Source organism: Talpa occidentalis, unplaced genomic scaffold (assembly GCF_014898055.3).
Source record: "Talpa occidentalis isolate TD23 unplaced genomic scaffold, MPIMG_talOcc4v2.1 talOcc4.4, whole genome shotgun sequence".
NCBI lineage: Eukaryota > Metazoa > Chordata > Mammalia > Eulipotyphla > Talpidae > Talpa > Talpa occidentalis.
In genome coordinates this window covers 48,178,798-48,250,886 of record NW_023604295.1, presented here as the reverse complement: position 1 = coordinate 48,250,886, position 72,089 = coordinate 48,178,798, and the positions used below count along the sequence as shown (strand labels likewise).

Genomic DNA, 72,089 nt, shown 5'->3' with positions numbered 1-72,089 from the left:
ACAGATACAGAACATTTTCATCATGGCAGAGACTTCTAATGGCGAGCTCTGCTCTGTCGCACTAAGGTAACATTAGCAGGGTGCAAGTGGGGTGTGAGGGATGGTGGGAAACTGCCTTGACTTAACTGGTTTCTTTACTACTTCTAAAGTAGTATTCTCATCTGTCTTCTTGCCATCAGTAGTTTAATCCCTTAAATTTTTTTACATGTAAGGATAATGAATGACCTCACCATAAGACACACACTTGGAGCATTGATTATAGGTGGAAGAAGGAGCTTCGGTGAGTCTGAGCATTTAGAAAATGAGAGACTGAATGACAGCTCCCTATCAGCAGGAAGAGAGGAGAGTCCAATGATGCCCAATGAGAGAATGACTAAGAGCCAGCCTTGCTCCTCTCAAGGGAAGAGTGAAGTGATATTAATCAGCACACTATTGTATACAAAGAGGGTTCTCTCAGGAGAAGAGCAGCACATCTGTCCCACTCACACATCAAAGGGGCCCAGCAGCTGAAAACGCTTGTGTCAAATCTCCACTCAGCCTCTTTTTCTCTTTGCTTTCCTTTCCTGGTTCATTTGCTATTCTGTGGGCTGTTTAGCAATGAGCCCTTCATCTGATTAACATTTCAAACTCATTGTTGGACTGTGCTGGCTTAAATGAACTAATCATCATTAGTACTTCAAAACCTGTCTGACTATGACTGTGAGGGGGGAAAGAAGGAAAAGAAGGAAAAGGAAACAAGCTGGACTCATTAAATAAGTCATCCATAAATAGTTGGTCAAGACAAACAAAAACAAGATCTTGGGTATTTTAATCGTTAATCAAGTCATGGACTCAGCTAGGAGCTAGAGAAGCAGAAATGGGACTTTGAAAAAATATATAGCCATCCACTAGACAATAGTGCAATGAGGGATATTTTCCAGGAAGATGTGAAAGCAAGCCAAGAATCCCATGCTTCCCTTTTCTCTAATTGCTATTCCCTGCGGAAAATATCATTTATGACTAGTTTCAAAGCAAAACTTGTTACACAACTAGTTTCTTATTCTTTTGGCTTTATCCATTTCAATTGGACTATATTCCCCAAATTGGGGTGGGTCATCTTTTTATTTTATAGTAATACTGAAATTGCCTTCTTTTAATGTATGATCTGCATCATACTATCGAATGCAGTTGAACCTACCACCTTATAGCGATAGATAAGCCACCGGAGTTTACATAGGGAGCTTTTTTCTAGATCAGACTTTCCAAGTACAGTTGAAACAGGTTTTGGGCCTTAAGGTGCCCCTCAGCCTGCCTGCTAACATAGTCACTATTTATTTTGCTTTGTACTAAAGTTTTCACTGTAAAAAGAGAAGAAGAAAGGCTGGAGGAGACATATACAGATTCTTTCCTCATAAAAATCTGGTCCAGGGCCTCCGTGGTGGTGCAGTGGGTTGAGTGCAGCTCTGTGGAGCTGTCCGCAGCCTCTGAAGCACCGGTTTGAGCCCCACCGGCCACGGAGATACCCACATAGTGCGGCAGACCTCTCCTGTCTCGCCCGCTGCTCCCCTCAGCAGTGTACTTCAGTCAATTTGCCTGTTCTGTTCCCCACTCTGTCTCTGGTGAATCCTCTCACCCTCCCTCACACCTGGCCTGTACCCCGGTTCTTGTATAAATAAATAAATCTTAAAAAAAATGTCTGGTCTAGACTTAGAGGGTGAATTTTCAATTCCAGCTAAAACATCTTCTTTTCTGGAAAGTAAACATTTCCCATAGATTACATAATCCTTGTTATCTAGAGGACTGTTTCTTCAAACACCTGTAAGACTGGAGGTGGTAACCATATTACAACCTGACACATAATTAAACCATATAGTGTGAACCACGTTTCTTTTTCAATTTTCAGACCAGGTCAGAGAGCAATTACTTCTTTTATTTTTCAGTTTTTAATTTTTTTTTTAATAGAAGAACTGGGGTACAGGCCAGAGGCACGGGAGGGTGAGAAGATTCACCAGAGACAGAGCAGGGAACTAAACGGACAGATGGACCGAAAGTACTGCCGAGGGGAGCAGTGGGCGCGACAGGAGAGGTCTGCTGTCTGTTGTGGATGTCTCCCCAGCTGGCCGGGAATCAAACCAGTGCTGCAGAGGCTGAGGACAGCTTCACAGCACAGAGCTCAACCCACTGCGCCACTGGGGAGGCTCAGGGAGCAATTATTTTGAGGAGAATGTATGGAATTAAAATAAGTAACTTTTCTTATTCAGTATTATTTTCAACATTTTTTAAAAGATTTCTTTATTTTTATACAAGAACTGGGGTACAGGTCAGAGGCACAGGAAGGTGAGAGGATTCATCAGAGACAGAGTGGGGAAGAGAACAGGCAGACTGATTGAAATACACTGCTGAGGGGAGCAGCGGGCTAGACAGGAGAGGTCGGCCGCGCCATGTGGGAATCTCCCTGGCTGGCCGGGAATCAAACCGGCACTGCAGAGGCTGCAGGCAGCTTCACAGCACAGCGCTCAACCCACTGCGCCACTGGGGAGCCCCCTATTTTCAACATTTTACTTTTATTTATGCCACATTATTAGTGGTTTCTATTCATGGTAGTAATAGTTATTAAAACTGCATTAAGTAAAAGATACTTAACCTTATAATAAAGTCAGTGAACACTGCAGACATGCACGAGTAGCACTGACCTGAAGTGGTCTTTTACTTTTTGAGGTCAAAAGGAGAATATGTTGTTTCTTTGCTGTTAGCCTCCTATATCCACAATGGGTTCAGTTACAATGTCAAAGACTATGCGACGATACTCTCTTCAGAGGCAATGTTTCACAGAAGCTGTAAGTAGGAAGCTGAGAGAGGAAATGGCTAATTCTTTTAAAGAATGTCTAAGTTAAAGCTGAAAAATGTGCCCAGGAACACACAGGTAGCTCAGAAACAGGAAACAATGAAGTAGAAAAATAATGACTTTAGAGGATGGAGCTAAGAGGCAGTTGAAAGAAAGTAAGAAAACATTCCTCATCTATTTTCACTTAGTTGATTTCAATATGGTGAGAGACATAGAGTTTGTCACCAGCTTTTCCCAAAGGTGAGATTTTAAGCGGCTCTTGCTACCTTTAGGAGGGGGAACTGAGCACAAGACCTGTTTACTATGTTTCCTTCACCATATTCTGACAAATGAGACCAAATCTATTCTAGGAAGCCAACTTCCTGAAGTTCTTTATCATTATTTGACTGTATAGAAACTCAAACTATTGATTTTCAACTATCAATAATTAGCTTTTCAGATGAATCCTCTTATTTGTGTTTAATCCATAAACATTTATTGAGCACCTACTATTCAGGAAGCAGCTTGTATTTGCTATGTCAAATATAAAAAATTGTGTCCTGACATTTAAAATGTGATGGGTGGACAAGTGACCCCAGCAACACCTGGGAGCTTGTTACAAATGTATGATCACAGGCTCACCCCAGTTATACAGTGCATGAGAATCTGCATTTTTAAGGTGATTCATTTGCACATCAAAGTTTGGGAAACTCTGTTATAAGATACAGAGATGTCTTCAAATAGCTTAGTAGCCAATTTGGAAGTATCGCTGACTTAAATGAAGAAGCAACAAGGAACAGCAGGTAATCTGTGTGATCTGATATATAGTTAGACATGGCAATGATCTCCAAAAATCATCGAGAATGTAAGACAGAAACGTAGTTAAAAAGCTACTCAAAATTAGAGGGCAGAAACATGTCCCCGACTTGAAATGTGGTGATTTTTAGGTAAATGGAGGGTTAACTATATACTTATTACCTTAAAATATGCTCAGGGAAAAAATGCTTTAGCATAGTAAAGGAGACATATTGAGGGGACTTAGAGAAAATCAGACACAGTGGAAAGTGAGGGGGCAGTTATGGTAGTCAAGCAGAGGAGTTTATGTTTTACAACAGAGGAAATATATACCATCTATGAAAATATGCAGACTAGGAAGTCACAAAAGTAGAACCAGTCTGTTGCACATAATAAGTGCTTAGCATTTGCAAAATTGAGCTGGTTCAGGAGTGGTTACTCTAGCCTATGAAGGGGAGGATGCATTGTAGGGGGGAAGTCTGGATGTCAGGAGCTATAAATAACCCCAGAGTGGGATCAGATGCCTTGAATAATGTCTGTTTAGCAGAAGATAGGAAAAGGCCCTAAAAACAATAATTACATGTAAGAGACTAATATAGTCAAACCACTGTATCACAATGACTATGCTGATTTGAATTTGCTTCAATTAAGGAGCTCTTTCATTGAAATAAAGTTTCTAAAAATGTTACTTAATGGCACTACTGCACGTCTGTTCAATTCATTCAGCTAAAACCCATGTGCTTGTTATGTATCTATATATTCCCATGTTCTATTGTAACCAGAAAAAAAAAAAGAAAAGAAAAGAAAAGAAGTGTAAAAGATGGCATTTAATTCGGGAAGTGCCTTTTCTTCAAGTGAGGCAGCACGCTGTATGGCAAGACCTTACACTGTGGAGTCACACTTGGGTTTGTAGCCTGGCTATGACTTCCCCCCAGGCACAGGTACTGTGTGACATGGACAAGCGGTTAGGCACCCTGGATCCATACTTTCTCTATCTGTAGGTGGAAGTCAGTATCATAGACCTCCCAGGACTGCAGACTTATTAGCAGGCAGACTGAGAGGCACCCTGGGCACCCTGACTTGCATGCTCTAAATGAATTCTGCCATCCACCACATAAAGACAAAGCATATTCTTAATGTGAAAGAACTTTAACAGGATAGTATGTATAGATACGTAAGAAGAGAAAGGTTATAGTTGCCCAATGAAACACCAAAAGTTACCCACCCTTCCCCTTATGGGTGAAAGCCCAGCCAAAAGAGCTTGGCCAAAAGTGGGCATGCTGAGGCCTGAAAACTTGCCACAGTCTAAGGTACCTTCTGGCAGGGAACCATAGAAAAGGGGCAGAGGGGGGTCAGGGAAGTTTGGGAGGACAGGAGCAAAATCAGTACAAATTAAGATAAAGGCTGCCATTGTCAGCCTCCCCACATGTCCCTCAGCCATGTTTCTTTTAAGTATCTCTCTAGGTGTCTCTTCCACATCTTATCCAAGTCCCCCCAAGTCCTTGAGGCGAGTTCAAAACCAAGAAGCAAGTGCACACTTTTTCTTCCAGTCTCTCCGCTCCACGGGTCACTCCATATGTGTGTCCTTCTTGTGTCTCAAGGTTTCCTAACACCCTCCCCTCTCAACTCCACCCCTCATTAGGTGGGGCAGGGAACATGGAACCTCCCTTTTTTATGGAGATTCCTGTGTTACTGACATAGGCCTGGTACGCTGCCAGAACCTGAAAAGAGCAGTCGCTGTGAAGATCACCACACTCATGATCATTGTGTACTGTAGGGTAAGGTAAAAAGTATCAGGCTTTTCTGCCCTCCCGCCATCAGGATAGATGACGGAACCCTTCGGTCCTGAATGCATGCCTGATGGCAGGCACCTGGAGTAGGTTGTGGGCCTATGTAGATGGGATTCACCTGGGCTAAGACTGGGCTTTTAAGGGCGGCATCACGGGGACACAAGCAGAAGCAGAACGAATGGGAGAAGAAGCAGAGAAGCAGAACCAATAGAGAAGGCTGGAGAGCCCAGACAGAGTGAAGACTTGCTGGGGGCTGGGAGACCTGTCAGCCTTCCAGCCCCCCTGCCTGCTGGGTACCTGGTAAATCCCAATAAAAGCCTGCAAAAGCCACTGAGGGCTCCAGGACTTCTCCTTTACCTGGCCTGCTGTATCAGAAAACTTGCCCTGTGTCCCTTCCTGTCCCCTACATGTCCTCAACAACATCATCAATGGCTTGACGAGAGGATCAAACACAAGGCAGACTTGTTGCTGTATACGCCTTTAAAATGTAAGAATATGACTCTGCTCTTACAGCTAACTGACTTTCCATAGAGTGATTCTGTAGTTAAGCCTTTCAAATAAAAAAAGAAAAAGAACAAAAGTGAGTGTTTCCTTTCAGCCACACAGTTGCTCTCTGCAAATGTTAATGTGCACTCCTTGGCTGCTGACTTACTGAGGTGGGAACTCAGGTGTAGGAAAGGCTATGAGCTGAGCACCTGAAATCCCTTTCCTAACTCTTCTATCCTCAAGGTGAGTTCTAGCCTGTGAGTACCACCTTTAGCCATGCAGTTTTCTGGCAGCTTTCCTATACCTTCCTTCCCTCCTGCTTTTCCCTCTAAACTTAACTGTTATTTAAGCTATAAGCAAATCAGTACCCCTCTTCACTCCCACAACCCAAACTACCCATAAAAACATTCTGTCACTTGGAAGAGGAGAAAATGCAGAAATAAAACCACATAACCTTCCTTACACCGCAGGACTCCCATAGCTCTAGAGGTCATTGACAAAGCTTTGCTGGAAAGACTGTAAGTGGCCTTAACACACAGTGATGTGGGCCTCTGGACCAAGTCACTGTCTCATTTTTCTCTATGACTCCTGGTAGATTTAATATACATACACACACACACATATATATGCATGCATGTATGTATGTATAAAGAGACAGTTCCGAATTTGTTCACAATTCAACTAGTTTTTATTTGGAAGTCTAAAATGAAGAGGTCAGGGCCTCCCCAGTGGTGCAGTGGGTTAAGCACAGCGCTGTGAATCTGTCCACAGCCTCTGCAGTGTGGGTTCGATTCCCAGCCAGCCAGAGAGATACCCACATGGCAGATCTCTCCTGCCTTGCCCACTGCTGCCCTCAGCAGTGTATTTCAGACTATCTGCCTGTTCTGTTCCCCACTCTGTCTCTGGTGAATCCTCTCACCCTCCCTCGCCTCTGGCCTGTATCCTAGCTCTTGTATAAAAATAAATAAAGCTTTAAAAAATATTAAATAAAATAAAAATAAAAACATAAACAATAAATTACTGTTGGTGGGATGGACCTGAGTCTATATTACTAACAAGGACAGGATGGTATTCATGCACAGATACTTGCAATGACCTTTAACTATCCAGACATCTTCTAGGTGGAGCTACAGATTCAAAGAACCATCCCAAAGCCCCAGCATATATTTGAGCTCACGGACCATGAACATATAGAGAATATAGAATAGTAACAGGTTAACAACTTGTCCATTAAGTCAGAGTTTTAATTTTCTAATGGGGAAAGAGATCCTTGATGTGACTTAACCAAGATAAATCAGGGCCAAACCCACATTTCTTTAGATAAGTAGTTCTTAAACTTTAGTTTCTATCAGAAAAACAGTGAGGAGCTTTTTAAAGACAAATTTCTAGATCCCTCATCCAGAATTTCTGTCTTTTTCTGGGGTGAGGTCTGGGGATTTCCAAGTTCCCAAGTGATGTGAATGCAGCCAGCCTGGGACTCACACTTTGCAAACCACTTCTCTACTTCATACAACCTTTCAGGCATACAGAAACATTATGAAGTACTTGCTAACTTTCTAAAAATTCATATTAAACACTGTAGTTTCCACTTCTTAGAGCCCCTTTTTTGAGAAACCAAATTTTCTACTAAGTTTTATCATCATCATCTTCCCTTTCCCCAGCCCACTAACTTGTCAAGATGTTAATAAAATCCTGTCTTTTATGTACTTACTGGCATGCTTTTATCTCTGTGTCGGGTTGTCAAAATTATGTTCGGTGATATAGAAAATTAAACCAAGTCATCATTGCTCTCTTTAAAGGAGGAAACTGTTAAATATAAAAATACAATATTGTTTGCTTAGAAGTATCATACTGTGAACTTTCCTATATTTTCCTAAGGGTGAATAAAAGAGAAATGTTGATTAAACAAACAGGATTTTAGAAAGTAAAAAGGATCTGGTAGAGATTTGGGGAAAAATAAAGAATGAAAAAGGAAGAAAACTTGTATTTTTGAGAACCTACCACATGTTCAGCACCACAGAGAGAATTCCATACACTTTCACATGAATGTCCAGTCCATGTGCAATGTCCAGTGCAGCTCTTTGCCAAATATCAGTTTAAACTTTATGCCCCATCCTCATATATGTGTGTAGTCCCATCTTTATGAACTGGACCTATAAGCATGCATGATTTCTCCAACATATCAATAACTGCACAATAACCCTTTAAGTAGAAGAGATAACATTTCCACAGTTAAGTCATCAAAAACAGACAACTTAGACTTGGCCACATTGCTATTAATCAGTAAAGCAGGAACTCTACCCAAGTTTGCCTGATTCTAAGTCTTCCACTCTTTTCAAGGATTAAGGGTATGACAGAATGTAGTGATTTCCTTTTACTTTTATACTGGACACTACACATATGGCTCAAAATAAAAATGAACACACACCAGACTGCAGAATACAGAGAGACTAAACACCAGAGCTGAGATGCACAGAGCTGAAATATAATTCTCCCTCCTCAATTCTCATCACAGTCCCTCAGTCTTTAGTGTGGTCCTAAGATTTTTCTTTTCTTTTCTTTTCTTTAGATTTATTTATTTATTTATACAAGCACTGGGCACAGTCAGAAGCATGGGAGAGTGAGAGAATTCACCAGAGCCAGAGCGGGGAGCAGAACAGGCAGACTGACAAAATACACTGCTGAGGGGAGCAGCGAGCATGGCAGGAGAGGTCTGTGCGCCATGTGGGACCCTAGCCAGCGGCTGGGGATCAAACCGGTGCTGCAGAGGCTGCGGGCAGCTTCACAGCCCAGCACTCAACCGCTGTGCCACCAGGGGAGGCCGTCCTAAGATTTTTCTTGCAGGAACAGGGGCAGGAGGACAGGATGTGGGTTCAGGAGGGTGGTGGAGAGATTTTTAAAAGACCAAGACCCCCTTCATTGCCCTGCACATATTCCAAGAATAGCTTATGGACAGTGCTACAGCCCCTGGAGAGCTTTTTGGTTTCCCCGATGTGTTTTCCTGAATATCATGAATGTTCATTTCATTCTCTGAGTTGGTCAGCACAAAGAAAAGCAAAGAAAGCTAAATAGCTGCTATTAAATGGCAGGCTGCCAGAAATCTCAGAAAGCACACAACAACACAACATCTCAAGTCTAAAGGGAGAATTTCAAGCCAAGATTTCTGCATCTCACTCTACACAGCCAATCAGCATCAGGATTTCCACTCTCAGACACGTGACCTTTTTACTAGGACACTTAGCAGTCACCCTGCAGATGTTCCAGGTGCAGGCTGAAAGCAGTTGCATGAATTTCCTTTTTGGTTCTGTGAAGGCCAGTTTGTTCTCTTGTCTTTGTCCCCTGCCCCCACTGTCATATGTACACATCAAGAACTGTGCCTATACAACAGGCAATATTAATAAGAGTATCCTTCTCGGAGGAATTCAATGTATTTGTTTTCCTCTTGTTCTGAAAGGAAAACTAATGCTAAGGAAAAAGGAATCAATAGCAGAAATAGCACACAGGTATATAAGAAGAAATATGCTGAGCTGCTTGATATTAATGCTCCATGCCAAAGCCGTGTGTGGGCTTGGAATGGCATTTCCTTTCATTCCTTATGGAGGTCAGTGAAAAACTTAGCTGTTGGCTACTGAATTGAATTCTGAATTGAATTAATTTACTTTTGACACAGTCAGTATGACGCAGTGTGAGATGAAGCAGATGCTGATTTAAGTGTAACATTATGAGTCTCTGGGTCTTATATATTCCTAATAAGGAATGTTGCTGTGAACATAAAGTAAATTATATTTGTGTGTGCTCAGAACATATTCAGGCCGAGATAGAGCTTCAGAGTTTATTAAGTTAAATGATAGATTGAAGAGGAAACAACATTAAGTTTGTGCAACTATCACCCAGAATTTTTACCTTATCTGTAAGTTCAAAGTACCTTAGTTGTAATCAGAGTAGAGGAAAGACCCAGCAATTTCTACTTATGCTTATAACTAGCAGAAGTGACCAAATAGGGATGATAGCAGAGAGCCAATAGGTTGGGAATGAAGACTGACAGATTGGCCAGATGGTGGATGTCATTCAAGTAGATGTCATATTTTGATTAGTATCATCTTTAGCACCCTTGATAATCTTCAAATTCTACAACAGAGACAGATCTTTGTATTATATTCACTTGCCACTATTTTCATTAATATATAATAAATCACTCAGCAGAGGCAGAAGCATTTTATTGTCAGTCCATGATCAGAGTACTGTTTTTTTTTTTAAAGATTGATTGATTGATTGATTGATTGATTGATTGATTGATTTATACAAGAACCAGGGTACAGACCAGATGTGCGGGAGGGTGAGAGGACTCACCAGAGACACAGCGGGGAACAGAACAGGCAGGCTGACAAAATACACTGCCGAGGGGAGCAGCGGGAGACAGGAGAGGTCTGCTGCATCATGTGGGACCCTCGCTGGCCAGCTGGGATCGAACCGGTGCTGCAGAGGCTGTGGGCAGCTTCACAGCGCAGCGCTCAACCGCCTGGGCCACTAGGGGAGGCCCCAGGGTACTGTTATAACACTTTAAAGCTGCCTTTCAGATGGGAATTCCAGCATATTCACTTATAAAATCTCACCATTTGCAATCTATTATTGCCTTCTATACTTTATAACCACTCTTGTCCTATGTCACAATCTTTGTTTCCCTCTCATGGACCTTTACAAACTCAATCTTCACTATGGTTCACTGTGTCAATTTCACTCATTCTATAAATTCAGTAGGAAATTAATAGTTACCATATTTAGGCGATGGAAATGTAAAGAATAAGAATGCATAGTCTTGGGCCTCCCCTGGAGGCGCAGTGGTTGAGCGCTGGGCCACGAAGGTGTCCGCAGCCTCTGCAATGCCAGTTAGATCCCCGGCTGCCGGCGAGGGTCCTACATGGTGCACGGACCTCTCCTGCTGTGCCCGTTGCTCCTCTCAGCAGTGTATTTCATCAGTCTGCCTGTTCTGCAACCCACTCTGGCTCTGGTGGATTCTCTCACCCTCCCACGCTTCTGATTGTACCCCAGTTCTTGTATAAATGAAATTAAAAAAAATAATTAAAAAAAAGAATGCATAGTCTTGGTCTTTGTGCAATTTGAATCTTATTTTCAAGATCAAAAATCAATCTTTTGGTTCCTAGCCATTACATTTTATTTATCATTATTTGTAGAAACCCTCTCCCTGAAGTTAGGCTGTTCTTCTCCCTGCACTCAAAGAATACCATGTTAATTTCTCAATTCTCAGCTTACTCTCTGCCTTGAGAATCTGCTTCTACCTGTCTATAGTCAGTCGGGAAAGACTAGGTTCTATTGATATAAAAAACTGAAATGTGGGTTCAGTGTCTTAATAAAAAAGGTTGACATCTTCTCATGGAGCAAGTCATTATGTGTTGACTAAGGTTCTATTCCATTGAGAAGCCCTTATCTGGCATGCTTTCAGCTGTATGGTAGAAAGAAAAGAGATCTTAGCATGGCATGGATGATCCTTACGGTTTCCTCCTGGAAGTGACACGTTTCATTGCCAGGTTTATGGCCAAGCCCTTTATAAGTAGTCCAGGTAAGTATATACTTTTCCAGGAATGGGGAGTGAATGTACAAGAATCACAATATAGTCTGCTCCTCTGTACTATCACTCATCTAGTAAATATTAGCTCAAGGCCTATCGTTAAATTTTCCCATTTCCATTCTCACTAAATCATCAAAGTTTCGTTTTTTTAAAGATTTATTTTTTTATTTATACAATAGCTGGGGTACAGGCCAGAGGCACGGGAGGGTGAGAGGATTCACTAGAGACAGAGTGGGGTTCAGAACAGGCAGATAGACCGAAATACACTGCTGAGGGGAGCAGCGGGCCATGTGGGAATCTCCCTGGCTGGCCAGGAGTCAAACCCACACTGCAGAGGCTGCGGACAGCTTCACAGCGTGGTGCTCAACCTGCTGCGCCACCGAGGAGGCCCTAAATAATCAAAGCATCTTCAACAGGGTCTATCTGTTCATATAAGCATTTATTTGTAATAAATAATCTTTCAACATCTTTAAATTTTAAATAAAAATAAAATTATTTTGTTGCATCTGTATTTTTAATTTATTTGTAAATTCTTTGAAGGCTAGAACCATGCTTGAAATTTCTTCCTTGTACATCACACAGATCTTAGAACTTGCAGTTACATATTGCAGAGGTTCTACAATATGTTGATGATTGCAAAAACTAACTCATCTTATGCATGGGCTGGGTTTTAATCAAGGACTGTTAAAGTAAGATCCTGCCCACTGAAAGTACTTTAAAACTGGGTAATTGCACACAGCTTACTTTTACAACACACAGGAAAACCATTTATGTATAATATTACCACAGAAATCTTATTAACAAATGTCAACAATGCATTTAACATTATATAGAAAGGTAAAGATTATCATTATTTCAACACATAACCTTCAGGTCACCTTCAAGACTATATTGGGACAGGAAAACTCTGAAGTCATCCAAAGACTGATCTAGAGAATAATTAGACTGAAGATTAAAGTAGTTAAAGAAACTATAACTAAATAGATTTAGCTTACATTTAACATAACTAGAGAAAATTTGTACCATGCACATGCATCTCAGGTCTAATATTACATTTGTCAAAGCACTTGGTAGTGATTTCTTTGCTTATAATGAAAGACAATTTGGGTGATAGACTTCTATATCATTTACTTTTAAAAAGTGGAGGTTTAAAAAATAATTTATTTGGGGGACATGTTATTCAAAGAAGAATACAATGCATCTGATTTATATGTGTTAACCAAGTGTGCTTCAAAACGGATACATAATTAGGAAATAGAAACATTAGAAGGCAGATAAACAACCTCAGGATTGTAAGGGCCCACTTAACAAATGACTAATACATCACAAGCATTTAGCACCTTGAATCATTTCATTAGTTTGAAAAATAAGTATAGCAGCTCCTGACTGGAAGAACAAGGGACACTAGTTTGCTCCAGAGATTGGTAAAAGCATACAAAGCTATTTATCTTGAGATTATAGGTCTGACTTTAACCAAGAACCTAAAGACAGTTATTGCTACTTTATGGCTCATATGAAATGAACTATCATTATCAGTTTAGATGCTCATTTCAGCAGGCTATCACCATAATATGGGTTTGGATAACCCTAATGGATATGTGGACAAATGTCTGCTTGGTGAGATAATATAGTATGTTGAAAAGAGCTCTTGGCTGAGAATTAGGGAAATTGGGCTTTGTTCCAATTCTATCTCCATGAATAACATGGGTGTTTTCTCTCTGGACTGGGTGGGCAGCAAGGGAGGGTGGGGATCATATGATCACCCCAATCCCCCCTAACATCATCTTGCCCAGGAAAATTTCTTTTAGCTCTTCCCAAATTTGTCCTTAGCTTCTCCAAGGTATCAATAATAAAATCATCATCCCTGGCTTTGCTTTTGGATTTTAGTCCAGATCTTACTGCTTCCTTGTTAGATAAAAGGGATATGGTGCTGTCTTCTTCATTTTCACTTCAAATATACAATGTACAAATTATCCCTTAACCTCAGAAGGATCCTTAGGGCTAGTTATAGAACCTAATCTACCTGGTATATCACCACATATTGCAAAAAGTGTAAGGAAATTGTCTAAAGCAAATATTTACAAATACATTTTTTAAATGATGCTATTTTTTTAAAATATGACACTTCTCCCTTTTTAAGGGAGTAGGGTGTGGTAAGTTCTGGGTACCTATGTAACATATAGCTGTCCAAAGCAATCAGAGAGGATCTTAACTATTCAAACAGAACAGCTGCCAAGAGAGAACTCTACATCAGCTGCCTAATCACAACCTACCTGTTGTCCTTCAATCTGTTGGCCATTCCTCTGTTCTCAGCGAAAACTTCAAGCTGCATATTTGGGAGAGAGGATGACATGAATTGCAAATGATTGGGGGTATCATCAGGGTTATATTTATATATTTTTAATTCATTTTGGATTTAAAACTTGGAGAAATGTGGTGCAAGAAAAGTGTGGCTGATTCACTACCATTCTTTCAGCCCCAGGACAGCAAGGTGACTGGGACTTGTCAGTGTACAACAGCAAACATGGTTTATTTCCAGAGGTGGTCTCTGAGCTCCTTCTCAATTCTGAGAGCCTATGGAAGTCCAGGATTCTTTTGAGTGATATCAGGATATCTATTTGTTAATAAAATCCTTGTTGTCTCCTTTAAGGAGTTCTAATCATAAACCTTGCAATTAGTCTCCTTTGAATTACAGATGTGATTTATTTAGTTTTAAACACACTACAACATCCAGCACTTTAGACAGATTTACTCGTCAGTTTAGGGGAATGAAGAACTGGACTTTGATCCATTACCACTGTGCCAGGAATTGATTTTGGGGAAGGATATGTGATTATGGGATAGAATGTGAATGGGGACGGTTTGGGCCGACCTCAACCCCGATTCTCCATTTGTGTGTGGTGCAGCATGAGTGACACGGGGCGTGAGGAGTGCTTCATAAGATGTAAAAAGAACTGATTGATTTATCGATCTTAGGAAGACAGTCTCCTTGACGGAGACATGCTGTCAAACAGTGGCAGGATGAGCTGCTAAAAGCCCTCCAGATTGATTACCCTACCTGGCACCTGATCCCTCGTCACTGTGGCAGGTGAAGAGTGCTGGAAATGTACTCACAGCTGCATTAATAAGATAGGGGAGAACAAACAAGGAAGCATGGGTCAGGCAAGGCTCTGACAGAGGAAGAGGGTTTCCCACCGCACTGAATTTCCTCAAGACGAATAGTCTCTCAAATGGTGTGAAACACACAAACTGAAAATGAGACAAAATAGCTAATCCAGCTAAAATGTGTGTGGCAGTGATGACACCTCTGGCTTCTGAAGTTCTGTGATTTGGTTTTCCCATCTGTTACTGCTTCTAAAATTTGACAGTTCCTGTTTGAATTCTTATGTAATTAGAAAATGTTTTGGAAATAGTGTGCGAAAAGACACACCTGGTATAATATGCAAAACTCTTCTCTTTTTAACCTTCTAGAGAATTTCCACACACAAACACTCCCACATCCTACCACGTGGATCAATAAGAAAACTTAAAAGGCACACATACGCACACACGGAAGTTATCCTTAACATGGATTCTTCTTACCGGCAAGTCCTCCCCAAAGATCAAACACCAGCTTATAGTCAAGGAGGGAATCTAGCCAACACCAAGACAAAATTAGTGGAGGGAAATAAGCAAATGATAATAGTGTTGAAAGAAGCCATTGATGCTGCTATTTCTCAGAAGACCAGGGTAATCTGTGACAGGTAGAGTCACACACTTTTGAAAGGAGACAAACCAAAACCTTAAAGTGTTAAGAGAGAATTAGCCAGCTCCCAATCCTCAAAGAAAGTGGGAGTTTTTGACTTAACATTTCTATGCGCTAAAGGATGAAAAGAGTAGCTACAAAAGTGAAGCATCAAAAAATGTTACAGCAGTATTTCTAGCACTAAAACTTAAACTTTAGAATTATAGAAGTATGATCTGGAGAGACCTGGAAATTCTCAATCACCTTACATCACCCATGAGAAAATCCAGGAGAGAGAAGTTGATAAATTTGCACAAAGTCACACTTAGTTAGTGGAGGAAGGGCTGTGTTATGACTGTGCCTTCAACCTCTAACTTCAAAGTAGATCTTCTGAATAGCATATAAATATGCTTGTCTCCCCTCCTTAATGACAACAAAACAAACCAAAAAAAAAGTTTTCTTCTGTGGCCATACATTATCATGATTTTATTTTTTCTTTTTACTTTCAGGATGTATTAATTATCTCACTAACCAGGCTGAAATCGAAATAGGCTTCTGCCTTTACCAGGGAGAGGACACCACACATGGGTCTCCCACCATCAAGCAAGAGAATGTGCTCTTTCAAGGCAGTATCAGCTACAGAAGGGAAGGGCCAGTGTTAGGTGATGGTCTGAGGAAGATAGGAGGCCATTGAGGCAAAGCTAATTTCCTATCTCCATGGAAACAACACCTGACAAAAGGAAGCATCCTTATCGATGCAAATTTTAGAAAGGAACAGCTGAATGAGGTCTCTGAGGATACCACTTTACATGAGGTAATGGCCTTTTTAGATAGTTTCATTACCTACTGTATACTGCTTTTGCACACAGCTTTTTAACAGGGGAGCTGTGAAATTGAATAACAAAAAATATTACATTATTGTTTTTGGTAAGCTCTCACTACATGTAGCATTTCTTTCAATTATGAATTTATCTAACTATAGTTATATTAAAAATATCGACTATGATGGGCCTCCCTGGTGATACAGGGGTTAAGTTTCAGCACTATCAAGCTATCAACAGCCACTGCAGCATGAGGTAGATCCCCAGCCAAGGAGCTAACCCACATTGGTGTAGCAGACCTCTCCTGTCTCACCCGCTGCTCCCCTCAGCAGTGTGTTTCAGTAGATCCTCCTGTTCTGCTCCCCACTCTGTCTCTGGTGAATCCTCTTACCCCCGACACCTCTGGCCTACACCCTAGCTCTTGTGTGCATAAATAAATAAAAATAAATCTTTGAAAAATACTCTGCTGTCTTCAAGAGAATGATGTATTTTCATATATTACTTTGAATCAAATTTTATTACAGTAATAACTTGCTTATTACAGAATTTTTCTGCAGATGCCTCATGATTTTCTACCTCCAAAAGCATACTATCTGCTAATAGGACAGTTTTATTTCTCTTTTCTGATCTGTCTTTTATTTCCTATTCTTGCTGTTGCACTGGCTATAACTTTAGTAATATATTGAAAAAACTGGCAAGAATAGATGTCACTGTCCTCTTCTTAATATTAGGGGCAAATATGTAAGGTCTTTCACAGTTAAGTATTATTTTAGGTATAGGATTTTTGGAGATACATTTTTATCAAGTTGAGAAAGTTTACCTCTATTCCTGGTTATCTGAGTGTTTTTATCATGAATGGGTGCTGAATTTTGTTAAATGCTTTTTCTGCATTAATTAAAATGATATGATTTTCCTGTAACTTTTTAAAATGGTAGATAATAGTGATATATTTTCAAATATTTCAAACTTGTCTTATAGCCCTGCAATAAATTCTACTATGATAGAGAGTTCTTTTTGTAGACTACTAAATTCTATTGGTGATATTTTGCTAAGGAATTTTGTATCTGTATTCATAAGAGATAATTTTTTGTATTGTTCATTATTATAGAGTCAAACATTTTGTCTGGTTTTAGTTTGGTTTTGTATGTGGGAAATCCAAGCATCATAATTAAACTAGTGTGTCTTCACTCCACTTCTATTTTCTGAAAGTGATTTTGTAAAATAAGTGTTAACAATTTTTTAAAAATATGTATTTATTTATGTGTACAAGAACAGGGGTATAAGCCAGAGAGAGGTGCAGGGGGTGAGATGATTCACCAGAGACAGAGTGGGGAGCAGAATAGGCAGATTTACTGAAATACACCGCTAAGGGGATCAGCAGGCACAACAGGAGAGGTCTGCTGTGCCATGTGGGTTATCTCCGTGGCTGGCCAGGGATCCAACTCATGCTGCAATGTCTGGTGATAGCTTGATAGCACTGTCTCTTTAACCCCTGGGCCATCAGGGAGGACACAACAATTTTTTAAATGTTTGGAAGAATTCTATTTTGAAACCATATTATCCTAAGATGCATTTTGGAAAGTTTTCAAAATACAAACTAAAATTTAATACATAAAAGACTATCAAATTTTCTATCTCATATTGGGTGAATTGCAGTAGTTTGTGATTTTTAGAGAAATTGATCCATAAACCTGCCACATTTATGTTTGTAGATGTGTTCATTGTATTTCCTATTATCCTTTTATGTTTGTCTGCAGCATCTAAACTGATTTCCATTTCAATCCCAATATAAGTAATTTGTCTATTTTCTCTTTTTGTTTGGGCAGAGGTTAGTTTTGCTAAATGGGTTGCCCACAAGACAATTTTTTGATTCTTGATTATCTTTATTGTTTTTTAGCTTTTAATTTCATTGATTCTTGCTCTTATTTTTATTATTTCCTTCTTTCTATTTGATTTGGGTTTATTTTGCTCTGCATTTTCTAGGTTCTTTGGAAGGGGTTTATTGATTTTGAAATTTTTTTTCTTTTCTAACTTAAGCACTTAGTACTATAAATTAACTTCTCATCACTGCATTAGAAATATTCTAGAACTTTTGATAAACTGCATATTCATTTTCATTCAGTTCAGTATATACTTTCCAAAATTATTCTTAGAACTTCCTCTTTGACCCATGAATTACTCAAAGCACATTGTTTTTGGAGTTTGTTATATTCTCTTTCTGTTACTGATTTCTAATTTGATTCCACCATGGTCTGTGAACACACTTTGTATAGTTCTTTTAAATTTGTTGAGATTTTGGGCCTCCCCGGTGGCGCAGCGGTTGAGCGCTGGGTTGCGAAGCTGCCCACAGCCTTGGCAGTACCGGTTCGATCCCCGGCTGCTCCCTGGCCACCAGAGTAGGGTCCCACATGGCACGCAGACCTCTCCTGCTGCCCGCTGCTCCCCTCAGCAGTGTACTTTGGTCCTTCTGCCTGCTCTGCTCCCCGCTCTGGCTCTGGTGAATTCTCTCACCCTCCCGCACTTCTGACTGTACCCAGTGCATGTGTAAACAAAAACAAACAAACAAACAAACAAATAAATAAATAAATTTAAAAAAATGCCTCTATTTAAATAAATAAATAAATAAATAAATAAATTTGTTGAGATTTATTTTGTGACCCTGAGAACTTGCCACAGTTGATCTTTAAGTCTTAATGTCCCTACCTGTTGTGCTCTCTTCTCTACTCTCTTCAAATTCTCCTTTTATTTGTTTTATCTATAACATCTGAGGTATTTGGTTGTGCTTTGTGGGAAGAAAAGAGGAAAGGTACCTCTACTTCATCTTTTTCAGAAGTAGAAAGCTGAAGTTTATATATATATATATATATATATATATATACACACACACACATATATATACCTATACTATATATAGAAGGAATATATATACTTATATATATTATTTCACATATTAAAGCATTATTCTTGAAAATAGTCCATTAGCTTTATAAAACTTCCAAAGTAGGTTGTGACATACAAAAGGGAAGAGAGCCCTTCACTGCTAGATGACCTATTAGAATGGGCAGTCCAAGGTCACTCTGTATTCATTCCTTCCATGTAGTTGACCAACTAACCAGCTTTTATAATTGGTATATAGTCCATCCATTATACCCTACTACCTATGAGCTGGCATCAAATACATACTACATTCTTTACCACTCAGTTACTAACCTTAACCCAGCTTCTGCTCCAACCTATATCCTGCCTGACTATGGGAAACGTATTTGCTCCCCACCTACATGGATATGTGTATTACCTGACCTCAAATACCATCTGTGATATAAGTCATAAACTGAACTCAAGGTCAACTCCCTAATTCAGGATCTTAATGAACTCACGATGACATAATTTTAGGTCAAAAAAACAGTAACACTACACTAAAATACTTTCACTCAGGCAAATATAAATTTTAAAAAATCTTTAGTCAATTACATCATCATTTTCATGTTAATGGCAGAAAATACAATTTATCTGTTTCATTTGAAATATTTATTTGTAAATTAAAATGAACGTCCATAAAACCTAAGCTTTGGGCCTCCCTGGTGGCGCAGGCAGTTGAGCGCCACACTGTGAAGCTGTCCACAGCTTCTGCAGGGCGGGTTCAATCCCAGCCTGCTTGGAAGAAACCCACATGGTGAGACCTCTCCTGTCTCGCCTGCTGCTCCCCTCAGGAGTGTATTTCAGTACATGCGCCTGTTCTGTTCCCCGCTCTGTCTCTGTTGAATCCTCTCATCCTCCTGCACATCTGGCCTATACCCTGATTCTTGTATAAATAAATAAATCTTAAAAAAAAAACAAAAAACTAAGCTTCAAAATCAGTGGAGTTACTCTCAGCCTGCAGACTTGAAATGCAGTTTAGGGGAAGAAGGGCTGGTCAGTTGCGCATCCAGGTAATATGTTAGCATCTTTCTGCAGGGATAAGCAGTTCATTGGGGGCTTAAAATAGCCCTTTCATGGATAAGCCCTCTTACTGGCAATTAGCACAGTTTCACTAGCTGAAATGAGGGGGGAGAAGAGAAAACGCAAGAGGATAAAAGGATAGGTGGATTAAAGCAGAGGGTGAAACCTCTGTCAGCCAGGATGAAACCTGTCGTGCTGACTAATGTTCTTAAGCCCCTATGGGGACTCTCCTGGCAGCTGTGGTGTTCTGAAGTTTTGAAAATGAGGGCATTATTCAAGGAAAATATTTATTGATCTCAAAATGTGGTGGGTGTGAGATTTATGATTGAGAAATTATATTAAGCAATTAATTTATTTACATACACAAATGCTGATCTTGGATTCTTGTAAATTAAATTAACGACAAGGACAGAGTCATGAAAAGGACAACCAGACAACTCTGTGAAGCAAGAGTATCTAAGTCAGGAAATTCATTTGGGATCTAAAAATTAGGTCACCTGACTTGGTGGGATGACCACTCACCGGCTCTGTTGATGTTTAAAAATGTGTTAATCTCTTTTTGATAGGAAGATTTCTCCGAGTAGGAGAAGACTAATAAGAGTGGAAAAATACTAGACAGATGTATAATTATTCTCGATCTTCCTCCACTCTGGGCACTGGAATTGTTTACATTAAGCAATCTTAGATAGCACTTAAGATTCAAGCTGTCATTTTCCCTGACTGCAGGGAAAATATGGCTACAATGTTTGACTACAGCTGCAACCCACCATCTAGATAACAAAGAAACTTAAAATTTAAGGGTAAAAGAGCCAAAGGGAAACATGACTGTAAATTCACTAATTTTCCAGAGGAGAGGTTTTATGTATTCTTAGAGCTCTTCCAGGTACCAGCTGATCACTTGGGCACCTGGACCCCAAGCCATACAGTCAGCATTGCAGTGGCACCAATACCCTCAGGCTTTCGTGGCTGTAGAGTAAGGTGACTGGGTACACATGGATGGAGAGGAATGGATACTATGCTGTCAAGAGTCTGCTCAAACAACTACCCATACCCCTGCAGCCTGTGGCCATCACCGTACTGCCAGGCGTCCAGACTGGGATTGCAATGGGTCAGTTTGAGTTTTCACATCCCTCTGCTTTCTATCACCCAACTCCAAACTGACAAGAAATTGAGAAAAAGAGTGACTTCTGAAAAACATTGCTTTTGTGTAACATATGCATAAAATGATAGTGCAGCCTTGTGCAATGTCTCTCCCTCTTGTTCTGTGCTTGACTGACAGGGAATATTTAAGTTAGGTGAAGAAATGGGTGCCTGTCTTTTGACCCATTATCAGGACTTTAGGTTTGTTTTCAGTTATCTCCAAAACTAGATGAATGCATAACAGACAATCATGGCAATATCCTCCTTTGGCAAGAGAGAAGTGACAAAATGCAGGGCTGACATGGAGACTCCATGCTCCTTGATCATAGCATCGTCCATGTCTTCATTCTTTCCTCACATTGTTCCGATGGTGTGGGAGGAGGTCCCTGAGAGACACAGAGCTGCTCTCAGGGAGGCGATTTCCCACAGCCCCTCCTTTTATGAAAAGCTCTGGAAATATATCTGCAAAGCAACCAAACTTTCCTTTTACTAGCTTCTAAACCACAACTGAAAAAATAGTGGAGGGGCCATGCAGGGGCAGGGAGAAGAGGACACAAAGATAGATAGAAATGAGAACCATTCATTCAATCTGCTTCTCCCATTATTTCTGCACCCTGGAATCACAGAAGATCACTTTTCAGTATTCTCTTCACTGTAAAATGCTGGGAAGATAATAGAGCTGGAAAAGCCAGAGATTCTGAAACTCTACAAAGCATGATCTCATCAATAATATATACCTTCCCTGCAGCTTGGTGAAAATAAAATATTAATATGTCCAATTTTAAAGAGGGAAACACGACTGTGTGCTAGAATGTTTTCATCCAGTATTGATGCTCCAGTCATACTTAAGTGCTCCAACGGATCCCATGATGTCAGTCTCGCCCACCACCCTCTTGTAGATGCCTAGATCTTAGTCAGGTGAGAGAAGCTATGGGCTCCTGGGTGACAGACATCATGACAATGGCTCAAAGGGGCACAGAGATGTCATTATCTTTAGTTTGGACCTCCTCCATGTGCTTGAAGTTTTCTCAGGACTTTGTTTCCCTTATCTTTTTATGCTCCATCATACAGTCAAGTATGGGCACCACATTGCACATCTGCATCCCTCCAACAGGCTCCTCATTTGCTCTAAAATATGAGACTTGTTATTGAGAAGAGATTATGAAAAGCTAAAGGATTTAGGTGGGTTTCATATCATCTTAGCTCAAGGGAAATGTTAATATGTCTTGATGGGACATCATTAAGTCTTTATGACAGTATAAAAGCAGTAGTCGAGCTGGTAAGTAAGACATAATATCCTTCAGATCAAATTTGGAAAGCTGGGCTTCAGGTACTCTAGTATTTAAGATGGAAAATGTGCACATACAGTATCATTTATCATATTGTGTGTTTCAATATTCCCCAAAAATGTTAAGGGGAGAAAAAAAAAACAACTCTACACTAAAGACTAAAGGCTAATTTCACTTTCGAAGCAAACGTTTGAAAGTATGCATATGCCCATGACAATTTAATGTACTTCTTGTTTAGTCATCAGAAAAAAAGTGTAGCTAATATATTCTTCAAGATAGTATTGGCATCATAATGCATCACAAAAGAAATTGAAGATACATGCAAATGACATCCAGATTTACAGAAAATTGATCTCAAAGAACACCAGAAAATATCCAATTCACTGGTTCAGACAGATTTTTTTAAAAGCCCTGGAGTTCTATTGAGGTATCTCAGGCGAATGGATACCTAACAAGCAGCACGTAGGGCCCTTTAGTTTTCTTCAACTGGGGAAGCCTCCTTTTATCCATTTTATATGATATTAACACCTGATGTCAAAATGAAAAGTAACAAACTCATTTAAATGCATCCCCCTTTATATTTTTAGAAAATTTCACTTTTTGAATTTTTTGAGGATTAAGTGAAATAGAACATAAAAAACAATATATAAAATGTATTTTCTAAAATAATGAAAGTAATATGAATAATTCATCTTGCATAACTGAGAAGCTGTTTTTAGTAACAGTAGTATTACATAAGTATCACTCCACACTCTGGACTCTCACTCACCATTGCCAAACTTACATGTCGTGATTTTTCTAAACTTAAAATTGCATTATCATATCTACAAAATTAACATTCTAAATTACCTAAAATAAATATGCATAGATGTGCACCTGTGTATTGGCCATGCAAATTAGCACATGCAAATGTGCCTATAGATCAAAATGAATCAGGGTGTAGAACTAAATGAAATCAGTTGGTCAATTTAAATTTTAATAAATCTTATCATTCATGTCACCTGGGTTAAGTGTTCATTGTGATTTCTGAGAACTCTCCACCCACACAGCTTCAGAAACCCTGAGCAGTCAGGAACAGACCAGGAGGGGTAATGGTAAAAGCTTTGCTAATGAGATTGCTAAGTAAAACTGATAGATATGATATTTTTAAAAAAGAAACAAGAAGATAAACATTGATGGACATCCTGAAACTGCAACTACATGGGTATTATGTTGCATACTGCATAAAACAAATTGAACATACACTACCCTTCAACCCAGTTTACAAACCAAAGAGACCATATATCAGATAAATTACTGCTGAGATTATAAGTAACTTCAGGGAAGGAAGACTATCTCAATATCAGAAGACAACAATTGGTAGAGCTGAAAGTGATATTGGTGATCATAAAAATATTAAAAACCCAAATGTGTAGAAAAGGCAACAATATAAGTGGATTTAGAGAAACTAACCAGTAGAGGACAATTGAGAAGGATGACTGTGGCAGGTGGTAAACCTTCTACAGGAGTCCCCTTTTCATCAAGTCTAGCACATTTTAACCATGTAGAAATAGTGTTATCAGTGACTGGTTTCATCAAAGAAAACTAAATACAAATCACTTATTTTTTTTTGTATTTTTTTGATTGAGGTAACATTGATTTCCAACACTATATATAACAAAGAGGTTCAGGATCACACCCTGAACCTTTATGTTATCAGACTGTGCCCAAGGCACTAAAAGTCCTCCACTATATTTCATTGTCCACTCCCTCCCTAATTTGCTCTCCCAAGTTTCCCCCGCTGTCTGGTAGCCTCAATTCTACAGTCAGATTTCTAGGGTTTATTATTGCTTTGGTATTTTTTTTTAATCTACCATTCATTTTGTTTCCACAAATAAATGACAGCATTCCACATACAAATGACAGCATCATTATTTGTGTTTCTTCCTTCTACCTTATTTTGCTTAGCATAATCCCTTCCAGTTCCTTCCATGTTTCACAAGTCAAAAGTGTATCTTTCTTTATTGCTGAGTTGTATTCTATTGTTTATATGTACTAAATCTTCCTGATCTGCTCATCTGTCTTTGGACACTTAAGATGCTTCCTAGCTTGATTGTTATAAACAATGCTGCAATGAAAAGGAATGCATACAATCCTTCAAATTAGTGTTTTTGAATTCCTTGGGTAGCTAATTAGGAGTGCAATTGCTGGATCATATAGTAGATCTATTTTTAATATTTTGACAAGCCCCCATACTGTTTACCATACAGGTTGGACCACTCTACATTCCCAGCAACAGTGTGAGAGGGTTTCTTTTTCTCATTCTCACCAACACATGTTTCTAATTTTTTGGCATCTCACAGGTTTGAGATGCCATCTCATTGCGGTTTTGGTTTATATTTCCCTGACAATAAGTGACAATGTGCATTTTTTTATGTGCCTGTTGGCCATCTGATGTCCTGTTACAAATGTCCTAAAATTTTTAAGTCAGCATTAATTCAATAAATAAAACAATAAGTATGAAAGCATGACTTTGATTTCAAACACTGACTCATATGCTTCCCAAGAGGTAAATGGTGAATAGGGGCTCCTGAGAAGTCACTTTGGGCTTAGATTTTAGTTATTTTCATTCTTAAATATATATTTGCATCTTTGAGATTATAAAGGTGAGAAAAACTACTCTTTGTTCCACCTCTCACATTTTCCCTTCATTACTGGAGAAGCTATTAATTGTCAGATATGTATATCAGCTCCATGGTTTCAGCTTAACATGTGTTGGGCTGGGCCTCCCTGGTGGCGCAAGGGGTTAAAACACAACTTATGGAACTGTCCACAGCCTCTGCAGCACTTGTTTGATCGCTGGCCAGGGAGCTACCCACATGGCACAGTGGACCTTTTCTGACATGCCCACTGCTCCCCTCAGCAGTGTATTTCAGTCATCTGCCTGTTCTGTTCCCCACTCTGTCTCTGGTGAATCTTCTCACCCTCCCACACCTCTAGCCTATACCCCAGTTCTCATATGCATAAATAAATAAATGTTCAAAAAAAAATGTGTCAGGCAGCTCAATGGCAGCCACACCACAACAGAGCCACTGCCCTCTCCCTCCCCACATCCTGCTCATTCACTTCTCTTGAAGACTGTGATGTCAGCACTCTGCCTGGACCAGCACTAATCTATCAATGCGGGGGAGGGGGGTGGTGGGACAAGTGGTTACCTCTCCACCCTAACTCTCTCTCCTGTATAAATTTCCAGAAAAATTATGTACTCCTCCCACTAAAGCTGCTGCAAGTTATTTTAAAGGTTTTAGGTCAGAACATATTGGAATGACATTCATTTTTCATTTCTTATCCATGTCCCCAGTTTTGAAATTGTTCCACTTTAAAAATATTTTTGTTTTGCTATTTTGGTTTTGGTTTTTACTTTTTGGCCAGCATTCATTTTTTTCAAAAGAAGGAAGCATAAAGGTGTTATGCATGTCACATGGAGGGAATCTGCTAAGCATCATTGAAAGACAACAGCCTATATTCTGCAGCTGTTATGCATAGGCACGCCATCCTTAAGAATAGGGTTAGGGTTAGAGTAAATTATTCCTCAGAAATAGCTTGTGCAAACACTGAAATCTCTAAATAGTGTCTAATAAAAATTAAGCAGGCTTTTTTTTCTATTGCATTTCTGTGTAAATGGGTGTCTTGCCACTTAGCATTACCTTAAGAAGTAACCTTGTCATGTCTTGCCAACTGAACAGTATTATAGCTTGTCAAAGTGGATGTCACAGTTCTGCAGCAAATTTCTCTTGCAAATGAATATTGTACTGGTTGAGAAACAGAGTGAAGTATTGTGTGCATTCTTAATTAGGATAACATCAATCAGGAACTTACACCTAAACCTAGGGAGGTAAATCAAGAGAATCGTGTTGTAAAGATGACTTTAAAACTAAAGTTGTCTATAAAATTATTCCTCTAACTCCCCATGTGAAATAGGTTTCAGATGAAGAAACTGAATGGACTTTAACCATCTGAAAAAATTTTACTTTTAATCATTTGTATTCGTCCAAGAAGACTTTAAGTGTTGACATGACTAACATCATGTCAGGTATGGAGAACCCCAAAGCAATATAAATACAGTCATCTAAGAGTAATGATTAGGTACAACATATAAGGACTATTGTGAAAAGATGGAAAATATTTCTAAATATTTGCATATTTGACAGCAAATATGCTTTCCTTCAATTGGCTTTGCCTGATGAGAAGCTCTAACTAGGAGGGATGGGAGCAGGGGGTAGAATTTGGTGTGGAGGGAAATCCATGGACAGGGCAGAGCAAGGAAGAGAGATACACCAGACCCCAGGAGCACTGCATGTACAGGGATGGTCAGTTCTGTCCAAGTTGGGGGCATGGGTAAAGCCTTCTCCAAAGAGGACCAATGGGCTCTGTATTTGATCCTATTTTTACTATAAAGTGGTAATGTTTCACCTGGGAAAAACTCATCTAACCTCTTTGATATCGGGGGGAGAGGATCATATAGAAAAGTAAAAGGTGTGATGGGAAGCTACTTGACCAGCTCCCTCATCCCCAATTTCAGATTCTACCTTGGATGCATGTTTCTGAGGTTACAACCCAGCAGTCACCATGTGACTCTAAAAGAAAGGATTTTTTCTTTCATGTCCTGCCAAAGCGGGGCCAGTTCCATTTGACTAGTGCAATAGCAACTGAGCCTCAAACAGTCATAGCTGCTAGGGTCTGCACTTGTCTAGTGACCTAAAGAAAAATCATTGGCTCACCTGGCTTTGGTTTCCTGCTTTTAGTGTGCAGGGGCCATGTCTTGTTGCACAAGTATACTTCTGAGAAGAGGGGTTGATTTTAGGCTCACAGCCTGAAACAGAGTTCTAAGCAAGAAAATTGAACTTCAATCTCTCTGAAATTGTCCCTGAGCCATAAATAACCCCAGATATGCTTGGTGGACATACTTAAAAGTGGCTACATTAGAATAAAAGCTCCATGGCCTCCCCGGTGCCGCAGCGGTTGAGTGCTGTGTTGTGAAGCTGCCCGCAGCATCTGCAGCGCCGGTTCAATCCCGGGCGAGGGTCCCACATGGTGCGCAGACCTCTCCTACCATACCCGCTGCTCCCCTCAGCAATATACTTCATCATTCTGCCTGCTCTGCTTTCCACTCTGGCTCTGGTGAATTCTCTCACCCTCCCGCGCTTCTGACTGTACCCAGTGCTTGTATAAATAAATAAATAAATAAATCTTTAAAAAAAAAAAATGAGTTCACAAAAAATAAAAAAAATAAAAGCTCCATGAAAGTAGGAACTCATTCACCTGAACAATTTTTGAGCCCTGAGTGGGCACAGAGCCAGCATACTATATTCTTACATATTTATTAGATTGAGACATTAAATATTAAGTATATTTATTTAAACTTAAATTCTCATTCTGGCATGTTGAGTTTTGAGTAAAATTGTCTGCCATGAGCAGCTAGCCTTCTCCCTCCCTCCTCCTCTTGTCTATACACAAAATGACATTATTGTATATAAACACTTGCTATAATCAAACCTCAGAATCCTGCAGACAGGAACATTTCCTGACCATCTTTGCCCTCTGAACCACTTGGAGAAGTCCTCATTATCTTTAAGTGACCCAATTGACAAAGCACTGAGGACACAGCTCTCACCTGGCTACAGCTCACCTAAGCTCACCTGGCTTGGGCACTCCTCATGGACATTTCTGCTATAAAGGATTTGTTGGTACTATAAGTACTAATGAATGTTCTAAAAATGTCTGGAGCTCTCTCCACGATGTAGAAGGAAGGCTCAAAGAACATCCTTCATAAATATACTTCAAAATCAGTAATAAATAGCAAGTTTGTACTCAGCACATATAATTTGAGTACATTTTCAATATACTTAGAAATATACAGTTTTATTTCTATCACTCTAAATATTTAGAAATTGTGATAAAATCTTTATAGACATTAATTTTAAAATATGGAAATTATCAAAGTTTAAATTTCTATTTAGACTAACAAATCAAATTTGATCTTTTGCTGTCACTAGATTGGGGAAATCACGGATAGGATTAATCATTCTTTTCCCATAGTGTGCATGACTGATTTCACATCAGCACACTAAGGTGAGTGAATATTACTAGCAAGTATCAAGTAACAATATAAGAGACCAAGAGATGGGACAAAGTATCTAATTGAATGATATAAATTGAAAATATAGGGCCTCCCCGGTGGTGCAGCAGTTGAGCGCTGGGTTGTGAAGCTGCCCGCAGCCTCTGCAGCGCCGGTTCAATCCTCGGCTGCTCCCCAGCCACTGGAGGAGGGTCCCACATGGCGCGCAGACCTCTCCTGCCACCTGCTGCTCCCCTCGGCAGTGTACTTCAGTCCTTCTGCCTGCTCTGCTCCCTGCTCTGGCTCTGGTGAATTCTCTCACCCTCCCGCACTTCTGACTGTACCCAGTGCTTATATAAATAAATAAATCTTAGAAAAAAAAGGAAAATATATTGATTAATGAATTTATGGGTTTACAAATTTAAGAACCAACCTAGAGCCAAGCATTTTGCTAGGTGCTGCTTATAAGGCAGAGAGTCAATAGATATGGCTCCTGTCTTAAAATCCAGTGGGGAAAACAGACATTAACACAGTCCTTGTATACTTATAAAATCTCAAGATGCAATGAGTTCGCTAAAGGAAAAGTATAGCTTACTCAGAAACAACATGTAACAGGGGAGCTCTTTCAGGGTGGGGAGCTGCAAGGGGCTTTCCTGCACAGAGATCCGAAGGATGAGGGAGGAAGGAGGTATCAGGTGTGGCAGGGGTTAGGGCTAGGAGGGCACATTACAAAGGAAGTCTCATGGCAGAGAAAGACAGTGCTTCCCATGACCAGGAGGAGTTGACTGGTGCACCCTGAGCATAATGAATGAGGCAGAAGAGTGGTTTAAGGTGTGATTCAAAGGATGGTAGGTCATATAGGCCTCTGAGACCATGATATAAATTTTGGTCTTTATTATCATAATAATGGGGAGACTTGAAAGATTTTTTAAGCATAAGTGACCTGCCTTGTGAAAAAGACTTCTCTGAGGGCAAAATGGAGAATGGACATAGAATATGGGAAATAAATTCCCCAAATTTAGGAAGCTTATTCCCCAGTCCAGAGGAATTGCAACCATAGTTTGATTTAGAGTGGAAATGCTGATGATACAAAGGAAGATAATACATGTGAAGAGAGAGAGAGAAGACAGCTAACTGCAAGCTCAGGAGATAAAGCCTGGAACAGATCCTTCCCTCACAGTCCTCACAGGATCCAAACACACCTTGTGCTCAACCACACCTTGATCTTCAAATTCTACCAAATTCTACCCTTCAGACTACATGGTAATGATTTTCTTTGTTTAAGCCACTCAGGTCATCGTGCTTGCGTTGGCAACCCTAGCAATCTAATTCAAGCACAGACAGCCTGCAAGAAGTTCTTTCCACATAAAATAAAATACAAGCTTAAGACATTTTAAACAGTCTCTTTCATGTATACCATACATACATCTTTCTTTATATATACTGTATATTTTTTCTCAATTCAATTTCATGTTAATAGCTTACAAAACCAAGACAAATGCAATAATAATTAAGAAATTAACATGGTATATCATTATTGACTATATTGAATTTTAATTTCAGTAAATATTTCTACCATGAGCTTCCAGGCTTTTCACTCCCTCCATCTTGCACATACACAAAATAACATCATTATACATAAAACACTTTCTATAATCAAACCATAGAGTCCTACAGACATTAAAATTTCCTGAATATATTATTCAAGAAAATAAATATGGTATATCACTACTGACTAAAACATAGACTTTATTCATATTTCAAAAGGTTTCCATTTAGTCATTGTGTCTCCTTAGTTTCAATTTATGATGTTTTCTCAGAATTTCCTTGTTCTTCATAACTGTGACAGTTTTGAAAATTACTAGTCAAATATTTTGTAGCATATCCTCAAGTTGGGTTTGCCTGAATTTTCCCCCCAAAATTACACTGGGGTTATAGGTTTGAGAACACCACACAGGCAGGATGCCTGCTTACCCATATCTTATCAGGGTTACATGAAATCAAATGCTTTATCACTGGTGACAATAACCTTGATAACCTGATGAAGGTTGTGTTTGCTAGATTCCCCTACTGGGGAATTATTCTTTTTTCTCTCCATATTCTGCTGTTTGGGAATCACTATGTTCTAAATACATTCAAGGAAAGAGGAAATTTTAGATTTTAATTTTAAAGACTAAAATAAACTATTTTTCCTATCACCTCTGCTTTTTTATTTATTTTCACTACTGGCCTGACTTACTCATTAACACTGCACTAAAACAACTAATAGAAAGTGATCTAGCTGGCAACCAGAGCAGATTTCTGAGTGTTAAGTGTTGCTTTTAGATTGCAAGCAAACTGCGAATGACTAAAAGGCAATGCTGAAATTGCAAAGCAGAATCCAAGATCAACTGAAGATGCTAGATAAGTTAATGACATAAAATTATTTACATATATTGCCTTTGAGCAGATAAAGGTCAGTTCATGTTCTTGAATAACAGCACCTTCAAAATAAGGTCAGGGAATTTGTGGTCTACATCGTGACAGTCTTGGCTGGGCATCCCATAAAGACTAAGGATAATTGAGAGTGGTGGCAAACAGCACCATGGATCTGCTATGTGAGATGGGTGAGGAGGTGTCCACTAAGGTTCACTTCTCACGAAGTTTGCACAGTATTTTGTGTACTGTCAAGAGTGATTTGCAGGGCCTCCCTGGTGGCACAAGGGTTTAAGCACCGTGCTATGAAGTTGTCCGCAGCCTCTTCAGCACGAGTTCAATACCTGGCTGGCCAGGGAGCAACCCACATGGCTCAGCAGACCTCTCCTGTCTTGCCCTATGCTCCCCTCAGCAGTATATTTCATTCAATCTGCCTGTTCTGCTCCCTGCTGTCTCTGGTGAATTCTCTCCCCCCCTCCACATCTCTGGCCTGTACCCCAGCTCTTGTATGCAAAAATAAATAAATCTTTGAAAAAAAAAGTGATTTGCAGCAGTAACTTTAACTGTTGAAAGCACCCCCTTTGTCCCGCACAGACATCACTCATTGCAAACATCTCATGGTGCAATTAGGGAACCAAGGCCTGAAAACTTAACCACCATTCTTCAGTTTACAGGAAAATGCAGCAGCCCAGAAGAGATGAAAGTGAAATGCCTAACTTTTCTCAAGTGTTTTTTCAACTATCTCCTGATCTTTCTTTTATATTCTAGTCTGAAGCCAAGGACAAGATCCAGAGGATTGTGTAGAAGCTGGCACTAGAAAAGCCATATAAACCCAGTGACACAAACTTCATGATGATGATGATGATGTAGAGAAAGGCTCTACTCTGCCATCAGTGTTGACTGTATTCATCCAGATCACATAACTCTGCTACGATGTGGCTCACAATCACAGAATTTATCTTCAATTCTGGTCAGAATTTGTTTCAAGAATTTAGCTTCATCCCTTGGTCAAAACCTGTATGACAAACTTAACTCAAAAAATAAAGAGCACCAGGAGAGACATTAAAAAATCTAGCTAGAATATATTTTTATTATTTTTCCCAATACTAACACTGGAAATAAGATTACCCATAAGCTCTCACAATGCCATTACATATTCTCTTCTTTCATATTTCTGTTATTTTTCAACAGAGAATCACTGATGAAAGTCTTTTCCACATGATAACTCTTAAAATATCTGCTTAAGCTCAGACAGTTATAGCTACTTTTCAAAATGAGAATAGAAGAAACACAATAACTAACATATATTAGGTACTAAAAATTCTGTTTAGATTATTTATCAAAAATTATGATAAATAATTCCCAGATATTCCAGAAGTTTGGGTGCACATTCTTTTAAACAATATCAATTCATGTTATCTTTTATTCTGGTGAACAGAGCCATATTCTGAGCTCCAGACACTTTCTGAAGGTCACGCTTAGCATATATTTGGACACTTAGTGTTACAGTGAAAGGATTAGACTTCTGAAACTACATTTACCTCTATTCATATAACTTGAACAAGGGAATTGATCCAACTAATAAATAATTTTCCTCTTCTTGCCTGTTAAATCTTAGTTCTACTCTTCCTCTCCTTCCTCTTCCCTCATCATCTTCTCTGGCAGCTTCCCCAGCATCACCACCTCCACCATCACTTCCCTCAATATATCCTCCTCTTTCATCATATCCCTCCCCTTTCTATTCCTATTGTTCCTCCTCTCTTCCTTCTACACAGTCTACAGAAGACCCATGGACACTCCATTCCTGGAGTGGGAAGAATGGAATGAGTCTTCTACATATTAATGACCTGAGCAGAGCCTAGCATCTGAAGGCCAGCACAAGGAGCTCTGGGGCAGTTTTCATAATACCCTATGACTGAGAAATGCTGATCCTTCAACATGCTTGAGCTTATCTTTGGTTTCCTTTTATCTTTTTTAAAGTTGATTCCCTCAGAAGCACATTCTTGAAATGAACTGTTATGATAATTCTGGCAATTCTTAAAATCCTATCTTACCTGTTGCCAAGGTAACAAGATATGGGGCAGATGAAAGGGATAAGGACCATCGATTATTTTCAAATTTTCAAGTTGTATGCATGGTATACACTAATTAAAGCATGTAAGGGTTTTGGCCCAAAGTCTAAGGCTACTCAGATGTCTCCCCAGACACAGCAATATTTAGCAATCTTTAGAAGATCATTTTTCAGTACTCTGGCTTAAATCAATGTTTGCTTCTTCTACTTACTTATCTACAGCTTGTTATATGATCTCAACAAGCTTTACCTAAGACCCTGCCTGCTTTTATTGGTTTTCCCTTTCAGCAATGTTGAGGTTTAACCACTCAATCCTGGATGTATTTATCATAGGGAACAACATCAACTCACAATATTGCAGAACATACCAAAGGTTAGTATGGGTATCCAGAAGCCACAGGTTATCAAAGAAATGAACACACATGGATCTGACAGTCAATTTATCTCAGTATATTGCCAACAAAAGAGGAGGATATCAGAGATTCAAAGCTTTATCTTTTAATCCATCACAAAGTGAGTGGAAACATTAAAGATATTGTGTTTTATTGTTTTGCAAAATTATAATATGATACAATTATTATGAATATATCCCTCTATTCTAAGCATACATCAGAAATGAGAATCAATCATATTTACTGATATTTTGGAATGTGATAATTAGGAACATTTTCCTTTTAATAATAAAGTGCTGTAAATTTGATCATCTGGATTCCGACTGGTCTAATGTCTTTATAACAGATAAATAGAATTATATAATTATTGTGATGATTGCTAGTATTTACTAATATATCATTGCCAAACAACTTTGTAGTGTATTCACAGTTAAAAAAAAAAAAAAGTGGGACTCCCCGGTGGCACAGCGGTTGAGCGCTGGGCTGCAAAGCTGCTCACAGCCTCTGCAGCACCAGTTCAATCCCCAGCCACGGGGCGAGGGTCCCACATGGCACGAAGATCTCTCCTGCTGCGCCCGCTGCTCCCCTTAGCAGTGTACTTTGTCAGTATGCCTATTCTACTCCCCGCTCTGTCTCTGGTGAATTCTCTCACCCTCCTACACTTCTGACTGTAAACCAGTGCTCGTATAAATAAATAAATAAATCTTAAAAAAAAAAAAGTTCCTGTTTCTCCAAATTCTAAAAATACAAAATCAATTATTTGGGGAAAAATTTTAAGAGTTTAATTCAAAAGGAGTGTAAAATAGAATTTGTGTATATTTACAACATATTATCCCCATATATTGCAGGAAAAAATACAGATGTCAATTAAAATAAAGTTATTTTTTTTTTTTTTTATAGAGGCATGTTTTATTTATTTATTTATTTTGTTTGTTTGTTTTGTTTATACCAGCACTGGGTACAGTCAGAAGCGCGGGAGGGTGAGAGAACTCACCAGAGCCAGAGCGGGGAGCAGAGCAGGCAGAAGGACCGAAGGACACTGCTGAGGGGAGCAGCGGGCGGCAGGAGAGGTCTGCGCGCCATATGGGACCCTCCTCCGGTGGCTGGGGAGCAGCCGGGGATTGAACCGGCGCCACAGTGGCTGCGGGCAGCTTCGCAACCCAGCGCTCAACCGCTGCGCCACCGGGGAGGCCCTAAAATAAAGTTATTAAAATTCTAATAAGTGACTAAAATAATGGAAAAACATACAAGGAGAATGATACCCCTTGTAATGTAATGGACACGTAACTGATATAACTATGACTTCAAATCTGTTTCCATGTTTATTAAAGATAAAAAGCCTGCACATCTGGGGTCCCAAAACAGAGAAGTTTACACCGAGTGGATATAACCCAGAAGTGCTCCCAATATGTGGCACTGAGGGAACGCTCCACAAGGATACACTGCCTCCCGTGGAGATTCACTGGACAGGGGACCCTTCTGGTTAATAAAAAGAGCTACTGAAACAAGCAGGAACTCCACCATGAACATACATAATCCTTAGCACTCCCTCTTCATAAGTAGAGTTGCCAGGGTTTCTTCCAGTAGCCATGCACAACTTTGAGTTTTGCTTCAAGGGAACACCCTAATGTGAGTATTAAAAAAAAAAAATCTGTGTGGCAGATTGAGGTGATGAAAGGCATTAAGAAGTAGCAAAAACAGGTAGAGAGAAGACCTCTTATCTTTGCTGTGTTCCCTACCTTAGGAGAAAAGAAAAAAACAAATCAGTTAATCTGTAAAGAATTTAGAACAAGGGGGCCTCCCTGATGGTGCAAGGGGTTAAGACACAACCTATGAAGCTAACAGCAACCTCTGCAGCACAAGTTTGATTCCCGGCCAGAGAGCAACCCACATGGTACAGCAGACCTCTCCTGACTCGCCTGCTGCTCCCCTCAGCAGTATATTTCAGTCAATCTGCCTGTTCTGTTCCCCACTCTGTCTCTTGTGAATCCTCTCACCCCCGGAACCTCTGGCCTGTACCCCCATTCTTGTATGCATAAATAAATAAATCTTTGAAAAAAAGAAGTTAGAACAAAAAACCTATCTATACCTTAGCCACACGAAGTGAGCGGAGAGGAAAAAGAGCACTGAACTCAGGGTTAAAGGGCTGTCAAGTTTTTGGTCTTGATTTGGCAACTAATAGATCTCTTTAAAAAGACGTGCAAATTACATCACCTCTCTGTGCCTCAGTTGTCTCCTCTGGGAAATAAAGCAGTTTGAACCCTGTTCCCAAAGTTTGCCTTTGGTTCTACAAGTCTTTGATTCTAAAACAAAAGCATCACAAAAACTCTTCTAGGAGAGCTATTATCTTTATTTCATTCCCCATGGGGCCCAGGGAATCTTGCTCATTTACAACTGACAAATGAATGAGCAGCGGAGCAAGACTCAAATCTTCCATAGCCATTTGACAAGAATTTTACATGTGTGGGACTCCACCTTCCTATCTCATCCCCACAACTTTTCTCATCTCTCTTTGTTTCCTAAAAGCGGAAGTCTCTAAAGCATCTTTTAATTGATTCTTTAAATAGTCTGTGACTTGCGCACAGCTTCCCCCTCCTAAATGAGTGCCACACTGGCCAGATTCAGGAGATAGACACACTTCCTTAGAAGACCTCAGGACTTCCTGACTGGAGCTCAGAACTTATGCTCAGTTTTGTCTACCTTTCTACCACCTTCACTGTGGGTCTCTTTCTGAGAAAAGAGCATAGATGTGACATAGGTGTATACTCTGGCTACAACCTGGATTAAGAGTTGGCATTTCTTGAAGGCACTAAAGCCCATTGAATCCTCTGTCCCATTCATTCTTCCTTGGATGAAAAGGAATGTCAAGCTGTGACCGTGGAGAAACAAGCAGAACATTTCATGCTCCCTTTGCCTGTAATTTTCTACTTTCCTTTTTTACTGTTAATGCCAGTAATTAGTGGAAGTATTTGTGTTTGAGAGAGATTGCTGTACCTCCCTCTCTATTGTCAAGGTTGGCTTTCAAATCCCATGGTCCTCTCGATGTGTAGGTGGCAAGATCTACACCACAAGGTGCCAGGGCTTAAAGGGAAAGGGAAGAATGAAGAAGGAGGGAATCCAAAGCATGAATGAAGAACCTAACCTGTAGGCTAAAATAAACTTGTTTTAACTAGGGAATATTTAATAAATAGTACTCTTTCTTGTCTTATCTAAATTTATTATTTCAGTTTCTGTAAGTGCACATTTCTGAAAAGATGCTTTATTTGCCCAATGCAAATCTCCCTTATTATAAAAGGATATTTAAAGGCGGCTAAATGTGAAATTCAGAGGAAACACTTGTAAAGGATATCTCATGATCAAATATTAAATTAGAACATAAATATGTAAGATTTATTGATGTTGACCTTTGTTGAGTGGTCCCGATTCAGTTTCTATACCAATTTTATTTTCTTTTCACATAAAGACTATGGTGGGGTATTATTTCCAAAATTTTACAAGTGATGAGACTCACTAGACCTTTGGTGGTTGGCTTAGTGTATATACACATTTATTAAGGTGTGAGACTGTACTCCTAAAGCTTATCGAGTGTTGTAAACCAATGTTATCTCAATAATAAATAACAGAAAAGAGAGTTTATGTAGACTTTGCAAAACCCCATAGCAGAATTAAAACTATCCATTCTGTATGACTCTGAAGTCAGGGATCTTTAGGACTATTTTACTTTGTGAATAGAGAGGCCTGTGGGATTTTCTGTGGGAGAGATTATGTGCATTGTGTGGTCACCAGATGAGAACACTGGGTGAGAACGCATAACAATGTGAGTTTCCATGTCAATGAGCATTCATAATCCATTCTTTATGAGGTCATCAGTTTCCCACCTGTGACATGGGCTTCATTATTTCGCTAACTCACCTTAGCCAGGTTGTCATGAAGGCCATATTAGATAAACACACACTAGCACTTAGAGAACTACAGAAACTCTAAAAATATAAAGGATCATTATTTCAATTATAAACAGATGCATTAACCTTCCAGCTTCTTAAATGATGAGTGAGGATGCAAGCACAAGCAGAACACAGATTTGAAGATATAAGAAAAGGAGATAAAGAAGAAAGGAACAGAATTATAGGAGTGAAAACAAGAGAAAGGTTGGTGGACTTTACAAGGCAGGGTCCATTTCACAGATCCAGAGGAATCGGGCCTCTCCAGGTCAGAAGAGCAAATCTGCTGGAGCAGAAAATTAGTAGAGACTCTCTCTAGACTTACTCTATAGCCTAGGATACAGAAAAATGTAAACCTGTTTTCTATCAAAAATTTGATAATAAGTATTGCATGTAAATGAAAAAGCAGAGAAAAAACATGGGATGGGATTTGAAATAAGGCAGTCTATGTCTCATTCCTAGTAGGGTGGATTTATGTGCATCACTGGGATATAATTTACGTACTGTTTTTGAACATTAACTCACAACTGTAGCCTCTATTTTTACACTCATTCTCTTCTGAGTCCCCTTAATGCAGATGCTATCCTCACCAGAATATTTTTTTTTCCATTTCTTAGACTGTTCTATCTAAAAATTTTACATTTTTTTGCTTCCTCACTGTTTCTTTTCCTATTCATCAATATCAAAATCTCTGAGCCAATCATATAAAAAAGTTGCACCCTTTGATATAATTTGCTGCTGTCAGATCTCTCTCACATCTAACCTGTGCATCCTACTTACTTCTGTCTCTTTGGCTTCAGAAAGTGAATTCATCATCAGAGTGCTTTATTATTTCTATGTAGTATTCCATCCATCCATCCATCCATCCATCCATCCATCCATCCACCCATCCATATATCTATCCATCCTTACCTCCCATTATCATTTCCATGACTCTAGGTTGTATGATGAGTTATTATTGGATGATTGACACTTTTTTTTATTTGAACCCACAGTCTCTCACTTTTAGTCTTTTCACTGTACCGTGCATATGCTGTCAGATTAATTTCCCTAAATGTTTTTGAAATTAAATCACCACTCATAAGCACTACTATCATTGACTCACTAGTCAATGAGGTCAACCTCATCCAAGCATGTCATTTTTTTTAAATTTTCTTTCATTACACCTCTATCAAATATGTTAGGGTCTTTAAAGCACAATTTTTCCAGTGCCCTTACACACCTATTATGCCGCCTATCTTATAATGTGTCCTACCATTCCTTTTGTGTGTCTATAATCTTTTATTAACTTTAAGTTATTATGCCACAAACTTTGAATTGTTTTCACCACTTTCCATTTGCTGTTCTATAACTAAAACTGCCACACACATTCTACATGCATCAAAATTAATGTGGAATGCACAAAAGTAAACGTGTATTCTTAAACAAGAATAACTTATCCCAAAGAGCCCTCTAATGATGTAAATTCAGGTCCTCTGAGTCTCACCTTTTTATTTGCTCTCAACTTGAGAAAACACACAGACATTTCATCATGACCTGAAGGTCAACCCACTCAGGTTCATGGACATAAGTCCTATGTAAACAAGCTCAAATGCCTCATCTTATCTTCTTATCCATCCGTCAAGCTGAGAATCCTTAAGCTGGTACAGATGCTCCCTGTGGCCACCTCCAATGTCTACTGTTGCTAACCTTGGCAGTCATAGTCTCCCTTCCTTTCACCTGGTGAGAGAAGTGCTGGTGGTAGATCATAACCTCAAAGCAGCAGGAAGACAGTGTTGAGCTTCAACCTGCCTCCTTTGAGATGCAGCTACAGTCATTCACCGAGCAAGGCACCTGCTGTTGGACAGGTGCCCAGTGCCAGGGAGTGCTCATCAGTGCATGAGGCAGAGCTCTGCCAGAAATCAGTGAGGCTCCATGTTTGCATCCATAAGTTAAGTTGCAAATATAGCAGCAGCAACAGGAACAAATATAGGACTAACACTGCATGTGTAGGGAGTGGTGCTAGGATGAGAAGACAAAGGACACAGCTGACTATGGGGTGGGGTGTGGGGGCAGACACTCGGGTGAAAATCTGAAAATATGGACTTGAGTTTAGTCTCTCAGGAATCAAGTTTTTATCTGTTAAATAAAAAAGGAGATCACTTTAAATGCTCTTCTGGGCGATCTTCATTTCTGTCTATATTTATAAATCCAGGAAGGAAAGTACCAGAGAAAAGAAAGAAGTAGAGAGTGAGTATAATGTTGACTGGAATCAGGTATTTACCATCTATCCTTGTGACAATCTTCTCCTATCTTTAAGAAATTAACCAGGAGCAATTGTACAAATTTATTACTCTTCTTTCTTCTTCCCTTCCTTCCTTTCTTATTTCATTCTTCTTTTTTTTTTTTTTTTCCAATATCAGCCTCAGCTGTTAGCAAAATCTCACCAAGGCTCTATGGAAACAAATCCATTCTCACCAAAACAGGACAAGGTTATTTTGAAGGTGGACCAAAAATTTGGCATTGGCCAGAGTCAGGATTAGCTGGAGAAGAGAACCATTATCTGGGGCATACTCTTCAACTTGAATCTAGCTCTTTTCACATTCTTCACCATGTGTTACTCTTCCACCACTTTTGGCTGCATATTGCTAGTGGTAAATGGTGGCCATGATGCCTTCAAATTATCAGTAGAACAAGGGAGCAGCCAGCCTGGCACTGCTTGTCTAGTGACTCCTGACTTAGGCTTTGCATTTGAAATAGTCAAGAAGAGACAGGTAACCTTGCAAAACCTCTGCACTTCAGAAATATTCTGATCTCTTTCTCTAAATCAGAGGTCCTTAAGCTCAAACATGATATATGTTAAAAAAGAAAAGAAAAGAAAAGAAAAGAAAAGAAAAGAAAAGAAAAGAAAAGAAAAGAAAAGAAAAGAAAAGAAAGAAAGAAAAGAAAAGAAAAGAAAAGAAAAGAAAAGAAAAGAAAAGAAAAGAAAAGAAAAGAAAAGAAAAGAAAAGAAAAGAAAAGAAAAGAAAAGAAAATCTTAACCTTGTTTCTTTAGCAAAACATTGCCTTCTCTCTCCCTTTCTGGTCAAGTTTTAGCCAGGGCCAGTATCTACTTACATAAGGCATGTGCTTTGCAAACAGGCTCTTCAGGATGGCTCTGAGCTAAGGCAGAAATGCTAGGAGATTTATATATTTAAGTACCTTTGTGAATTATGGTTGTAGATAACTTGTGGTTAATATTTAGGAAATGAGTATGATATTACCAGAATTATTGAAAGTTGTTAATCATTATAACCCCATTTCTGCCATGGATCTTGCACGCCCTACTCTTACCCAGAATGTAGTTTTTCTATGTATTTCTAGATGAAAGGAAGTGGGATATACTTCCTGTGTGTGTGGACACACATATCTCCTCCAAGCTGCTCCTTCAGGTAGGGAACATAAGACTATGATGAACAAACTATAGGAAAATGTTTGAACAGGCTCTGGAGAAAAGGAGTTTAAGCCAACTAGGAAACCAGTCTGGTCCCTTGGTCCCTTGTTTCCATATTCCTTCCCTATGCCTTTCCCTGACTTTCCTGGCTTTGTTCCACAAGTATTAGGAAATTATATGGTTAAAAGGAGTTTACTTGTATTTTGGTGGGACTGGACACCAAAATATCCAAATACACCAGAAATCATTTGCCTTGTTGATTATCTATTTAGGGGTACAGATTCATACCTCTTCAGATTTTTGCCACCACATCACACCCTCCACCAATGGATCTATAATCCTCCCCCATAGTTTGCTAGGTCCATACCCTCTTTACTCCCTTTCCCCATATTTCCTCTCTGGCATCCTCAATTCTGTAGTCATATTTCCAGGGTTTGTTTTCACTTAGTTTTGTCTATTCCTTTTCATTTCATTTTATTTCTATATGTTTCAAATATGAGTGAAATTATCTAGTATTTGTCTTCTCATTCTGACTTATTTTGCTTAGTATAATCCCCTCAGCTTTATCCAAGTGATCTCAAATGCCAAGATTTCATCTTTTGTAACAGCTGAGTAGTATTCCATTGAGTATATATAACACATCTTAATCCAATTTGCTGTTCTTCGGTGCTTAGATTGTTTTCATCACTTAGCAAAGTAAATAATGATTCAATGAACATAGGTGTGCACTATCTTTTCAAAATAGTGCCTTTTGCATTCTTTGGGTAGATACTTAGGTGTAGAATTGCTGAATCATATGGTAGATTTATTTTTATTATTTTAAGGAACCTCATACTGTTCCCATAGGGGCTGGACCTGCCCACATTCCCCTAGCAGTGCACAGACACACTAAGATACCACCTCACACCTTTGAGAATGGCTAGTGTCCCACAGGCCAAAAATAATAAAGTTTTGGTGAGAGTTAAGAAAACTATTTTTTATTTACTTATTTTTTAAATTTTTGTGTAGAAGAACTAGGGTATAGTCCAGAGGTGTGGAGGAGGGTTGAGAAGTTCACCAGGGACAGAATGGGGAGCAGAACAGGCAAATTCATGGAAATACACCACTAAGGGGAGGAGTTGGTGAGACAGGAGAGGTCTGTTGCACCGTATATGAGTTGTCTCCCTGGCTGGGGATCAAACTCAGGGAATACAAGTGATAGCACTGAGACTTAACTACTAGGCCAAGAAAACTTTAAAGTTAAAAAAATTATAAAATCTCAGATGCTTTCTTTTATTTTATAAGTATTGACAAATAATTGTTACTGTAAGGAAAGCACAGCAGATACTAGATTGAGTTAGTGAAGGCAGCCGTGTATTGAAATTTTGGAGATGACCATGATGTGGTATTTACAAATGTAGAATTATAATGCTAAGTGCCCAAAACTTATATAACGTCATATACAACTTTTACTGCAATAGAAATTAATTTAAAAAATGTTTAAAGGGATGTTCACAATTGGCATATTTCCTTTGTACTTCCAAGATTTCCTAAAAGGATTAGGTAAGAGAAGCCCGTGGTGACAAAGTGAAGCTAGAAAAGGTTTCTAAAGAGCTGAAATTGAGGAAATACGTCTTTCCAAGGGCCTTGTCCTCCGGAAAATATGTTGTTGAAGTTGGCCATAAAACAGTATTGTTTTTTTTTTTTTCTTCTTCAAACAGAAATTACATAGCTACACTAAACAGGAAGGTCCCCAGGCTACTTGTGGACACATAGATGTATAAAAGGACTGCTTCTGTTGAACAAGGTTAAAGAGTCAGAACAGGGGGGCTGAAGAGGCAGAATGTAAGTATATCTGCTGAGGAATGGGGAGAGAGATACTCATTTTCTACTGTAACAACAAAAATCTGACATCAGGGACAGCTCTGTTTTGGGTTCTCTAGAACAGTCTTCTGCTTTTCCAATCCTCTCATTTTCCAGGTCCCTGTATCAGCAAAAGACAGAATATGGTCTATGATCACAAGGCCATCAGAAAAACTGCCAAGTCAAGGAAACTAGGTGGAGTGAAATGATGTGTTAATTCCAGTTGGCTGACAGATGAGGCTCAGCTTGCAGAATTGGGGAGGGGTGTGCTATACACACGATAGCTCTTTTCAACTGAAAGGTGTGTTTACAAGCCTGAAACTAGCACCTTTCAACCCTGGACCTCCTCCCAGTCCCACTTCTGGAGCTATGAGCAGGGGAAGCCCATATATTATTTCTCAGACATGCAAACTGACTGTTAAAGAGGCAAGGCAGATTTATTTCTGTTTGTGCAACACAAGCTCTGTTGGCATCTGTCTTTCATTGCAAAAGCTGAGTGTTCAGATGTTAAAGCTTCATCTTGCAGACTTTATGCTTGCTATTTAGAGGTTACTTTTGTTACAAGTATAGACTAGGTGCTATACTCTACTACTATTAATACAATTTTTTTGCACCAATTTGCCACTAACAATCTTCTCTCTATCTTTAATTTCACATGACTCTAGAGAGATGACGAAGCACCTAACATGAAGATTTAAGTCCTTCTTAAGACTTAATCCCTCAAGAGAGATAAACTTTGGAGAGATGGTAATAAAAGAAAAGGGGAGGAGTAGAAATAATAATAATAAATGAGACTAGAAATTCACAGTCTGAATGACATACTACGGCAGACTTGGACAATGGAGGTAGAAGTTGAAGAGCTTATAGATAAAATGCCTCATTTGTCACTTAACTAAAGTGTAGCTAGGTGTTTTGCTTGGCAATAAACTGAGGGCTGCAAAATTTTAGGGGTTGAGGATGCTGGATTTCTGTGACCCCATGGAGACCTTATTAGATTCTAAGACACAAGTTACTTTTTACAAAGCCACTGTATTATGGAGCAGGAGAGAGGGATGAACAGAAGGGAGAATTTAGGTTCATGACAGGTTCCAAACTTTTCTTCTGCCCTATTAGTCAAATAGCCCACAAGTCATATTTCTTCTCTTCTACCAAGACTGCAAAGAGCACCCAAGATGGCATCCTGCTTTCTACCTCTCAAATCTCCATTCCATCAGCTTGGTATGACAAATGTTTCTTGTGACTCTATTTGCCATCTATGTAACCCATTTGCTAAGAAATCTACAAGAGTTTTGCTTCCACATTAGGGAGCTGTGCTCACTGTCCCTCAGACTGCCTATGGCTTTCCTAACCTGACTCTGTAGCACTTTATTCCCCGCCAGCCCTCATCCTCATTTTACCTCACCAACCAACCCCTGCCCCTCAGCTGTAATAGGCTTCTCTCACTTCAGTGTTCACAGCACATCTGCTGCTTGCAACACATTCTCTTTCTTCTGCTCAGGTCCTATGTTATCCTTCAGACTCAACTCAGTTTTACCCCTCCTTCGTGGATTCTTGGCATCATTTTCTTTTCATATTATGATTTCCAGCAAGCATCATTCAGGTCACAAGTCTATTATTTTCAATTATTTTTGAGGGATCTTAATAATTTATATTTCATCTCATTCTAAAGAAAAACTGAGGTAAGCATCTTTTCACATGCTTGCGTTTCAGTTTTAGTCTTACTTTGTATTTATGTTTTCCAAAGGACCAGAACAATGTCTGTGTTACCTTCAAAGTCAAAGTCAGGGCTCGTGAAAGGTATGAGCTAGTTGACAGGGGATGGTCTCTTCCAGGATAAAGTGATAAAGTTCTGGAGACAAACCACATGGTCCAATGTTGACTCTGCCACCTTCAAAGCAACTGTCTGACAATGTTGCTGTGAAGGTTAAATGAAATGCCACATGGAGCACATAAAACAATGCCAGGCACAAAGCAAGCACTCATTAAGTACTAGCTGTTTTTGTGGTTTGTGTCACTATTACCTTTATTGCTCTCATGTCCAATATGAAATCTGGTCAGGATACGAATGCATTCTAGACCTTTCTTCCATGTCAGACTCATTTCTAATTCTTTTTCAGCTTTCTACTGCTGTTTCTGCTGAAAAACATTTCACTAGCCTGCATTTTATTACTTTCCATTTTGGGGATGTAGTTTCTACTGAAAGGCATGTAATCAGATTTTCCCATAATTTTCTGAGTTAAGGAAAGTTGCTCTCTACTCTGAGGCAGGTGATTCAACAGGCTACTGAGGGCCTGGCAGAAGTGAAGATTCTTCAATGCAAATGCCTGCTGATTTGACTTTTCAAGTCCCTGATCCCTGGAAAGAGAAATTCTAGAGGTAGACACTTGTATGCTGGATGGGGACAAAGGCTATCAATGCCACCAATTAAAATGCTGGCACTCTAAGTTATTTTTTAGAAAGTCAAAAGCAGTATTCTACATATTTAGTCATCTCAAACACAGCTATTAGGTTACCTATCCTTCCCCTGGAAACACAAATTGCATCTATTGCTCAGTCACCTTTTGGGGGTCTGTTGTGAGTGTAAGTCTTAAATGCCCTCCTGCCAGCCATCTTTTCAGTATCTGTCATCTGGCAAGGCAGTGTTTAGCTAGTTAACTTGTTACCAAGGTGGACACTAGCTATTTCTCCCTATCTGGGCACCATTAAGTTCGAAAACATTAAATACCAGTCATTCAACTTCTGACCCAGCCACAGCCAAGACCTTATATTATCACCACCTCTCTGTTGCCCACATCCTTGCCATTTGCTCCTGCTCTATTTTCTTTTCTCTTCCCTTCTCACTTCAGTTTTTATTCTGTCAGACAAGTTTGGAAACATCCAGATCCGAGCCAACCCTCTAGGAACACGTGAGCAGCAGGGCCATCTGGAGAGGCTGGCTCTTTCCTCTCTCATTGGCTCACATGCACCCCTCCCTCTGCCCACGCTTTACCCCCAGTGGATTGTGCTGAAGGCCTGAAACAATCCTGGCAAGGTCACACTGTTTGATTCTGCTGTCAGTTTAAATTACATCTCAGCTTTTATATCTAAATCAAAATACAAGAGAATAAAAAAAAAAAAGAGGGAGGCAGAAAAGAGACATGGCAACATCCTACAGCAAGTAGAGAGAAATGACATTTCAATTGATCGATTGATCTGTTCCCTTGACAGATGCTCCCCCCACTCGCTCCCAGTCATTATTTAACATGCACACACTCAAAGCCCACTCCAAGCCCTCTGAGGAGGGAACATACACCTTCTGGAGGTTAGGGGGATACAATATTTTCTCTAATGGAAAAAAATAAACATAATTTTAAGGTGATCATATTTATTAATAAAATGCAGCAGAGTTAGTATAGTTGATGGTCTTCTCAGTGTGCTTGAAAGGACATGAGTGGGAAACAAATGATAATCTCTGCTAACACCAGGTCAAATTTTATGCATGTGATAGCACACACAATCAGATGGCAGAGACAGGATTGCAGATATAAGATGATAGCACAAGGTAGAACAAACATTGAGCCACAAACATTGAGATTGGCAGCATAGACAGGCATTTGGATGTCATTGCCAAGGAGGTCTTTTAGAGCATTACATAAAAAATGACATCAACTGATAACAAAAGATAATAGTCCAAAATTATCGATTTGCTAAAGGACTATAACACTGCATTTCCCCCACCCTTCCAATTGTTGGAAACTGGAGGTACAAATGGAAGATTTTAATTTTATTTTATTTATATAATATTTATGTTATTGTGGTAACAGTTTTCAAAACTGTAGCATATTTTGAGGAATAGGTTCACACTTCTTCATATATATGTCACCACATCACACCCACCATCAAAGCACACACAGTCCTCCACCATAGTCACAAAAAGAAGATTTTAAAGTTAGATCATGTACCAAGTATCCAGAGGAGGAAAAACCAGGACAAAAAAATATATTTTTCTATGTGTCCTACATATATAAGAGTTGGTGATCCAACTTAGATCGTGAGGAAGGATCATCTCCAACACAACAATTAGGAGAGATTCTAATTCTTCTGCCTCATGCATGAGATAGAGGGCAAACACAGACTGATCACCTGGGGGATTTGAGGTTCCTTGTGAAAATACTGGATAAGTTTCATTATTGTAATCTCTAAGTGTTATTACTTGTTCTTTAATAAAGTAAAATAAAACACTTGTTCATTTATGCAAGAAACAAGCTATTCTGATAATGTATGACCACAATGAAGTACAATTTTCTTAGTTTTTATAGAATATGTGTAGATTCTATTATCTATATTTGTTCAGTTTATTAATTACCAAGACAGATTTTAAAATTACATTCCACTACCAGGCTGTGTTTAAATTTTCATGAAATTAAAGGGCAAGAAATGGCTGATCTGGTACCTGTGGCAATTCACTGTTGGCCCTAAATTTATATACCTGTATTCAATGAGAGGAAAATTCTTTTCTGTTTTACAAGTGGGTTGACTTGGAAACTTTAATTGTAGTGTGTCCATGGAGAGTTCTGTGAGACATTTGTCTGCTAGTTTTTCATAACATCAAAATCTAGTGAAGAGGTTATAAGAAAATTTGACAGAATTAGGGCCAAATATTGTAAAATACTACACAGGTATGAGATGATACCGTTATTTAAGCCTGGCTTGAACTGATATTTTACAGATGGTACTACCATATCATTAAAAAGACTATAGTTTTTCTTATTAATTCTGAAATTGTCCTACCTTAGCGTAAGTAGTTCACTCTGTGTGCAACCGTTTATGAGTCTATGTTAGCCAGGAAAATGTATTATTTTAAGTCCTGGTTAGTGAGCTACACTTTCATTGTTAATCCTGAAGTGATGCTGGTTTATTCTGATCCAGCAAAAACGGACACTAGCATTTCTAAAAGGAGGTATCCTTTGTGACAAGGAAATAGATATTAAAAGACAGTCCAATAATTTATAATTAGTTAAAAGACAGGAATGTAATTTCATTTCCACTCCACTACCATGTGATCATTAGTTGACATGTTTCTAAAATTCTCTGAGCCTCAGTTGTTTTTAACCTGTTCAATGGCAGCATCAATACACGACACAGTTCCCTGTAGAGTGTTCATGAGGGCTGAAAGTGTGATAGTATGGCCCTGCTCTTTAATTGTAAAATATGGCTGTGAAACATCATTAGGCTCTACTATTGACTTTTACTTTGTTAAGATAATGCATTAACCCTGTAAGCTGAGAGGCACTGTTTGGTTTCCAATTCTGCAAAGACAACTTTCTTCACTAGGCTGGGAAAAATAACTGAATATCTTAATTAAGTCAATAAACTCTTAAATGATGTCCTGTGAAAGGGTCAGTGGTTAGAAAGAAACTGGTGGTGCTATAGAAATGGAATGGTTGGTTGTTACTTTGAAAACCCTCTTTGGGGTAATACGGTTATAAGTGGTTGTTTCTTACAATCCCCCTCTAGAGCAGTAACAGCAGAAGAATATTGTTAATCTTACTTCCCCTCTGTGCTAACAGCAGGAGAATGCTGACTTCACACCCTGTTCATCTACTACTTTCCATCTGGGGCTGTAACAATGAAATGGTCACTTGCCAGATTGTGTACCAAATCTCTCAGGAGCACTATACTTTAACATTTTTTGTCTCACTGAGACTGAATTATGTTTACTACTTATAACTCTCAGGTGGTAAACCACAGATCTCTGCTGAATATATTAAGTACCAGAATACCATAATACTGTTTCTTTATTCAAAGTTAATCTTATATCTTTCTCTGGTTCCTTGCAATCAAAAAGCATTATGTTTCAAATAGGTTTAGAGTAAAAAATTGTCTAAAGTTGCTTGAGTTGCCTAACTCAAAAGTGAAGTAGGGGAAAAGAGGAAAATAACAAGAATTTAGTATATTTTACACAGAAACTTTAGGTGTTAGTGATTTACCTATTTACATAATATATATGTACATTTTTTGCCACATAAAATACTACATCTTTGACACAATTCAACATTCAACTGGTGACCAAGAAAAGTAAAGGATTGAGTTGTATTGCTCTTCTCTAAATCTTAGGCTAGCAGCCGCCAAACCTAAGACAGGGCTTGGAACCTTGGGTTAGCTCTGTCAAGGCCCTATATTTGTGGTTTTTTTTTTTTTTTTTTGAATAATAAGCATCCCTTTATTTGCTCACGCCATTACACAAACTGATTACATTAGCAACAAAAAAGTGTTCTCCTGAGTTGTAGTCAGAGGCAGTTACTCCTCAAAATGTTAAGTAAAACAGGTAACTGGTGACTTGGTGTTTTTTTTTTTTTTTTTTTTTTTTTGAGCACTTGTTAAAACCTCTTCCACTGTGGTCTTTAATCCAAGAGTGCTAGCGAAGATGTTTAATTTGGCAGGTGGATTTTGAGACTGGTGTAAACACTTACTAGTCCGTGAGAGACTGAAATATGTTGTGAAAATTCCTAAGGTGGTGGGCAGAGATAGGTTATTGGGAAGTCATTTTATAGATGTTTTCTAGATCCTCAGAAGAGACCTTCTTGATGTAATGTAGCCCAGACAAAATATTGCTTCCTGCCTTCACACCAAAGAGGCCATCAGCTCTGGCATCACTCTGCAAAGGCATGTAGGAAGTGTGTGTCTTGTCTTTCACAGGAATCTCAGTACCCAGCTGTCTCTGAGGACAAGCAACTTGGAGATAAATGCTTCACTTTATATAAAGCTCATTCTTAAAGCCCATGTTGGGTCTTTTGCTGTTAAAATAGATATCAGTGACTTCTAATTCATTTTCAAAAATAGTATTGAACTGAAGAGTTTTGTTCCAGTATATTCAGAATAGTGATGGTAATTTTCAGATTAGGGCTTGAGAGTGTCTGCATTTTCTATTCCTGGAACCTTCCATAATACTTAGGAGTTCCAAGAGCTGGAATTGGTGCCTCTGTATTTGATGGTACCAATATGATAGTCAGATTGGTAAACTCATAGAGTGCCACCTCCAGATTTATCCCAACCACATTAATGAGGACTATTAACATTCGCAGATAGACAAATAACCAACTAAACATGAGCCTCACCAGTCCTGCCTCATCAAAACCTCCTGGCACAACAATAGCAACATATATTAAATGATGAGCTCTTATCAAAGATTAGTGGAGGGTTATAGTCTCATTCTGTTATGGTAAAGTCACCTCAGCTCAGATCTAGTCCATCCCAGCTAAGCACTGGCTTGTAAAGAAGTCTCACCTTCCATACACAGGGTATGTTCAGAAATAGTGAGTCTTGAATCTAATACAGTTCTTATACAGTTTTAGGGGCTCTATTTATGAAAATAATACAAAATTAGGTATAAAAGAACAAAAAACTTTTAACTGATTGCAGGTTACAAATTATGCTTTTGCAACTATACAAAGGGTTTGGGCATAGACACTGCAGGAGAGCAGAGAGGAAACATGAAGCTGAACTTCAATAGACTTAACATAAACTGGCTTTTAAATGCATCTTTGAAACTTAAATACTTTTGGTAAAAAGACTTATACAAACATGAAAATATGTCAGATAATGAATGACAGAATCATATGTATTATGCATTGACTTAAGACTTTCAGTACTTGATGAGTAATTCATCTATATTATGTTTCCACAAGGAGGTGCTAGCTGGCATGTGCATTGGGGAAGGTTCTCCAATGAGAACAATTAGCCCTTTACCTATGGGGAGTTCAGAATCTAGGGATAGGATCAAGTATATTTCAAAGTAGCCCAGCAGATGATCAAGTAATAATGCTCTGCTAATCAATTTATTTGACTTAGGTGATCTAATATATTTCTGAAGATGTAGATTCTGAACTGTTCTTGAATACTAAACGGTACTTGAAGGCCTCCCTGCTGGTGCGAGGGGTGAAGATGCAACCTATGAAGCTATCTGCGGCCACTGCAGCCTGAGTTCGATCCCTGGCCTGGGAGATACCCACATGGCGCTGCAGACCTCTCCTGACTTGCCCACTGCTCCTCTCAGCAGTGTATTTCAATCCGCCTATTCTGTTCCCTGCTCTGTCTCTGGTGAATTCTCTCACCCCCTACACCCCTGGCTTGTACCCCAGTTCTTACATGCATAAATAAATAAATCTTTTAAAAAAATGGTACTTGCAAGCACATAGGCAGGACAGCTGGACAGAGTCTCTTGGTAAGCTAAAAACCAGAGGCAGGAGATATAGGACATGTTTGAGGAATAAACTGGTATGACAAGAATTAAGATCCAAAAAATGCAAAAGAAAGAGGAAATGCAATAGAAATAGGGAAAGATGGTCTAGAACTGAGTTTTGTCGAACTTTGAGAAGTAAAGACCAAAATGTGTTTGTTTTTCCTTTCCTGTGTACAATGTGATATCTGCAAAATTCGTTTGAATAGATAGTTAGCATGAGTCCATGTGCATTTGGGCAGCATTTCTGAATGAGGGTGGCAAGGAGCAGGCACTTCAGGCTAGAATGGTCCCAATGAATAGTGAGGGCCTCTTCAAGGATAGGATTATAGAAATGAAAAGCAGAGAACATATATAGCATGCCAAGAAATACAGAGCTGAACAGACTAGCTAGATGAGGGGATGTAGGCAAAGAGAAGAGAGAAATGTGAAGAGATACCAGAGTTTACAACTAAAGAATATAGTGAATGAGTGACACTATTGGCTGAAATGGAGGTTATTGAAGGAGGATGACAGTAGGAAAGTGGGAGGAAAATATGTGGGATTAGTTTTAGACACCCATAGGATATTCATGTGTGGTTTCCCAGGAGACATTTGGAGAAGCCATGAACTCTACATGCAGCTGCAAAGAACATTGTTCCTTCTCCTCAGACCTCATGTGATTCTCTTTCTCTTTGAATACTTATGTCCTTCTAACATAGTTTTATGACCTTCTCCAACTAATGAGAAGGCTGCAGTACTCCGTATATAAGGGATATCCTTGATGCCCTAAAGGGAGTTCACCCTGCAAAATGAATGCCTTTCTCATGGAATCCTTCACAATCATCTCCAAAGTATTCTAGACATACACTTCACATTATATTAAATTGCTTTGGTCTTCATGTCACCTTGATTGCTTGTTCTCTTCCTGCTCTGGAAATTACTCTAAAACTCTTATTAGAATAGGCTATAAGCTTTTTTAAGAGCAGAAGCCAGATTCAATTTTCTAGACCACAAGTATACATTTGGAACTCTATGCAAATAGTAGATGCTTAAAATTAATTATAATCATTGTTATCAAAGCTAACATTTAGTGAGTATCTAGGCTGTGCTAACCACTGTTGCATATACAAAATCCTATCCTATGTCAATGCTAACAAGTAAGTTTTTACTCCCATTTAAATGAGGAATATAAGTCAAAAGAGGTCAGAAACTTCCCTAAGAATCTAGTAAGAGTGAGTTACAAACTAAATTCACTCTGCATCAAAAAAAAACCACCAGTTTTTCCACAAGGATAGATGAATCCCACATATAATAATTTCCACTTAATAATATAATGAATACAATGTATTATTGTCCCTAAAAATACGAAGAAACTTAAATATCTCACGATGACTCACTGTTGGGTTAACTATGATAATTACCTTTCTCTGCAACTGTACTGAAATATTCATTTTGACATTAATTTAAAGATAATTAGAATTCTGCTTAATGGTATATTTTATGTACCAACTTTGGAATAACAGTGAACATTATAGCAGGGCTATACCTAAATAATGAACATTTGCAAACTTAAAGTGTATACAAAATTCAATTTGTAAGTCAGTTATGCAATACTTGGAATGCATATTTCCCATTGAAAATTATAAGTAAGTAATGTCTTCTCCAATATTGCTATATTTTCAGAATCATTTATCACATATCATTTCAGTTACATATTGTAGTGACTTGTATGTATTCCCCTTCTCTCCTTCCTATCCAATGAAGGCTTTAACTCTCTGAAAGCAGGTCACATGCCTTCCCTTCATCTGAATGTATTGATACAACTTCAATATTTAGTATAGTCCCTTAAACATAGTAGACATCCATTCCCCCATTTATTCTCTCATTCACTCTAGAATTTGTATCATGTCTTCTGAGTGCCAGGCACTAAGAGAGATACTGACAGTGTAAGGTGAATAAAGGAGACATGCGCTCTGCCTTTGTGGAACTTATGATCTGAGGAGGAGGAAAGCAAATATTTCCAAAACTATATAAGTAAAAATTATACATGTTATAAAAATTATGAGGAATATTGAAAGCATAAATAGAGGAGATTATCCAATTACAAGGAATTAGGAGAGAAAACCAAAATAATAATTTTCCCATAAGAAATAAGATAAATTACACCCGTAACTGAGCTTATTACAAATAACTTTTTCAAAACTATAAGTCTCTAATAGGATTTTTAAAAAATATATAAACAAAGAGCCATTTATAACAACCTTTCAATGAGAAAATAGATGCTACGACACATTTTCAAAGGCTCAAAATACAACACAAGCCCTTTCCAACTCTCCTTCCTTGCAGCAAACACAGGTATCTGCCTATTCCTGATGAGATTTAGGTAAAAGGAAGGTCAGTTTGCTTTTGTCGATGAAAATAAAAATACAGTTGTGGAGCGCTTGGGGCAGGGAATGATGGTAAGCAAAGGCAAAGTGTAATCATACTCTGATCTTACTCTAGAACCACTCTGGAGTATCTTTAATTGAGGATACTTGAAAACTGATAAGAAAGGCATTTCACCATACTATTTTTTTAAGATTTATTTATTTATTTATACAAGCACTGGGTACAGTCAGAAGTGCGGGAGGGTGAGAGAATTCACCAGAGCCAGAGCAGGGAGCAGAGCAGGCAGAAGGACCGAAGTACACTGCTGAGGGGAGCAGCGGGCGGCAGGAGAGGTCTGCGCGCCATGTGGGACCCTCACACGGCAGCCGGGGATCAAACCAGCACTTCAGAGGCTGCAGGCAGCTTCACAGCCCAGTGCGCAGCCGCTGTGCCACCGGGGAGGCCCATATCACCATACTATTGTGAAGATGGGTGATTTCCTTTTGAGTCACTATCTACCCATTTCAGCAATATATCAATTACTTCCATAGCTTTCAAAGAAAGAAAGCTCAAAGGGCATTTCCACCCTCTGTTGTGACAACTATCTCATGAGTCAGTGTGAGAACTGACATGGATCTAAGGCTTCTTGTTATTGCCTTTGTCTACACATAGCCATGAGATTTGATGATCTTGTTTCTTGTATACCAGACTTTTCATAGTCACTGATTTTAGACACATCCTAAGTAGTGTGAATAGGTATGACCAGTGAAATAAGTAGGGGGATGGTTTTGATCACTGACTTAAGCATCAAGTCTGAGTAAACAGCAATGCTATAATTAACTAGTAAATTAAAAACAAAACTGATAAAAACTGAATAAGCTCAATGTTTTCAATATGAATAAGTCAAAATTAAGAAAACTTCCAATGTTGTTGATTTTATTCAAAATACATTTTCTCTTGTAAAATGACTGATTACATATTGTGTTCCCCTGCTTATGTGTGGTATTTTTTTTAAATCTCCTTTCTCCATGGGTCACTCTACTCTCAGTCTTGTGAGAAATAACTTCAATTTTGATATTGATTTAGATATCATGCATGCCCAAACTTTTTTACTGAAGCAACCCTGTAACTTCAATCATTGTTCTTCTTACTAGAGCATGTCCATCCAACACACACACACACACACACACACACAGAGGGAGAGAGAGGGAGAGAAGGAGAGTGGGGGAGAAAGAGAGAGAGAAAGAGAGAGGAAGACAGAGAGAGAGAGAAAGAGAGAAAGAGAGAGAGAGGTTTTCTACATGAATGGCAATAACTAGCACAATTCTCTATTCAATGGATTCCTGAAAAAATAGCATCATGAAGATGAACTAGGTCTCCTTAAAAAAGTTATGAACCCAGAGAAAAATCAGGTACAGCCTGTATATGAAAGGAGCCGAACACCAGGTCGTTATTGGGAGTGAGGAAGGAACATTCCTTAGTGGTCCCAGGGCTTTGTGCATGCTTCTGTCAGCACTTACTTTGAGATGATGTAATTTTTATTTGTCTTTCTTCTTTACTAACCTATGAACTTTCTGAGGACTAGGATGGTTTCTAGTCCGGTGATATTCCTAGTATATAACACAGTTTTGGTTCATAATAGGTGCTAGTAAGAAAGGATAGGGAATCATTGTCAATAACTAGACAACCCATGTAAATTTTATGGATCACAGACGTCTCTACTCTGAAATGGCTGTATTTGATTATCACTAAATTTCTTCCAACATTGTATTTTATGACTTCAATGATGGGGAGGTGTATGTACATGAATTTTCATGATATATGTGAACAGTATTAGTGTATAAGTGAAAAACAGTAAACCCATTAAAGAGACATTTAACAAAATGTTTCTGACATCATTTTTGCAATCAATCAGTATTTCAGAATTTTTCTTTAAAAACTTGTAAATGCATATCCTGAATATATTTACTTGTTAGAATTTGGGTAATCTACAAGGGATCTACTAATGTCCCAAACAAGATGTGGAAAAGAGAAGGAAACAGATTCTTATCGGAGACCTATATTATGCCAAGAACTGAGCAAGGCAATGTGCCTATGTTATGTAGTTTAAACCTCATGACAATAATACCAAGTTATCATCACTCATTCCCGAATTAAGAAACAGTATCTGCAAAATGAAGCCATGTGCCTTGTTTATAAATTTAGAGATAAACCTGTCAGTCATGTACATTTTTTTTTAATCTAAAATAAATTTCTTTAATTACGCACAACTACATCTGATGATAAAAGGCAATCTTTAAATTTATTTATATTGCAACCCACATCAATAAATATTTCACATACCAGAAACACACAGCCTCTCAGGTTTTTCCTTCAAAGTATCCAAGAGAAGAGGATGTGCATACTTTTGGGGTTGAGGGTGATCTGTTGACCACCTGCTGTAGGGATAGTGATTTTTTTTAAAGATTTATTTATTTATGCATACAAGAGCTGGGGGACAGGCCAGAGATACAGGAGGTGAGATGATTCACTAGAGACAGAGTAGGAAAGAGAACAGTCATACTGACTGAAATACACTGCTGAGGGGAGCAGCAGGTGAGACAGGAGAGGTGTGCTTTGCCATGTGGATTGCTCCCTGGCCAGCCAGGGATTGAAATGCTGTAGAGGCTGTGGATTGCTTCACAGTGTGGTGCTTAACCCCTTGAGCCACCAGGAAGGCCCCCGATAGTGATCTATTTGAATCCATGTGTTACTTTAACATGAATACATGCTTTTCTTCTCTTCCATAAGATAGCTATATTTGTTTTAATATAGAAATAGCAATTTGCTTGCTTAAATCAGTAAGCAAAATTGACAATCCAGGAACAGGAACATGTGGCATGTTTTTTAATGGCTCAGAATGCCTGTTGAGGCTCTTGGACACCACCAAGAATACTCATATCTCCAAACAACAACAACTGCCCAGAGCTTTCATGAGACATAGGGAGTTACAGTATTTACCCACAATGCAGTTGAGGGATGTCCAATTTCTTGGAAAAGAAATTTATTTCATTCAAGTGTCTCAAAATGATGTTAACTTGTTTCTTGAACTGTAACGAATAAGGCCTCTTACTCTTTGTCTTTCCCTCTCTCTCGCTCTTGCTCTCCTCTCTTTGGAGACAGACTTTTTAAAGAAAAAGCTAAAATTAATAGTAAAGATAGATCTTAACATACAAAAGTCCTTGAAAATTTTGGACTATTACATATCGCCATCCCTCTTGTTTCTACTCATCTAAATATAAAAGCTTTGGAGATGTTTTCACTGTCTCCTTACCACAGACACATTCTTTATTTACTTTAGTGGGTCAGCCACTTTTGGGGTTAGAAGAAATACTAACGAGCCTCCCCTGATGGTGTAGGCGGTTGAGCGCAGCACTGTGAAGCTGTCTCCAGCCTCTGCAGCACTGGTTTGATCCCGGCCGGTAGGCGAGTATCCCACATGTCGCAGCAGACCTCTCCTGTCTCACCCGCTGCTCCCCTCAGCAGTGTATTTCATCACTCTGTCTGTTCTGTTCCCTGCTCTGTCTCTGGTGAATCCTCTCACCCTCCTGTGCATCTGGCCTGTACCCTGGTTCCTGTATGAATAAACAAAATCATTAAAAAAAAAAGAAGAAATATCTATCATTTATCATTTGTCACAAACTTTCTTTCCTTATGTGAGACTTGAGCCTGAATGAACATTACTACCCAGTGCCACATAACCAACAGTAAGTAGATCCAGGCTTAGAATTCAGACCTCAGGCTTCCAAGTCTGGTGTTCTTTCCATAGCAGATACCGCCAACATTCATCATAACTTAGCTTTCTCAAAAGACTATCCAACCTTGCATTTCAATTATGTTTGTGCAGACAAAATTTCTGATTTATAACCAAGACTTTAGGATGCCAGCTGGGTGAGATTCAGCAAGACACCCAGTGGCCATATAGAAGCTGAGAAACATGTAAGAGGCCAAAAATGGTCGAGAAATGCCTACTCTCATCATTATCAATGGCATAGATCACAAGTGGCAAAATCTTTTCTAGCAGAATGAAACCTTGTAGACTTACCCTCTAATGTAATTGATTTCTAATTTGGTTTGATGAACAAAATGCAAAGTGAATTATAGAGTATCTATTTTAAAAACACATGCTAGGGAATTAGATGCTGTTAATCCAAAATTTGCTATCTTCCATTAGTGAGCAGTTTATAGTTTTTCTTTTTTCTTCCTTCTTTTTGCTTAGAAGATCTGGGGTATAGGCCAGAAGTGTGGGTGGGTGAGAGAATTCACTAGAGTCAGAATGGGGAGCAGAACAGGTGGATTTTCTGAAATATACTGCTGAGCAGCTGGTGATATAGGAGAGGTCTGCTGCAACATATGTGGGTTAGTTTCCTTGCCAGGTTTCAAACTCAGGCCATAATGGTGATAGGGCTGATACTTAACCCATATGCTTCTAGGGAGGTCCTATAGTTTTTTTTCTAATTGGATGAAAACAAACAAGTGGTAGAGGATAGTGATTTTGTCTCATCATTATGAAGACTGAACAAGTTATTACATGAACAACTTTAAAGAGTGTCCTGTTACATGGTATGATCTCAACAATTGTTTCTAAGAAAGTATTTGAGGGCAAGTGCTTGAGTGAGAAAAGGACAGAGTGGTAACAATTGGAACTAGTCTGGAAATAAATCAGGATGACTTCTAGGGGCTGCCAGGAATTTTCTATTCTCTTTTTCAGATTGCTCCTCAGTTTAGATCAGTTCCTCAAGCTCCAGAAAGAATTACGTTTACATAAAACCCCAAATGGCCAAAGGCTTCTTCCAAGACACCAGGAATTCATAGACATTTCCTACCTGAACTGCACTCCTGCTCATTTAGCAAAGTATAATTGCAGAAATTATCCAAGTCTTCTCTATCTACAATACCCACTTCAGCAAAACCCTGAGGTTATACCGTAGTTTTTAAGCAAAGAGCTCAGGAGCTCTCCTAAGATGATTCTTGCTAGTCTCCTCTTAATTGAATTAGTCAGTTAACAGAATCAAATCGCCATTTCCACAGTGATTGCGACACCTGGAATTCATAATGATTTGTTCTTTATTTAGGACCTTTTAGGTTTGTGCAAATTGAATCAAATTCCCTTTCCTCTCTTCAGAAAATGAAGGGGGAAGAAAAGTACCTAATCACTATACATTCACAACAATATTGTGTCATGCATTCACATAAGTAAATGGAAGACTTTGCTTATATTAATTTATCATCACCTTCTTTTTTAGTTTGCTGTGGCTTAGTGACATTATCTGAGAAGTTTAACTCTACTAAGTTTTGGGGGCAGATACATTAAAAGTGGTTTCATAGTATAACTTGTTCAAATAAAAGTGCTCTAATGCATACATTTATTTAATAATCATTCAATTCATTCAGTTTCTCCTATTTTCCACTGCATTTTTAAAAATTAAGTTTAATAGCATAAAGGTAATATATGCATATTGTTGAAATTCAAAGTATACAGAAAAGTGAATGCTATAGCTAATGGATTCTTTTGGGTAAACTGTGATTCATAATTAGGATTCTGTTCTTTAGAATATAAGATATACTGTTCTGAAATGAACAAAAAGATCAAGGACAAAAATAATGTGACATTGAACAATGTGTCTCCTTTATCTTAGATGTATAAATTTTGATTTTGGGGGGTTGCATTCTTGAACATAATGCTATACTTATTACATTCCATGAGCTCTTAACCTTCTACCTCTTGTCTCCTTATGACAAAAGTCTAATTACTGTGGTTACAGTGACAGTGTGAACATGTCCAGAGGTAAGCAATGATCCTACACATTTAAGGAGTCATGTTAGGTTCTAGGTTAACTATTGAACTGAATTCTAAGATGAGAGAGGATAAGAGCATTTAAGGAAGAGAGTACCTGATGAGTCAGACAACAGGGCAACGTCTTCCGTATGCAGAGAAATGAGTAGGATCCCCTATACCATAGATGCAAAGTCCTCAAGAACTTTCTCTAACAGGTATTGATAGATACATAGTATATCTGTTAAGACATCTGATTTAGGAAAGAAAAAAAAAGTAAATGTTGATACTTAGGATTATGAAGGAAAAAGTAATTATGAGTCCAGATAGTCAAGTAAGATTGCAAGTTGAAGGTCAACAGAAGACCAAACAGTAAAAAGTAGATTAACATAAACGAAGAACAAAACTGTAATCTCTGATCTAAGAAAAGATTCAGAGGTCAGACACAGTGTATTCATGGAATGTCCTCTACTGTGATTGAGTGTGGTGATGGAGGGAGCAGTGGGTGAAGGACAGTGGATCAGGGAGAAAGAAGGCAAGTTTGCATTTTGTTTTTAGTTTAAAAGAAACAGCCTTGGCATTTGCTAGAAGATCTCAGTCCTCTGAGTGTTATAGAGAGCAATGAAAGAGGGTGGTACATCTGTGAGATGAACTATTTTTTAAAAAGAAAGTCAAAGTCAATGCCCTACAAATTGCTGGGTGATATATTCTATGGGTAAGGGAATGTAGAACCCTAACTCAAAGAAGAATAGATACCTTTTGATCAGCCAATGACTTTCCACAAAGCATTGTTTTCCAGTAAATGATATACACAGAAAACATCTGCCCTCCCTTTCTGTTCATGAAAATATTTTGAAGATTTGCTTATTAAAACAGTGCTTTGAACCCCTGATAAACAGATACTCTATTAATACAATATGTAATTATTTATTTCCATGGACCAGTAGATCAGACAATGACTTTTTAGATGCATTTTAAGCTGAATTTAATTACCTTTCCTGAAACTTGGAAATAGTCTGTTTCTATTTGGACATATGCCAGGGCAGCATATCTAGCTGATATAGGCTGATTTATTCCAATCAGCTCTCCCAAGTTAGTATCAGCTGGTTTATAAATACCAGCTAATAGGCTTTTGCAGGTTTCTCAGAAATTAATTACAATAGATTTAAATTAATTGCTAAGTTGATAAAGGAATTCCCAAAGAATCCTAAAGTTTAAAAACTTACAATGCTGCTGGTAAATACCATGTAGCCATGATTCTAGAAGGGTCTTCTGTCATATTTGTTATCCTCACTATTTAAAATATAACTGAAAAGGACATTTTACACTCTTAGTCTATTTTTATTAAATTGATAAATAAAACATATTTATTCAGTCAACAAATATTTAGGAAGCATCCATAATATGCCAGCCACTATGCTAGATATTAGAGATTGAAGTATAAACAGATAAAAATCTCCTTTTTCCCGATTAGTTAAGGAAAGTTTTGCATGAACATATCCACTTAGTTTATCTTCTAACAAAAATACAGCTATTAAAAACTTATAAAAGGAGAAGTTTGTGGGTTAGACTATTGTATAAGGTGGTAGAGGCACATGGCTCTCTGGTTGTAAATCATTCAGGAAGTTTCTGGAACAGTGGCCTTCTTACAACAAGCAGGTTATACACATAAAAATATCAGTCCAGCAGGTCACATGCTCAATCAAAAGTATGCTTAGACAAAGCGTGCTTAGACAAAGACAGTATCTGCTATGCTTGGAGTATTGTATACTGTAAGTTTTTAGGGAAAAAAAATGACAATAGCAATAAAACAAAAGAACACAGGATCAGTGCATGATTTTCCATTATCAATGTAGGAAAGAAAAGCAAGTGGCATGCTGTAGTGGTTTTACAAGTGTTAAGCCCAATTCAATTTGATTTTTCCATCACAGGTCCAGTAAGGGACTAGAGAACATGATAGCTTAGATGACACCGCCCTGGAACAGTTCAATAAAAATGAATTACAACAAATTGAACAGCATGCAAGAACAATAGAGCGATTTTCCTAGTACTTATAGCTTACACTAGACACCTATGTGATAACTTAAAACTGCTGAGGATTTAAAGGAAGAGAATGGAGAGAGAATGGAGAATAGAATACTGAGAAGAGAATATTAAAAATGCTTAACTAGATATATATAGGAATAAGTGCACAAAAATTAGTAATTTTGTAAAACCTCTTTGGGTATGCCTTGAAAATGTTCTAAATAAGTAAAAAAAAATTCCAAAATATATCATATATTTAAAGAAATGTTGTCATAAAATTTTCATATACATGCAGTGACTAACTGCTGACAAAGTTTATCCAAGCTTGCTGGACTAGTTTTAATGAATAGATGAGACTGATTGTAATTAGTGGCACTCATCTGTATAAAATGAGTATCTGATAATTTATTTAAATTGGCTCCCCCCTTCCTTAAAATGGTCTGTAGAAGTGCTTTCCTTTAGAGTGAATTAAACTTAATTTTGTTTAGAGGCTTTTTGTGGATATATTGAGATGTGTTCAAAACTAAATGGAAGCATTTGGAGCTGTTATAAAGAGGAGGTTGAAAATCATTTATTTATAACCCTATTTATTGACCTACCAAATTTTAAGATTTTACAATAATGAAAGTAATTATAAACTAGATCATCAAATCTTATGAGATATGCTGAGTATATCTGAATTATAGATTAAACAAAATACCAAACACGCCAAAAGTGATCAACGGGTAAATACAGGAAGATAAGGGCATGGAGCTTTCTTTGACTAAGTCTTCAGGCAATATAATTCCAGATAGAATGTTTTTAGAATGTTGTTAGGATAGTATGTGTGGAAATCAATCAAGGTAAAAAGTGCATGTTACTAAAACAGTCCAAAAAACGACAACTCAAAATTAAAATTAGTAAAATGCATTTTATCTTTTGAAAATAACATTCATTTTGTAACAATGACAAACACAAAAAGTGACTTAATATCAGGAATGTACAAATATCCAACAACGGTTTACTTCAAATGCCACCACCTAGATATTACCATCATTGGCATTCTTTTGTAATGACTCTTAGATATGTATGCAATATGCATATATTAACAGACACACACATAAATACATAACTAGGAAAATAATCTATATGTTCTGTATTCTCTTTTTTCCAATCAACAATATGTTCAAATATATTTTCAAATAATATTTTAATTCAGCATCATTATTTCAATGTAACTTCAAAATCCAATTATAATATAAGCCATCATTCAATAAAATAACACCTTGATGAATATTTAGTCTGTTTTCTTTATTATAATCCCTATTAGAAAGCATTCTGCTGTGAATATTTTCATAGCTATAATAACGGTGAGAATAACTTTCTAGAACTGAAACTGCTAAGTCAAATCAATGCATAATTAGTATTGAAATATAATGTATATTGGTGTAAAAGAATGACCCAGTCTACAAATCTGTCCAATTTGTTAAGTGCAATGGTGATTTCTTTCCTTTTGCCCTTTCTATATGTTCCCTGTCTATTCTGCCCTCACAAGTGCTTTCTCTCATTCCCTTTCCCTCTTTGTTCTCCACTCCTCTTACTTTTTTTCTTCCTCTAACAATCTTTACTAGCCATTCATGGTTCATCCTTTGTCTATTTCCTAATATTAATTTTTACCAATTTTTCTACTGAGATTACTATCTTCTACCCTTACTGATTAGTAAGATTTTTCACACATTAAGGATATGAATGCTTTGCTAATTTTAAAAGATTTTAAAGATTTAAATTATTACAGATTAAACCATTTCTTTGTTTCTAATTTTATGAGTTATTAAAAACAACATTTTTACTCAGATTATTAAAATTGTTCTTAAATGTTTTGTGATACTATTCAATTTTTACTTTAAGCCTTTCATCCTTCATTACTTTTGTCTAACACAAGGTCTTTAATCTAATATAAGAAAGGGATCTAGCATGTCTTTCTTTCTAGTAGCTAGCCACCTGTCTTACAGTTTATTGAATAATCTACCTCTTTCAGACTGATTTTAAAGCCCCTTTTATCATACATGACATTCTCTTAGACTCTAGAGTCTATCTTAGACTTTCTGTTTTACTGATTCATTATATCAATGAAACCACATCATTTTAAGTGTTAAAGTTCTATAATAGATCTATTAGTTGTTAAGAAATGTATTTTTATCTTTTTGACATCTGTCTTAAGGTATACATGTCTAATTTAGTCATGGAATAAATAATATATGCAACAGTGATAGACTGTGAAGCTTTTTTTTTTTTTTTCAGTTAAAAATTTTCAAGTGGTAATTAGACCTGATGGTTTAATATTTTATTTTTCTGCATTCATGATATTCTAACAAAGAGTCTTCCTTCTCTTCACCTGGATGGAACACTGGATGTTTAAGGACACAGGCAGTCAAAAGCAGATCTATACGCACCTTCTTCCTATTCTTTTCTTGAACTCATCCAATAATGGAATCTTGTTTAAACAACTACTGCAATTAAATCATTCTCATCTATTGTAGCACTGTCCAGTTTGAAAGTAAGAAGACTTAGACATATAAGTTACTTCAGACCCCGGCCCCTCTAGTAACCTGGGCTTTGAATTTGATCCTTTTTGTCTTCCTTTTTCTCAGGCTCCCTGAACAAAATAGCAAGAGGGATCTTCCTGTAGGAGCATCTTTTTCTGAAGTGACAAGGAAGCAGCATCTTTCACAGCTGGCAGTGCATGCCTGCTAATACCTGGATGCCAGAAGTGCTCTTGAAGAACAAACAGGCAACCTGTTTCCTCCTCAAGCAGCAGCAAAAGCTGTCAAAACCACAGGTGCACCAGGAACCACCCCTCCATCAAGCTGTTTACATCCCTCTTTCATTCTACCACTTGGCAGCTGAGGTTGATTCTGGCCTCGGCACCAGAGACAATATATCTCTCAGGATTTAAGTCATACAGATGGCGTCAGAATTCAGCAGTTTAATGCCTACCTCCCACAATGATATGAAGTCAAGATCTGGGGCCAGGTATTGCAGTACTTTTATTTAGGACAAGGATGGCTAGGGTCATACAAACCAACAGTGCAATGTCTACTCCTGCTCTAGGTCTTTCAATTCTTGTTTTTAAATATATAGTCTTTGCACACCTGAATATTAGTAGTTGTGGAGCTAAAAAGTAGAATAATATAAGCAGCACTTACACTTATTTTAAAGCATATTTAGAAGCATTACATTTATCTAGTCTCATCACAGACTTGCAGAAACATCAATATATAACCTAGTCTTTATACTTTAAAAATCTCTGAATCCAACTTTCTAATGAGTTGTACCATGGAACTTATTAAGACAACTATTTGGGAGAAGAGACTGAGGAAGGAAGCAGGATGGAGCCAGAAGGAGACCTGGAGGAGGCACATGGAGCCTAGAGACACGTGAAGAAACTGTGCTTGTCTTTTGGTCGTGGACTGGGTGACACAGATGTGGATGAAAGCCAAAAAATTCTAATATGGTGCTTATGTTGTCTGGTTAACAAAGAACCACAGAATTCTGCAGAATTGAAACTTAACTCTGGGACACAGAAATATGGAACATGGCGGCGAGGAGACGCTGCAAGTAAGATCTCCCATTAAAAAAAAGTTAATAGGGAGGAAAAGCGGCAGGTCCCAGTGAGAACTGTGACACGGAAGATAAACGGACGACACCAGCAAACTGCCCGAAGAAGAAAGTTGCCATAAAAGAGGACCAGAAGGCAGGGAAGCGCAGAACCCTGCTCCCCTCCCCCGCCCACAGAGGCGGCACTCTCCGACCCGCAGAGAGGAGGAAAACGACACACTAAAACTGCCAACAAGAACAAAGGACGCAGCAAGCGGGACTGTGAGTGGAAAGGAACTATTGCAGCCACCACACCCTGTGAACGGGAGCTGTGGAGAACCCCCGCAGGATCCGCCGCGGAGGTGAGCTCCGGGCGCCATTGCAGAGAGCCCCGCCCAGGAGGAGACCAGCCCCAGCACACAGCCCCGGCCGCCCGGTAAGCCTGCGCGGAAGCGGCGCGCCGGAAAAACAGACACGGAGCGGGATTGCGCGGGGAAAGCGGCGCGGATTGCGCGGATCGGATCGCAGCTGCCCAGGTCCCCGCGCCTGCGACCTAGGCTTGCCGGGAGACGACCTAGGCTTGTGGGGAGACGCGCGGAGGCCCTCCCGGAGTGAGCAGGAACCAGGCGCCCAGGCAGGGGAGCGGGATTCAAAAGGCGCCATTCCCGCGCCACTGATCTGGGCTACAGCCCGCGTCCTGGAACTGAGGGCTTTGGAACTGAGACCCGGGGCACGAAATTAGGGGCGTGGGTTCCGCACGACCGTGGGGCACAAGGCAGACACAGCACCCCAAAGCCGTTGAGGTGTACCCTACCATCCCCGCTCTGCTCCCTGTCCCACGGGGTGGAAAATCAGCTCCCCAAGGGCTCTAGGAGAGATCTCTGGCGCCACCTAGCGACTTGTAGCCAGCACAGGCTCCTGAAGGAGATAGTGGCCAGCTGGGGAGTTAGCCCACACCTGGCCCCTTCCGACCAGTAGTCTGAGCCCACAGGGGGAGCGAGCGCCCACAGCCGGGGCAGACCAGGCACGCAGAAGAGTGTGCCTGACACCGTACGCGCAGGGAGTGTGTCCCACATCACCATTTTAGAACAGGGACATTTCTTCAGTAAAGACTACCTGCAGAAGGCTTCCTCAGGAGCCAGAGGTGAGCGGGGGAAGTTCGCCCACGCCAGACCCCCTCTGGCCTGCAGTCCAAGCCCAGTGGGGGAGCAGGAACCCACCGCCGGGGCAGACCAGGCGCACAGGGGAGTGTGTCCCCACATCGACATTTTAGGACAGGGACCTTTCTCCAATAAAGACTGCTTGAAACTGACAGATGACTCCTGGAGGAACCAGAGGGGAGCAGAGAAGCTCACCCAAGATGCCGGCCAGTCCCAACTACACAGTGTCCCAACGCATACGGCAAATTAGAAAACAGACAGTAGGGAGAAGAAGAACCACACGCAACCTAGCAACTCTCCAGAAAAAAAGCACACCACAAAAAGAAAACCAGCCCTCAGATTGCAACGACAGTAACTTGGAAGAACTTCTGAGCCTTCCAGAAAGAGAATTTAAAATTGCCGTGATTAAAAAACTGACAGAAGTCATAAAGGAAAACAATGATAAGGGAAAAATAATCAACGATCAGAAGAATGAAATTGAGTCCCTAAAGAGGGAAGTAAAAGAAATGCAGGAGATCAAAGAATTAGTGGAAGAACTAAAGAATTCTGGGAAAAGCAATGAAAGCAGAATTGATGAAATGGAAGAACGAATAAGTGCTCTTGAAGACACAGAAATAAAAAGAACCAAAACAGAAAAGGAAAGAGAAGTACGAAGGAAAAAGAATGAAGAAAGACTTCGGGAACTATCTGACTCCATGAGGAAAGGAAATATAAGAGTTATAGGAATACCAGAAGGAGAGGAGAGAGAAGTAGGAACAGAGAAAATATTCAAAGAGATAATTGAAGAGAACTTCCCAAATGTGAAGAAGGAGCTGAAAATTGATATACAAGAAGCAAGAAGAACACCAAACTTCCACGACGAAAGAAAAAATACAGCAAGACACATAATAGTAAAGCTCCCAAGAATCCAGGACAAGGAAAAAATAATGAAGCTGGCAAGAGGGAAGAAACAGATAACATTCAAAGGAAAGCCAATCAGGCTGACATCAGACTTCTCCGAAGAAACACTACGGGCAAGGAGAGAGTGGAGGGACATAGTCAACAGACTCCAAGAAAACAGATGCCAACCAAGAATACTCTATCCCGCAAAGCTCTCCTTCCTCTTTGAAGAAAGAATATGGACCTTCCCAGACAAACAGAAACTCCGGAATTTCATTGCAACTAAACCCCCACTCCAAAAAATACTACAAGGAGTCCTAAAGCCAGAACCTCAGAGGGACGAATAACAAAGAAGGCCAAAAAAAAAAAAAGTTATTAAAAGAATAAATAAATAAAATCAAAGGAAAGACAAACACAATGGCAAATACAGATGTTAACATATCAATATTAACTCTAAATGTAAATGGACTAAACTCTTCAATAAAAAGACACAGAGTTGCAGCCTGGATTAAGAAACAAAACCCAACCTTTTGCTGTCTACAGGAAACACATTTAGCTACAAAAGATAAAAATAGGCTCAAAGTTAAAGGATGGAAAACAATCCTACAAGCAAATGGGCCAAAAAAGAAAGCAGGAACAGCTATACTTATATCAGATAAAACAGATTTCAAACTCAAAAAGATAAAAAGAGACCCCAATGGTCACTACATTATGATCAAGGGGACAATATTTCAAGAAGAAATAACACTCATTAACATATATGCACCAAACGAAGGAGCACCAAAATATATCAGACAACTGTTGTCCTCTCTGAAAACAGACATCAGAGAAAACACATACGTAGTGGGAGACTTCAACACACCACTATCAACAATGGATAGATCAACAAGACAAAAAATAAGTAAAGAAACCAAAGCTCTAAATAAGGACCTAGAGCAATTGGGCTTAACAGACATCTATAGAACACTAAACCCCAAAAAAACGGAGTACACATTTTTCTCAAGCGCACACGGATCATTCTCCAGGATCGATCACATACTGGGGCACAAGACAAACATCAACAGATACACCAAGATTAAAATCATATCAACCATCTTTTCTGACCATGAAGGCATCAAACTAGAAATAAACCATAAAAAGAAGGCAAGGAACTTTCCTACCTCATGGAGATTAAAAACCACACTACTGGAAGACCACTGGACTAATGAGGAGATCAAAGAGGAAATTAAAAATTTTTTGAATTGAACGACAAGGAGGACACCAATATCCTAAATGTATGGGATGCAGCAAAAGCAGTAATAAGAGGAAAATATATAGCAATAGAAGCTCACATCAAGAAACAAGAAAGAACTCAAAGAAACAACCTAATCTCGAAGCTCAAAGATCTAGAAAAAGAACAACAAAAAACCCAAAACCAGTAGAAGAAAAGAAATAATAAAAACCAAAGCAGAAATAAATGAAATTGAAACTAAAAAAACAATCCAAAAGATCAATGAAACCAAGAGCTGGTTCTTTGAAAAAATAAACAAAATAGACAAACCCCTAGCCAGGCTCACAAAGGAAAAAAGGGAGAAAGCACAAATAAACAGGATCATCAATGAAAGAGGAGAAATCACAACGGACACAGCAGAAATCAAAAGAATAATCAGTAACTACTATGAACAGTTATATGGAAACAAGTTTAACAATCTAGAGGAGATGGACAAATTCCTACAACTCTACAATCACCCAAAGCTAGATAAAGAAGAAATAGAACACCTAAACAGACCAATTACAATTAGCGAAATTGAAATGGTAATTAAAAACCTCCCCAAAAACAAAAGCCCAGGACCTGATGGATTTACAAATGAATTCTACCAAACATTCAGAGATGAATTAGTGCCTATCCTTCACAAACTCTTCCAAAAAATTGAGAAGGAAGGGACAATACCAAACACGTTCTATGAAGCCAACATTACACTAATACCAAAACCGAACAAGGACAACACAAAAAAGGAAAACTACAGGCCAATCTCCCTAATGAACACTGATGCAAAAATCCTCAATAAAATTTTAGCCATCAGAATCCAACAATGTATCCATAAGATAATTCACCACGACCAAGTAGGATTCATTCCAGGGGCACAAGGATGGTTTAACATCCGAAAATCAACCAACGTTATCCAACACATCAACAAAAAGAAATATAAAAACCATATGATAATATCAATAGATGCTGAGAAAGCTTTCGACAAAGTGCAACACCCATTCATGATAAAAGCCCTTGAAATTCTTGGGATACAAGGAACATACCTCAACATCATAAAGGCCATCTATGACAAGCCAACAGCCAGTATCATTCTCAATGGTGAAAAGCTGAAAGCAATTCCATTAAGATCTGGAACAAGACAAGGATGTCCACTCTCACCACTGCTTTTCAATATAATACTGGAAGTCCTAGCCAGGGCAATAAGACAAGAGAAAGACATCCAAGGAATCCAAATAGGAAAAGAAGAAGTCAAACTATCACTATTTGCAGATGATATGATATTATACATAGAGAACCCCAAAAACTCCACAGAAAAGCTAATTCAACTCATCAATCAGTTCAGTAAAGTGGCAGGATACAAAATCAACACGCAAAAGTCAGTAGCCTTCCTATACACAAACAATAAATCTGAAGAAGAAGAAATCAAAAAAACCATCCCTTTTGTTATTGAAACAAAAAAAATCAAATATTTGGGAATCAATCTAACAAAAGAGGTAAAGGACCTATACAAAGAAAACTATAAAACACTGTTAAAAGAAATAGAAGAAGACACAAAGAAATGGAGAGACATCCCCTGCTCGTGGATTGGAAGAATAAACATTATTAAAATGGCCATCCTTCCAAAAGCAATATACAGATTCAACGCTATTCCAATCAAAATTTCAATGTCATTCTTCAAAGAAATAGAACAATTATTGATGAAATTCATATGGAATCACAAAAAACCCGAATAGCCAAAGCTCTCCTGAAAAAAAAAGAAGGGAATGGAGGCATTACACTCCCAGACTTCAAACTCTACTACAAAGCCATAATCATCAAAACTGCATGGTATTGGAACAAGAACAGACATACAGACCAATGGAATCGAATAGAAAATCCAGAAATAAACCCACAGATTTATGGTCAACTAATCTTTGACAAAGGAGCAAAGACTATGTATTGGAGCAAAGAAAGTTTGTTCAATAAATGGTGCTGGGAAAACTGGGTCGCTACATGCAAAAGAATGAAGCTTGACCACTACCTCACACCATACACAAAAATCAACTCAAAATGGATTAAAGAACTAGACATAAGACCTGAAACCATAAAATATATAGAAGGAATATAGGCGAAACACTACGTGATTTGCACATCAAAGACATCTTTACAAACACATCACCCAAAGCAGTGATAGTGAAGGCAAAGATAAACAGCTGGGACTACATCAAATTAAAGAGCTTCTGCACAGCAAAAGAGACAATAACAAAAACAAAGAGAAACCCCACCAACTGGGAGAACATTTTTGCACCCAACACTAATGATAAAGGACTGATCACAAAAATCTGCAAAGAGCTGATGAGACTCAACAACAACAAAGAAAATAATCCAGTCAAAAAATGGGCAGAAGAGCTAAAAAGAAACTTCTCTCAAGAGGAAATGCAAATGGCCAACAGGCATATGAAAAAATGTTCAACATCACTTGCCATCAGGGAAATGCAAATCAAAACTACCATGAGATACCATCTCACACCAGTGAGAATGGCACATATTGGAAAAACTAGCAACAACAAATGCTGGCGAGGGTGTGGAGAAAAAGGAACTCTTCTACACTGTTGGTGGGAGTGCAAACTGGTCCAACCACTGTGGAAAGCTGTGTGGAGATTTCTGGACCTACTAAACATAGAGCTTCCATATGATCCAGCAATTCCACTCCTAGGTATTTACCCAAAGGACACAGAAACATCAATTCCAAAGAACACCTGCACCCCTATGTTTATAGCAGCACTGTTTACAATAGCTAAGCTTTGGAAACAACCCAAATGCCCAAAAATAGATGACTGGATCAAGAAGATGTGGTCCATATATACCATGGAATATTACTCAGCATTCAAAAAAGATAAACACATGCAATTTGCAGCAACATGGATGGCGCTGGAAGGGATCATGCTCAGCGAAATAAGCCAAAAAGAAAAAGAAAAATACCGGATGGTCTCACTCATAGCAGGAATCTAGAAAACTTAAATAAGGGACCAGGAAAACGAATAACTATAAGAAAGTGAAAATCAAAATCAACAAAAAACTATGAACCAGAGACACTTTTAGGGGGGGGGGGGCGGGAGGGGAGGGATTGGGGTCAGAATGGGGGGGCTGCAATTGTATGGGGAATACAACAATAAAATTTATTATTAAAAAAAAAAAAAAAATATTTTATCAATAAAAAAAAAAAAAAAAAAAAAAAAAAAAGAAATATGGCTGTGTTAATAAAAGAGCAGTTAATATTGTGAATATATAACTTGTCCCCTTCTCATTTTTATTGAATTCCTTAGGATATTATTGCTTCAAATAATAGAAAATTCCTAATCTTCATATATATAAAATTATAGATTGTGCATAACCTTCTTATGTGAAATTATAGACAAAGTAATAAAACATAACATTTGGTTGATTTTATATCAGCATATAAAATTAATAGAAAGGATGTATGTTTTAAAAAGGAAAATATTTTGCAAACTTGTATATCATACTATAGTAGTCCCTAATAAAGTGCTTTTTTCCCCTGTAAGATGATTAAAAAAAAAAAAAAAAAAAAAAAAAGACAACTATTTGGAAAAAATGTGTATTTTATCATAGATGTAGTATTATTATATCTGTATTCCAAATTGTGTGCCATTACAATATAAAGGATTATTCCATTGAAAAATAACTACAATTTGATTAAGATATCAGAATGAAATATAAATACATAAAGTTAAATTTCCACATGTTTTAGTACCCTATCAAATTTTGTTAATTAACTTTTATAACATTTTTCATGGGATAGAAAATAATGTATATGTTTAATAGTCAAATGATGTCATGTCTTTTATAATAGCTTACACAGGAGCCAAAAAATTAATAGATTGCTTGTTCAAGGATATTCTTTCTGTATGAAGTAAGATAAAACTCAATATAATAGGAATCATACACTATACTTTGGTTAATCAAAATGTAAACTCCATTCTTTTTTTAAATGATATTCCAAATTGAATTTGGCCTAGTTCTTTAACTAAATATTTTTTCTTCTTTTTAAAATGAGGTTTATGTTAATATACTGAAAAAGAAATTCTAATTTTCACCAACCTTAATGAAAATATATTTTTTGGCCCTACCAAGGCATTTGAATATGGTTTCTATGCAACCCAACTTGAAAAAGATAAAACTTCTATTCCTATACAATTTGAACTATTTCTTCATAAAGTTCTATCAATATATAGCCAACTCATTTCTTAGTTAATTAAACTATTTTTTCAAAGGTA

At 38.5% G+C, this 72,089-nt stretch overlaps 1 long non-coding RNA gene across 1 annotated transcript; it reads left to right on the top strand.

Annotated features, from left to right (window-relative positions):
* Positions 1-37,252: 37,252 nt before the first annotated feature.
* On the top strand, positions 37,253-64,206 carry LOC129146737 (uncharacterized). The gene is made up of 3 exons (XR_008553862.1): positions 37,253-37,497; positions 42,403-42,526; positions 63,582-64,206. It is a non-coding gene; the product is annotated as an uncharacterized LOC129146737 (long non-coding RNA).
* The last annotated feature ends 7,883 nt before the right edge of the window (positions 64,207-72,089 follow it).